We start from the raw sequence: 72,089 nt of genomic DNA on the forward strand, positions 1-72,089 counted from the left end.
ATGTACTTTTTTCATCTCAAAAAGACCACAAATCGTATTCAAATCCTTCATCACAGATCCTGACTTTATTTAAACCCATTCACCAGGCCGAATCTTTCCTTCCAACTTGCCAACCCATTAAATTGACCATCCTCTCCAGGCTTACAGAGGTTAGCGCCTTAAATAATGCTCTTTGCATTCTCAATGTGTGCAGGAACAAGCAGCGGGGAGGACAGAGGCAGAGAATGCGGGGTGAATGGGTACAGAGAGAGGTGGTTTTGGTGTTCTCTGTGGCTTGGTATATTTTTTAAAAGATAACTTCAGAGAGCAGGCCAAAACATAGTTTACCTACTCCCACTATTCCCAGATCGTCAAACCCAATTCTAAATGTATTGGGAGGGCTGCCAAGTGCCCCTGAAATGAATAATATTTCCATGTCTCATTATGAGAAAGGAGCTTGTCCTGAGCACCAGGCCCCCCTCTCCTCGTTTCATTAAGAGAGCTGTTACACGGTGAACTATTGAGAAGAGGTGACAATTACGGGTACACCAAGCAGCCACTGTTGTCTACATATGTAACTGCGCTCATCGCTGTCTGCCTCCTCCTATATCCTGCAGCTCTAGCCTGCTTCCTGTACCATGAGTCTGCCCCTTCAGTGACTAGCCTGTTGCATGTAGGTGCTAGGCCTCGTCAAGCCTGAGGAGGCAAAGATCTGCTGGCTACTGCTTTCCTTCTCCCAATCCCTAGTGAGGCCCAGCACCATGTGACTTGGAGTTACAGGCCTACAGTTCCTTACTCCTCTCACAACCTGCTCGTGCCTTCCCTAAGGAGTGAGAAAGAGCTGGTAAGGAACAATTACAATTCCACCAAGCACTCAAACTTGGAGCCAGGCTCACTGTTGCCACCCAGTAGGAAATTGAGGCGACAGGTAAGTGAAAGATACCGAGAGACATGAATATCTATGTACATATGTACATGTGTATATGTCCTGTTTCTGCAAATGAACATGTGTAAGTGCTTCTTTACATGTGTCCTTATCTGCATGGAGTGCCTACAGCTTAATGGTGAGTGTGGACAGTCAGGCCATATCTAGGCTTTTCCTTTCCATTTGACTAACAGTTACTTTTGTAAATGTTAGAAGGGAATATCTCAAACTAAAAATTCTTCTTTCCTATATTTATAGATGGGACGCTGATACCAACAAGTACGCAGTTACCATGGAATCCTTGGAGGTGGCACACACTATAATCTCAAGGTGGTGTGCAGAGGGGTCAATACGGCCTCCAGCTAACCAAGGGCTATTGTTTAGCTCTTGCTTTTTAGGCAAATTGTGGATATACGATGTAGGGAACAAGCAGGTAGCTAATGCGTATTCAGACATTTGAAAGAAAGAGAGACTGAGAGGGAGAAAGAGAAAGAGGAGGGGTGAGAGATATTTGTTTGAGGATTAGTATATTTAAAAACAAAGAAATATACTTATTGACACAAACTAGGTGCATTTACGCATCCCCTACAATGCAACCATTACCAAGCACAATTCACTTATTTTATTGAAGCTTGAAACGCTTTACAACAAAATAGACAATTCAGAAGACACATGACAATAGAAGCAACAGGAGTCAACCCTCAAGCGTACTGCAATGAGAAAATAATTCACATGTTTCATTGAACCTTAAAACGCTTTGTAATGAATCAGACATTAAAGCGAACATATGAACATAAAGACAGCAAGAATCTAACCCTTAAGCCTCAGACTCAGAACCTAACACATTAGCCATTAGGCCACAAGTGACTCCATACTGAGAAGGATTAAAAGATAAATATGGTATTCAACGCAACAAAAGTCAATGCGGTTCCATAGGCGCGTGTACATTTATAGCTATAACATTTTCAGAACAAGAAGGGAGGAGGACGAGGGCAAAGGATGCAAGGTGAATGGCACCGACAGAAAAGGCGTTGTGCTCTCTGTAGCTTGGTATATTTAAAAAAAGATCATTTCAGAGAGCATGCCAAAAAATAGTTTACCTATTCCTTCTATTCCCACAATGTGAAACACAATTCTAAATGCATTGGTGCAATAAACAGAAACATTAATTTATTTCATTGACTCTCTATGCAAGAAAATGATATTTAAGCAGATACATAACCATAGAGACTCAAAGACTCGAACATTTAAGCTTCAAACTGAGGGGCATATTTACAATAGAAGTGGCGGAGCATGGCATTAGTCTCCTTGGCTAATGCTGCGCTCCACTACTTCTGAAACGCGAGGATGCACCATATTTACAACAATATGGTGCAGATTTTTGTTTCCCTCTGTGCTGGTGCTAAATTTAGCTGCCCAACACCAATGCAGTCACCCTTGCACCATAGTGCAAGTGTGTCTGCGCTGTAGGGGAAGAATGTTTATGTGCAGGAAGGTGTCCCTTCCTGCACATAATCTTTAAATGGCGTTTTGTAACTTCTATGTGTGCTGCTTAATGCAGAATACATTGAAGTTGTAAAACATTTTTTTTTATGTTTAATGATGTTTATGTGCAGATAGAGACACCATCATGCACATAAATAATCAACAGCGTTTTGCTGTTTCTATGTGTACTGCATGAGGCAGCACAAATGGAAACAGTAGAAACGAGGAGAAATAAAGCATTTCTAATTGTTGCACAAGTGTAAGACCAGGCTTTCCCTGTGAACACTTAATTTAGTGGTTCACTGAGGCATTGTGTGCCACTCGCCGCCAGTGTAAGGTGGCGGAGAGGGCATGGCGCCTCCACTATGATCTGGAGGCCAGACTGGCTTACAGGACAATGGTTAAAGCTTACCATTGTGATATTCTCAGTGAGAAAAAGGATTATCTGGCCAGGAGGATTGAGGCTGCCTCTAACTCATGTAAAGAGATCTTTACTGTGGTGAGGGAGTTCACGGCCCCCAGATCCAACTTGCCCCAAAGGGTTCCATCTGAGTTGTGGGTCTGTGATCTTGCCAAATTCTTCACGGATAAGATCAAGTCTATCCAGGATTCTTTCACAGTGGGGTCTGCCGAAGTGTGTGCTAGTTTGGTGGTGGGACCGGCGCGGTTGTCCACGCGGGTCGTGGTTCTCGCAGAGTTCCCTTCTATTTCCATCGATGCCCCCCTAGCACTTCTGGCCAATCTTAAATTGGGTTCGCCATTAGACCCCTGTCCGGCCAAATTTTTGGCTAAGATGGTGGCCGTGGTCAACCCATTGGTCAACCCACTTGTGAATTTGTCTTTGAGTGAGGGGAGGGTACCGCTGCCCTGGAAAAGGGCTATGGTGATCCCCCTCCTCAAGAAGCCTGGGCTAGACTCAGAGGTTTTGGCCAACTACAGGCCGATTTCCCTCCTCCCGGCGCTGGCGAAGATCACGGAGAAGCATGTGCATGGCGTTCTCTCTAGCTTTCTAGAATCCAGTGATCTGCTTCACCCTTCGCAGTCCGGCTTCCGCCCTAATTTAAGTACGGAGATGGCACTGTTGGAGGTGTCAGAGATCATCAGGGAGACACTGGATTCTGGAGGCAGGGCCATGCTTGTCATGCTTGATCTGTCGGCGGCCTTTGACACCGTCCCCCATGAGGCGCTCCTCGCCAGACTTTATGACATCGGTCTGAGGGGGACGGTGCTTAACTGGTTTACATCTTGCTCTTCACGTGTGGGAAAGATCAGGCCTTCGATGGTGAGAATATCCGGGGCTGCCTGGAGTTGGTCTTCAGCTGGTTTCAGTCGAACAGCCTCAAAGCCAATTCCAACAAATCGGAGGTGTTGTTCTTCGGTTGCTCCCTTGACCCCGATTGGCGGGCTTGGTGGCCCACAGATAGGTGTTCCCCTGCCCAGGCATCGTTGTTGGCAAAAAATCTGGGAGTGAAGATTGATAATAGCTTGACGATGATATCACATATTCGTGGCCTGACGGGCACCTGCTTTGGTATACTCAATATGCTCCGGAAGTTCTTGCCTCTGCTCACAGAAGAGCATAGAAAGATCACTGTGCAAGCCTTAGTTGGCTCCAGACTGGACTATGCGAACGTCCTGTATATAGGTCTCCCGGACTATCTTGTTCAGCGGCTGCAGGTTGTGCAGAATTCCGCGGCCCGCGCCATTTTTGGCCTTCACAGGTGAGTGAGAGCCTCTGGTTTGGTGCAGTCGCTTCATTGGCTGCCCATCCGGAAGCGGATCATGTTCAAAGTACTGACCTTGGCGCATAAAGCGCTTTTTGGCGCGGGAGCAAAGTACCTACAACGCAGGCTTGCCTTCTACCGTCCGGCTAGATCTCTGCGATCAGAATCTTTGTTTTTGGCTGTGGTTCCCCGAGTGAGGAAGGCACGTACTGGGGGGCGCTCCTTTCGTTTGAGGGCCCCTCAGTTGTGGAACACCTTGCCTCTGGCCTTACGGTCCTCCTCCAATCTGCTCCTGTTTAGGAAGAGCCTTAAGACCTGGCTTTTTAACCTTTAGGATCTCTTTTTTCTTTTCCCGTGTTCGTTGTCTGCTGTATGGTGTTATGTTTTTTATGCTGAGCTGCCTCGATAAAGCGCCGGGACACTCCTTTGGAGTAGCCGTGCGCTATAGAAATAAATATATAACATAACATAACAGTGCTGACCCATATTTATACCACCCTTGTAAATATGGGGCAGCGTCAAAATCAATGGGTACTGCGGTAGAAAGTAAGTATAGCGTGAAAGGGTGTCCTAGCTACAAGGCAGGGTTAAGCCACATTAAGGGCCAGATGTAGGAAGGCCTTTAGCGGTCGGTAACGGCCGAAAATCGGTATTTTCGGCTGTTACCGACCAGTATTTAGCTTTCGGGATGTAGGAGACCGAAAATCATCTGAATCGGTAAATTTACCGAATCGGTAAAGTTACCCAATCAGTAAAATACCGAATCGGAAATATTACCGAATCGGTAAATGTACCGAATCGCAAAGGTTTGCGATTCGGTAAATTTACTGATTCGGTAAAATACTGATTCGGTAAATAAGAAGTGGTAAAAATGGATATTGAGATGTAGGGAAGCTCTGAAATACAGAATTTGCTTGAAATTCGGTATTTAAGAGTCGGTATTTACCATGGATTGGAATCAGGTGGTAAACAGGTTCAACCTATACAAATGGACCCAAAATGCAATTCTTCTTGCACAATGGCGGCATTTTATGTCATTGCAAGACGGCTACAGCTACAGGAGGAAGGAGAGAGGCAATGGCAGAGAGAGGAGCAGGTCTACAGACAGAGGATAACCCTGTTCATGCTCACAGAGGCAGAGATACTCCAGAGGTACAGGTTGGCCCCAGACACCATCACGGAACTCATCAGGGACCTTCACCCACTGTTGGACCATACTACCCCAAGGGCACACGCCATTCCTCCCCACGTGCAGGTGCTGTGCAGCCTACACCTGTTTGCGTCTGGGAGTTACCAGAGTGTGGTTGCTGCGGTAAGTGGGGTGACCCAGAGCAGCCTGTCAAGGTTTTTCCTCAAATTCCTTGACGCCATTTTACAGAGGATGGAGCATTATATATCTTTTCCTGCAACCCATGCTGAACTGGTCCAAACATGACTCCTATATATTTCAAAACAGTGGCATCTATGCACGGCTGACTGCAGGTGAATTTGGTGAAGGATACCTCCTAGGTAAGACACAGTGTGCGACCCCTATAACACCTATTGCAGTAAGCAGTACATGTATGCATGTGAGTAAATCATACCCATTTCCTTTTAGGAGACAGTGCATATGCCCTCCGCTCCTTCATACTCACCCCCTACCTCAACCCCTCAACACCCAGCCAAAGGAGATATAACCGGGCACACAAGAGCACACGCAATGTTGTTGAGAGAACATTTGGTATCTGGAAAAGCAGATTCAGATGCTTGCACAAGAGCAGAGGTGCAAGGCAGTATACCCCCATCACCTGCTGTAAGATCATTGTTGCCTGTGCCATGTTGCACAATCTTGCTGTGAAGAGGGGGACTGAGGTGGAGTTGTCAGACTATGAGGATCATGACGACGACATTGCTGTGCCTGAAACACAACCTGCTGGAGTGTCAACACCAAGTGATGGCAGATACAGACATGAGGAAATAACACGCAACTATTTCTGAGTAAGTGATGACACTGAAACCTAAATTGAAAGCACAAGCTTTTGTTTTATTTAGTATGTTTCCAGGTATGTTAAAGAACAAAAGTGCAACAGTAAGCATTTCACAGCAATGCTCACAGTGAGCAAACACACACACACAGGTGTTGAATCCACCCACCGTAGTTGTATATTGTCACTAGGCAGGTTTAAATGGCACAAATGTGCAACTAAAACTTTTTGATCTATGATTATAATGTCCAATGGCAGTAGGCCATATTATCAACTGTTTATTTTCGGCCACGCTTTGCACTAGCAGGTGTTTGTGGCTCAACCTGTTCACTGGGCGTTTGGCCTGTAGCCTCACCCTGTCGCCTGCTGCTCCTACGACATGGGGGCTTGCCGTGCTGCTTCTACTGGTGTTACCTTCAGTGTCCGGCACGTCAATGGCAGCAGTTTGTGCACTTTGGGCATTGAGTAGAGCCCCCAGCGCACCGGTCATTCCGGCTATGCCCCTTGTGAGCTGATTGCTGTTATGAGTCAGGACTTCCTGACTATTCATGCTACGTCTGCATAGCAGGGATGTGGCTGTTGCCAGGCGGTGGATAGATTTCTCAGTTCTCTCTGTAAGCTGCTTCTCCCTGCGCCTTGATGTAATTTCAGAGTCCAGTTTTGTGCACAGTTGCTGCATGGATTGTGACATGTCATGTATGCCTGTTGCCATGCTTTTGTTAACTTCCACCAGCTCCCTGATGCCCTTACCAAATTCCTGCATGTTGATGTTGAGGTTTCACATTTGTCTTTGACAGGCCATGATGCCCTTGCCCTGCATCCTCTGAATCCTGACCATGGATCCCTCCAGGCCTTGGAAGACACTGGACCCCTCCCCACGTGCACCTACACTCCTTCCTTGTACTGTGTGCCGTCTAGTGGTACTTGGTACAGGCTCTGTGCTGGGCTGCAGTGTGACAGAGATGACAGCTTCAGCCAAGTTGTGTGACTCTTCACCCACCATTTCACCAGCAGCTGTCTCCATTTCCAGCAGTGGGGAAACAACATGCCTCCTGCTAGGGTGTGCAGCAGGTGTTTCTAACTCAAAGGATGCTGGCATTTTGGGTGATGAAAGCAATAGTGGGGACTGTGTTGGTATTGGGGAGGCCTGCATTTCTTCACTGACGTCAGGTTCTTGGGAAGGTGGCTGCCCACTCGGAACACCTGTGTCCTGTGATGCACTGGGACCTGGCTCATGACTGTCATCCCTCTCAGTTGCCGTGCCTTCTGCCTCCTCAGACTGCCTTCTGGATGTTTGACCTGTGGACATATGAGCACATATCAGCTAGGTGCAAATGTCTCACAGCCACTACAATTAAACATATGTAATAGCACTTAGTACATGCTGCCTGCCCTTCATTATGTCTGCATTCATTTGAATACCTTGGTGGTTACAGTGCTGTGTGACATGCTCTTTCATTAACTGACTATGTGTACCATGATGCATTGCTACAGTTTGGCACAGACACCCTGGGACTGGGGTAACTTAGCTGCAAGGGGTGAGGGATGGATGAGGGTGTGAGGGGATTGCTGTGCATGCATCTTACCTTTTTTAGTTGCAGCTTTCGCCGAGCAGTCCACTTCTCCCAGTCCATGGACACTTTCAGGCTCCAGGGTTGTGGCTACCATCTCCTCCAGGTCGGTGAGGGGGGTTGCAGTGTTCTTTCCACCACCTGTTTGGGAGGCCTGTTTGTGGTGGTCAGCCAATTTCTTTTTTGAGGCTCCTTAGGTCATAGAACTTCTTTTTTAAATCTTCAGTGACTCTGGTGGTCACTCCCACTGCATTTACTTTCTCTAGGATTTCCAGCCAAATCTTCCTTTTTGCTGATTCTGGCACAGTAAGGGACTGCTTTCCAAAAAGTCTGTGGTGAACCTTAACCACCTCCTCAACAAGGACCTGTAGCTCCATGCTGCTAAATTTGAGCTTTCTTTTCCTTTCAGCCTGCTCTGTGTCCTTGCTGCTTGCCATGTTTAAATTTGAAAAGAGCACAAACTCTGTCTGCTGCTCCCAGTCTCCCTGCTCCAACTGCCTCTCCAGAACCAGAACCTTCTAATTACTTGCAGCTGCCTGTGTAGCCACTTCCTGGTAGGAAGGGGGAGGGTGGTTGCACCTGATTGGCTGTTGTGTTAAGTTTCACTTTTGCTTGCTGTCGGTATTTACCGATTCGGTATTTACCGAATCGGTATTTCCAATGCATTCCTATGGGCCAAAAGGCCCATAGGAATGCATTGGGAATACCGATTCGGTAAATACCGAATCGGTAAATACCGATTCGGTAATTTCTGAATGTCCGATACCGAATTTTACCGGATTTTAAAAAAATACCGATTTTTCCCCTACATCTCATTTACCGATTTTTGAATACCGAATCGGTAAAATTCGGTATTTAAGAATCGTAAAATCAGATTACCTACATCTAGCCCTAAGTGGCTTAACGCTGCCTTGTAAATAAGGTGAAGCCTGTATCACCACCACAAGTTCATGTAAAGTGACGTTGTGGTGTCGATAGGGACTTGTAAATATGCCCCTGTGAGTCTTGAGCTTTAATCATTAGGCACAAGGAACTTTCTATAGGCTTGGTTGTAAACCTAATTATGACATTTGGTTAGAAAAATGCAAGCCAATGAGGTTCAATAGGTGAGTGAACCCTTACTCCTTTCATATACACAGAGTAGAATGGGAGGTGGGAGATAACAGAGTGTATGTAGTGAGGGGGAAATGGGCAGAGAGAGAGAGAGAGGAGTTTTTTTTTTAATTATTTGTGGCTTGGTATACTTTAAAACAGATTTCCAGACATAGTACTGAGAAAGAAATATTTGACCTTTTTCTACTTTTCCCACAGTATCAAAATCGCATACATTGCAATCATTAGCTTTTCAAACAACTCTTCCGCCCTACTACTTGAATTAATCGACATTAATGATGGATGAGGGATACAGTGGGCTCGGTCCAGTATAAGCAAAATAATTGCAAATGTTTCCTCTGCATACATTCCATTTCCCTCAGATTTCCCCCATTTCTGAGGGCAACCCTGGCCTTCATACACCACCCGCTCAGACAACTCACAGCAATCCATATCTCGTTTCGAGTCTCACAACTGTGGTGTCTGTTCTGCCCCCCCCGATAGTCTCTCTATATTAGGTTGCCCAACCAATAGTCCCAAGGTCCACCACATTTGTTCTGTGTGGTTTAGGGCTGTTGTACTCCAGATTTTGAGGAGAAACCATTTGGCTGAAGTGGTCATAGCACACGTATGTACCTCATTCATAGAAGCCACTACTGCCGCCCAGAAGACATGGAGTGCCAAGCTGTCCCAGATAATGTGGTGAAATGCAGGACTTTTAGTTGAATTAAACACAAACCCACATGTATGGTCACTTCCCCAGGAATGCCGAAGCCTCCGCCCATTCATCGTCTTCCAACCCTATAAGATCATGATCTCATTTCTCCCTCAGATGTTGCAACGTATCAGGTAAGTTATTAATTAATCTTTACTATGTAGGGATGTGGATTTTCGTGGCATATATTCATCCAACAGCCAGTCTTCTAGGAGGGAAGACTCAGGCAGCTTAGTTCCCTTTGACAACCACACCTTGATTGAGTTTTGCACTTGAAGATAGTGATATGTCTCAGTGTGGCTAGTTGATAATCACGTTGTAAATCAATCCATGGATGGACAACCCCTGAGTCCAGAGGTCCCCCAATCGGGAAAGGGAAATTAAGTCCCATTCGACAAACCCTGGCTGCTCTCATAGGGTACCCAACTGAGCTGTGTACATCAAGGCTGTAACTAGGGTGAGTTTATCTCTCCAACCTAGGGTCTTCATGGCTGTGTGCCAGAGAGCAACCACGATTGCCAATGGACCATATAGGGCTGTGTTGCTAGCTGTGCCATAGACCCTTATCAACCTTCCAATTCGAATGATGTGTTCTTAAGGGGTAAAAAGACCCAGTTATTGTTGGTGGTGAGTTATACAGCCCAGTAGTATTCCTGTATATCAGGCAGGGCTATCCCTCCATTGTACCACCCCCTAGTGAGTTTTTGTAGCACAATCTTTTCTGGGCCCCCATTCCAAAGCAGTGTTCTAATTTCCCCGTCAATGACTTTGAAGGATGAGTCATGCACCGGGTAGGTAGTGTAGGTAGTGTTTTGTCGGATGTATAGGAAACGAGGCAGGGATATAATCTTAAAGATGGCGGCCCTTCCAAGGAGTAACAGAGGTCGAGAGCTCCAGCACTGTAAGTTCCATCTCAGTCTATCTCGTGGCGGTGAAAGTTTTTTTGGAAGAACAGTTTTGGATTAGTAGTGAGAAATATACCCAGGTAGTGGAACCCATCTTTTTCAGAGGTAGCCTCACAGTCATGGGACAGTCAGGGAACTCAGCCTTTAAGGAGATAAATTAGAGATTTTTTCCAGTTAATAGTACAACCGGAATAGTGACTGAAGCTAGTTATGTTCTGCAGCAACCTACCTAGTTTAAGAACTGGGTCTGTTACATAGAGCAGAATATCGTTGGCGTATAGTGAGATTTTGTCCTCCCAACTGTCATTTCACCAAAGTCCACATACCAAAGGGTCCTGTCGGACCCAGGGTATCAGGGGCTCAAGTACTCGGGCAAAAATTAGCAGTCATACGGGACAACCCTCCGGGTGTCTCACACGCCCCAGTTGACTTTCCTTTGTGCCAATGGGTATGTGTAAAGTAACCTCAGCCTTTTGATGATGTGTGGGCCGATGCCCAGTCTGGATAGGACCTCGAGCATATAGGCCCATTCTACTGTGTCAAAAGCCATTCTGGCATCTAATGAGCGCACTAAGGCATGTTCTTGAAGATTATTCACCTGACATTGCACACAGTAACGGCGTCTAAGATTCTGAATGGTGCTGCAGCCAGGCATAAATTCATACTGGAGTGGAAGAAAAATGCATCGAATTCCACGACTGGATCAATTACTGTGATTCTATTCTAAAAGTTACTCTATCCACTTCCTCCAAAGAACTTCCCTTCTTGGATTTACTCATCACACTAGACAACGGGAACCTCACTACCAAGACATACAAGAAACCAACCTGCAATAGTCTCCTTCCATTCATAGTTATAACACCAAGGAACTCAGGGAGAACCTTCCCTAAGGACAATTCCTTAGACTAAGAAGGAACTGCAGCACTATCTGTGACTATGAACTTCAAGCAGAAATTCTCAGTGAAAACCTACAGAAGAGGAACTACCTTAGACAAGTCATCAAAAACACAAGGAGGAGAGCAAGTAAGAATCATCGCGATGCCTTGTTGGAACCCAACACGAAAACGCAGGATGACATTATGACCTGCGTAACCACATTCACCCCCACCTCTAATAAAGTGAAGAATATCGTGCTCAAACATTGGCACGTTATAAATACAGGGGACCTGAACTTGGAAACCCCTAGGTTTGCATTCAAGCGAACACAGAATCTGAGAGATCTGCTGGTCCAAACCAGACCCCAAGTCAGATATTCCCTGACCAGAGCACACTATGGGACCTCCCCTTTGTGAAAGGACACTACCCACGTGGGAACTGTAATGTAGGCACCTCTACCAGCCACACTAATGAACTCCAACTAGGTGACATCACATGGGTCCAACGCAAGCATACAAACTGTAATACTAAGAACTGCATGTACATAATTACATGCCTCTGCAACTTCCTCTTTGTGGGCCTGACCACCAGGCAGATCAGGGTCAGAAATATTGAGCACAGAAGCAATATCCGCTGTGGCCGCAGCACCACCAAAATAAGCGCTCACTTCAAAGATCACAAACACACCACAGACCAACTTCAATGGACATTTTGGAGGCAAACACTATGTGGAACACCCCAACCTCGTTCTGTAAAGAACGATGGGTGTTCAGACTACGTTCTAACACATATGGCTTTCAATGATGAGATCCGCTGGATTGAACTACAGATATCAACTAGGCATCACCCATGTCTTAGCAACATACACACTATAGTGGGGAAACTACTATCCATCACCAATACGGACCACCACACTTCGTTCTCCCAATGTCCTGATGCCTCTTTTACCAACAAGTGTCCAACTACACCTACACCCCAACACTAGGTGGCCACATAGACCAAACCATCATCCCCATTACACAATCATGACACAATAGCCCGATATTCTTTCCACCTTTCTTGCTATCCCAATTGGTTTCACGTCGTGGATCCCTCTCCAAGATGACGCCTATGCACGTGCCCAAGTGACTCCTATGTTCTGTATTAGCCACAAACACATACTCTTTCCACTTTCCATTCAATCCGGATTGGTTTCACTGTAGTGGAACCCACTCCAAGATGGTGCCTACTCACGCGCCCACATAACTCTTACGTTTAGCACGAGTCACCGATACACCCCCACGCCGGCCACCTCGCTACCACACTTATACAGCGGCAGCTTACTTACACGACGAGAGGTCGGGTAGGTTACTAGACCTCCAACCCTCACGAGAACTGTAGGTACAGACTTTGCATATCCTGTACCCCTCATGGACTGCCCTTCTTTTAACTACATGCTCTATCATTCCCTAACACTATGACTCCTCATATAGATCTTGAGTATTCTCTCAGCCGCAACTCATGGGGATAACTTCCAATTTAATTTAGATAAGCTAACGCTATGCATAATATTTGCCAAGTTATCACAGTGACCTGAGGTCTTGCCATCAATGGTATAACCTAGAATAGTTGTGTATTCCCATGCACTCTAGATCATGCTACCTTATTATCACTTAATTTACTCCATGGCTATTTTTACAGAATCAGAACAAAATGAATACTACTGGTCTAACAACAACATGAAAACGGCTAAGGAACACAATCTCAAGCAGCTAGGCCTGTGTTAATCTGGAAATGAATCCCATCAGCCCACCAGATGGCAGAACTTCATCATCTGGGATTTTAAGAGACTGGTATATAATAGGCATCTCACCTGATACATATATGAGATGTCCTAATAAAAACCACCAGTTATGGAACAAGCCATGAGGTGTAAACTCTGTGGTGCTGAAAAAACTAATTATGCAGTGTAACTTAAATGTGAGAGGGAAACAAAAGTGTGGTTTAAAATTGACTACTATGATAACAGGGGTAAGTTTATTGGGAAAGTATCATAATGTCAAGTCTAAAAACAACGTGTAGGCAGTTTGTCAAAATAACTACCGTCAGTTGACTAAAAAGGTTGACATGTTTCAGCCATTCACGGTCAAAAAGTAGTCCACTGGCTTTCTTCAGGACCAATGATTACACTACTGCAAAAAAATGGTGATAAATGTAAACAAAACAGGTAATACAATACATCCTACCATACATTTCGATGTGTAGGATGAGTACTCCAAAGATGGATTCTTTCCTGAAAAAAAAAAAAATATATATATATATATATAAAAACAGGAAAAACAAAACTTGAGACACACATGTATTAGCCGTATGCAATTACAATTTTCTATATAAGTGATCCCTAGAGGATTCTTCTCAATCATTATATATTACCAATGTATTATCATCAACTCATCCAATTTTTCTTGGGAGAAAACCTCACCTCTCCTGGCAACAGCTCAGGTGATGAGGCCCTGCTCCGTAAGTGGATAAAAATGGCAGAGGACTATTTGAGTATCCCTCCCTCATTTTCCACCTGTTTCAGAAAAAAACGAAAACTAAAACCTTGTTACTATAGGGAACACATAAAATGGCAAAACAAAACCGTCTCTCTCAATGACCCGATAGCGCAAGTATGGGTTTAATTGTGCAGTCATCTACATATAGAAGGAATGGATAACTGAAGGGTCTCTGTTTAATGAATCCCTTCAGACCAGTATAATATAATGGAACACATGGGGTCAGTGGCACTCAGTAGCTTTCCACCAGATGATAGTCTTATGGTAGAACTAAGTGCTATATCCTCTGTGTCCCCTGTAGTTGTCATTGGCTCTCTGATACTGCATGAGCCTGAAAAAAGTAGTAGTGGGGGCGGGGATTGGCTCTAAAGCAAAGTGAAAGCCATAAACCTCCACCCTAAGTTGAATATAAAGCGCCAAGATATAAAGTGCCAAATAGCCTTCGCCATTGCCAGTAAGACCGCCAGAGACCACCATCGCCCTACCTGTCCGCCGGTACCTCGGCTTGCTTCTGAGCTGAGGGGGAGGTACTGACAGGAACAGGAGGGCTCCATTTATGTGATTGGATCTTTGAAAACTGCGGACCGCAAGGGGAACCATGCGCGGCAGCAGTAGTGTCATCCCTCAATCAGCGCATGCGCAACGCGAAATGCGGTTAGCGCACGCGCAATGCGCAGGCAGACCAAAAGGGAAGCCTCAGGCCAAAGTATCAGCCTCGCAAAACCCGCATGCGCACAGATAAATTGCTTCCCAATCGGAAATATTCAGAATTGGATTCCGCGCATGCGCGTGCGACTGCCGCTTCACATAGAAATTACCGACAGGTATAAAACTTAAATTCCGGATCACTCAATATTGCAATCGTCTAGAATCTTATAGAGTTATGAATGGGTATAATGTCATCGAATCGAAGTGTCGACCTTTACTTTGATTCAGTTATTAGCAATGCCAGCCACACTTCTTAGATGTAAAGTATTAATTAATCTAACACTTGAGGAGAATCGCGCGTACAAAATGTAGCGTCTATATGTGATATTCAGTCTCGGCTGTCCAATCTCTTTCTCTGACAGTGTGCAACATATCACTCCTGACTGGTCACCTATATAGGTGGCACCACTATATATCTCTAAAAAAACTTTTTTTTAAATATCATTTTCAGTCACTCGATAGGGTGACGCTCTGTACCAAGCCTGGGAGGAAACAAGGGGGCAAAATCACTCAATGTTTCAGTAGCCCAGTATCATCCATAAAGTTATCAATGGGTGCGATGTCATAACAACCTCTGAGTCAATTGAATCGTAATGTCGACATTTATTCTGGTTCATTATTTGCAATGCTCACCATATAAGGTATTATTTTTATCACTTGAGGTGGTAGCACGTGAAAAGTACAGATGTCTCTATGTGATTATATATCTTGATTATCCAATCTCTCTCTCTCTCTCTCTCTCTCTCTCTCTCTCTATCAGTATACAACATAGAGCTCCTGACTGGAATGTCAGCAGTACTCTGTATATGTGGACAATTTTTACTGCCAAATCTCTCCAATATGTTCGACTGGAGGGTGTCGCTGGATCATAACACCGAAAGTCTAATCCTTCCATGAGACATCAAAACGCCTATATGTCCATTGATGTTAAAATATATAGCACATATCAGAGTGTCGAAGCATAGACTACCCACACCATTAGTCATCTGATCTCTTACTGTGCGTTACATGGTAGGGACCCCTAAATCAAGGACCCCAAAGAAAGGCACTGGACTAGAAGCTATATAAGGGTTTATTACATAACCCACGGGATATCGTCGTTCAAGCCCTCTGTATCGCATTTGAGCTTGAATATTAATTTTTGTTCTTTGAGAAAGAGGTAGCGTGTAACATCATTGATGTGTTGTGGAATAAAAGGTTGTTCCAAAACCACCCAAAGCATTTCTTCAGCTTTGTGTCTCATATTCAAGAAATGACTGGTTAAGCGTGTTGCTTGTTTGTTACACCTTATAGTGCTCTTGTGTTCATTGATCCTCATTTTAACCTTCCGAGTTGTCATTCCAACATACTTCAAAGCACAGGGGCACGTGACCATGTAGATGACCCATTCGCTGTTGCAGTTGGTATGTTTTTTTAAGACATAGGGACTCCTAACTTCTGTGAATACCGAAATGAGTAAGTGCCTTCTGTGAATACCAAAATGAGTATGTGCCTTCTGTGAATACTAAAATGATAGTAAGTTTAGGATTTTGTCTTAAGTTAGTTCTGTGAATCAGGCCCAATAATTTGAGAATAACTACAATCTTTCTTTCTACACTTTATGTCTCTCTTACAGGAACTGTGACTCTCGTAGAATTTGATCAGAATTTTCAGGAGCATGAGTCACAGGACCTACATTTAGCTCCTTTTCCCCCCTTCCCCCCTTCCCCCTATTGTTGTGATAAATTCAGATTGGTCACGGTGAATTAAGGTTGTGATGACCTTAAGGAGGTGAGAGGCCAACACCTAGGCCAGGATTTTGACTTTAGCATTAAGGAGTGAAATTGGCCAGTGTGAGGCCCAATCATCAGGTTAAAAATAACTACAATGGTGGGCAAGTGCTTGTCCCCCTGCAGCATCCCTTTTTTCAAACTTAAACATACGCAGCAAGTATGGAGCTAGCTTTAATGCCATATGTTTGTATAACTCATTTGGCACTCCATTTGGGCTGATGGTTCTACTTGTGTTAAGATTGTGGATTGCTTGTATTATTTCAGCTTCTGTGAGCTCTTCCTCTAGGAGGGCATATTTGGATTGCTCAAGTAATGCAAGACGAATGTCAGGCAGGAGCTCACTGGAATCCTTTTCCATGGCTGTTACAGCTGGGGAGTATATGTGTGTGTAGCAGACTGCAATGGTGTCAATTTTTCTTTATCCCTCACCAATGTTCATTGGTCTGTTTGGCCCTCCAGTATCCAATGACTAGCCAGTTCCTCTCTATCTAGCCAGGCCAAGTGTTTACCTGCCTTGTTGCCCACTTCGTAACAGTAGTGTTGCGTGGCCCTATGACTGGCCCTGGCTAAATCGGTGGCCTCATCTCTCTGTATTCCTGCTGCTTTAGTTTCAGAGTATAGTGGGTGTCTGGTATGTCTTGTGCCGAGAAGCTTATCTGGTTCCAATTTTTCACCTTCAAGAGTTTCTAGTTTGGCCCTTTTATCCCTTCTGTGGCCAACCATCAGGCAGAGGTCCTGTCCTTTGAGTCAGAGAGGTAATGATTTGCGGCCTCTGTGACACCGTCTCTAATACAAGGCACTTTGAATTACTGGGGATTGATCAATATCTCACAGTGCTCAGGGCCCTCTTGGAGACCAAAGGTCCCGCAGAGTGGGGAAGGATCTGTAATCCGGCTGGACAGGTGTAGGAAATCTGAGTAAGAGTGAAGATGGTGTGTGAGAGTGAAAAAGTAATTAATGCGGGAGAGGCTGCAGTGTACCCCGTAGTTGAAAGTATACTGTTGGAGCCTTGAAATGTGAGTGCGCCAGAGATTAGCTAGACCAAGGGCTGAAAGGAAGTTGTGTAAGGGGCAGCGGGATGATGCCGCTGGTCTAAGAGGCCAGTAATCACGTTCCTCACAGAGCAGCAAATTGATGTCCCCAGATATTGATTGTGACTCCCTCCCAACTACTGCAAGAGCCGTATACCTCCCAGGTGTATCTGACCAAGTCTGTTGAAGGGTAAATGGGAGCAATTTCTTTACAAGAATGCCAACTCCAATGGATCCTGTGGTGTAACCTGCATGTATTTCCATAGTGTACCCCCATCTATTCTCGACACGATATGCAGTGCCCTTCATGTGCATCTCCTGTAGGTGGACAATGTCAGGGGCCTGGCATTTGATATATTGCATCACATCCCCATGTTTGGTTTTTCCCCTAGGCCATTGACATTCCAGGATAGAATTATGATCTCTGATACATTTGTGGAGTCCCACATTTCAGGATTTAAGCTAGAGGCCCATCAGAACTCACAGTTCACCCCCCTATTGTAGGATTCATGGAAAGGTATAGTAATGGGAGCTTACTTGTGATATCAGTGCTGGTATAATTTATAATAAAATAACTATCCAAAACCTACAATGAAAGGTAAAAAAACTGAAGAACCGCCCCCTCCCTGCCTCCCTGCATTGTCGATTCAAAACTGCCCACCTCCTAACATTGCAGAGGGCCTGTCACCCCAAACAAAGACTAAAACAGGAGGTGACAGAGATGACCACTAACAACAGCAAGAACAATCCCTCCACCCATTCCCTTCCCATTATTGTTCACATGTTACCAAGAGTCATCTGTTATGAAAAATAAACGAAACATCCATTGCAGCAATTATCATCTGGCTCTTCCCTTTGGGAGGCTACATTAGGACTAGGTATGATCGGTCACTGGAATCATCCCACTCTCAAACCAGTCTTTTCACAAGTTCTGCTGCGTCATTTCTCTCTCATGTTGTTGTTGCGACATGTTGGCCAACAACTCTTATCCCTAGCTTCATCCTTGTATTCCATAATACCAGGGTCCTGTTGTGCTTGTGGGTTCGGTTTTGTGACCGCAAACCTCTGACGAGCTCCATCCATCAAGCCATTCCCATGCCGCCTCTGGGGTAATTAACCACCTGGTCTTCCCCTCTGCCTCCACCCGCACCTGTACCTGGAACAACATGGAATATTTCAGGCCTCGATCCCGCAGCTCTTGTTTCACTTCCACAAAGCTGTGGCATTGTCACTGTCCCAGCAGAGTGAAGTCAGAGCAAAAGCTGATAGCTTAATTTTCATATTTAATTGGAGGGGCACTCTGAGCTGTTTGAAGAATGGCAGCATGGCTTCTAAAATAAAAGAGCCGGGCGCTTATTGTGCAGGTTGGGGCACCTGGTTTGGGTATGGCACCCAGGATCCTGTGTGCCCTCAACTGAAAGGTACTTAGAGAGTCCTCTAGTCTGCAGGTATATAAGGACAAGGTCTTCCACAAATAGGTCGACAGCCGGGCCATTGGCCTTCTCTGGGACCCCTACCACTCAAATTGTTACTTATTGAGTGGCATTCGTAGGCTTCAAGTTTTTCCCCAAGGCCTTCCGTGGTTAAACACAGTTCCTGATTGTTTCTGCAAGGTTGCTGCTTCAGCTCTGAGATTCGTAAGGGAGTCTTCTGCTTCCTTCAGCCTGATGCTCATGTTATGGAAGTCCGCACGAACAAGTGTGACCTCCGTGGAAACCGTGTCAATTTCAATCTCTAAAAATCCCCTGACTCCCTGAATGGCCACCATGATCTCAGTGAACGTAAGGGTGCCACTATCAGATGAGGCTTATGTAGTAGGGCTCGGCTTAGGTTCCATCATCGCCCCAATTGCCCTGTCTCTGGGCATGGGCATTTTTCAAGTTAGGTTCGGTGAGCCGCTTGTGCGCCTTGCCTCCGGTAATATTTACTTGCAGAGCAGGGTTTACGTTGCTATGGAGGGTCAGGCAGATGTTCTCACCGCTGCCAGCCAGGGAGAGTTCTACTGAGATTCCTTCATGCAGTCTGTCAGGTTTTCCTACTGCACACCCTTGATGACTGCAACTCCCCTCTCTCCAATCTGGATGTAGGATACTCCAAGGCTCATGTGAAGGAGGAGGTGATGAGAGAGCTCGGATACACCAGGTGATGTGAAATTATTAATCTGCAATGCGTCAATAGGGAGGGCCAGTGCCCCATATCCGTCCCAGCCAGTCAACAAAGCAAGTCCCCTTCTGCCAGTGGATTTCCAATGTGGCTAGTGAATGACTTCCCATGCAGGGTAGTGGTGCAGTCCTGTTCCATAGGCATTGGTGGACAGGTGCCCCTGCTGATAATTTTTAGTCTGGTGACAAAACCTGTAGTTTTGTCTTGTGGCCTCTTTACTTCAGCCGGGCCCCCACAAACCTTTTAGGCCCCACAAACCTTTTAGGCCCCACATTTTCCAGATGCACCCCAACACCACCTCATGCATTGAATTGGGCCTGAGGGGTGTGGCAGTCTCTCAGGAGGGTGCAAAAACAAAAGAAGGGGGGAAATCCTGTTGCCTTGCAGCTGGGCCTCTTATGGCTCACCTGGGGCCCTGATGGGCTTATATGGGCTATTGCTGTATTACTCTGGGGCTTCTATGGTTTTGTGTGGGATGCCAGTTTATGTGTAGGGGGCAGATGGGGCCCCCTCGGCTTCAGATATGGGCATAGGCTGCCATCCTTTGCTCTTTTATCACATGCCCCAAAGTCTATGTAGGAAACCCGTGTCAGGACTGATAGCCCTGGGGAGAAGCACCCCCCCAGTGAGTCTCCATTGTGGGCAGCATTTAAGGGAGTCCCCTTGCCAAACTTGGGTCTTGATGGGGACTCCCCTGCTAGTAAATCAGCTCTCCGTTTTTCCATTGGGTGTCCCGCTGCTCCCAAGTCAGTGGGGCACACCTGTATAAGGATGCAGAGCTGCAGGTGGATCAGACCTCTCCTGGCCCCCTCAGCAAGCTTCTGCAGTGGGAAGCAGTGTTGAGGGTACCCCTTTGTGCAAAATGGCTCTCGTTGGTGTGCTGCGGCATGCAGTTTTGTCTACTGTTGCAGGCCTCTGTCTCTTGCAGCAGCAGGATTGCACCATCGGGTTGGAAAGATTACTCTATGGCATCCCCCCAGGGTATTGCACTTTTCAATAATAGTGCAGGCTCTGGTAGATGGATTAGGGCATGAATGTTTAGGAGATATCAATCAATCAGTCAATCAGGGGTTTAGAAAGCGCTCTACTCATCTGTGAGGGACTCAAGGCACCGGGGGTGGGGAGTCAGCTCCAGATCAGTCGAAAGGATATGAACCGGTGGAGTACAGCTGCTGCTCTAAGAAGTGGCCATATCGATTGCCGGTTGGCCATACCTCCTTGTATCAAAACTATTTTGAATGTAATAGTGTAATATGAAAAAAATCCACTTATTCCATTAAACATTGAATGTTTACGTAATGAAAATGAATTTTAAGTGGACACATGACCATAGAAACGCTACTATTATTATTACTACTTTTATTATTATTAATTTGCAGAGCGTGCAAAAACAGATTACACCTAGATTAATTAAACAAATATGTTTTTAAAGTCCTGCAAAATTTTCGCTAATTGTACTCGAACCGTAACTCAATTGAACGTTTGTTCCAAGCTTGTGCTGTAATTACTGAGGAAGCACACCCACCAAGTCTTGCCTTGTGAAACCTAGGCACGACCACCCGATTAAGGGTGGCTGAGCGTAACATCTTTGAATGGGTTTGTTCTTTGAAGTATAATTAGAGTGAAAGAGGCCAACTGAACAGCCTGTGTCCTATTCGGAAAAATGACTCAAAGTGCCCTGAATACCAATTGATCTATATTTCATTAGCAAAAAAGAATGCACGACTGAGTCAAATATAGTCAACAATTCTAAAAGGATGAGGGCTGCTGTGTTCCCTTAACCCACGACCATACACATGTCATTAGGGGCAGCAGTGAGCACTGCCTCCTTGCTAAGCGTAGGCCCTAAAGCTGATTGAAAATCATTGGGCACCTTGTTTTCTTCAATATAGTGGGATACAATGGGACTTACAGCTTTCCTATGTCTTGGCAAAAAAGAGCAAAAGAGAAATTAGAAGATAACTTGATACAATGTTAGGGTGAAGTGTTCTTCTTTAGCGATGTAGTTACAAGTGCAGTTTTACAGAATGTAGGAACATAACCTTTCCTTATTGACATATCATGGTTATGTCTGGTGCAAAGGTAATGGCCAATGCTTCAAAAATCTTAGAGTGACAAGGATCTAGAAGTGAGCCAGACTTATCAGTCATGATTTTAGTAAATGCGATATCCTCTGCTTTAGGTGTAAAAACAGTTTGGAGTTTCAGAGGAGGGCCTGTACTGCCACCTGTCTCTATCATAGAAGTCGCTGGCATGAAAGATAACAGAAGTATAGAGGTTTTTTCCTGAAAAACGCTGCTAATTTGTGAGCAGAGCTTTCTGTTATGCATTGTTTTAGGCAGATGTACTTCATCCTTCACTAAAGATTTATAAACCTGAAAGAGTTCTTTAGTAGGATTATAAAATCGGTTGTTTGTATTTTGGCAGTAATTACATCTGGTAGTATGAATCAGTGTCTGGTAGACTTTGAGTTCTTGTTTATACGCTGTCTTCTGTGCCTCGGCATAGGTACGCCTCCAAATTTGTTTTACATTTTTTACATATTCTTTGGCCATCATTAATTTGTGAGAATACCAAGGAGTAGTAGATATTTTCCAATGTGAGTTTCCTGCTTTAAGGGGTAATATTTAATCTAAGGCACTTGATATCCGATCATAACAATACTTAATACTTCATCATCAGCAGCATTGTCTCACTGAGCCACAGATTGAGTGGATGCCAGACAGCGTTCCAGTTTCTCTGTGTTAAGTCTAGACCAAGCATGGTACGGTATGTTACTGACCCTACCATTGTATGACTTGACCTTCTCTGAATAATGTTGAGCAATATGACCTTGCGGTCATACCAAAGAAGTTCCATAATGGAGTGAATGGCTATATGGTTTAGCAAATCATGGTACAACGAATGTCCTAATTAATAGTTGGAAGTATTGCCATGCTGAAACAGATCACAAAATGAGCAGATGTTTGCCAATTCTAAGGTATTAATATCTTCAAGTTTGTCAAAGTGTATATTAAAGTCAACGAGGGCAACCAGAAAGTTTGAATCTAGGTAGACTGAAGCTATTACTTCCTGAAATGAACTAGAAAAATGTCGCTGGGCCAAGGGTTCGGTATATCAACATGTTTTTCATAGTACACTTGATTTTGATGGATAAAGAAGCAGTTAACAATTCAGCATCCGAAAGTGAGAGTGTGGCCAACGGAAAACAGTTGATTGTTTCCCTATTCAACAAAGCAACTCCTTCTCCCTCCCTTGTGCACCTGTTGGCTGATCGTACAACATATCCCTGTGCTATGGCTCATTAAAGCCTTCCTTTATTCAGGTTTCCACAACAAACAAGCTTTTGCTCTTCTGGCAAGGTGCCCACTTCCACTGCATGAGCGAGCAGCTAACAGGCATTTACTAAAGCACAGTGAATACCTAAAATCATCTCAAAAGACATGACTTGTATGCCTTGTAGTTAACAATGTGACAATAAGGAGAAAATTATATGTTGCTACCAAGAGTCGCCTGAGTTGTGCCAGAACTAACAGAGTTGTAGCTAAGAACATCTGATGTTTTTAGATTCAATACACAGGGGGGCAAACAGTGCGTGCAGGAGAAAACCTTACTGTTAATAAAAAGCATGGCTTCATGTGATGCGGCCCTGCTGGGTTCCTGAGCATGCTGGGTCCTGGGCACAGAGTGGGTGAAGAAGTGCTTGACTTTGGAGCGTCCCCTGGGTGAACGTGAAACAGCGTGTTGTGTTGTGTGCCCTGGGCCCACATACTACTAGAATCAAGACACAGACACTAGCTATGTGGTTAATTAGCTGGCCTCAAGCACATGCGCCCGGGCCCTTTTATTAGCCGGGTCACATCACTCATGATGCCTGTGATGGGTGGGTGTAGGGTTTAAGTATGTCTAGCCCTCGAGGGAGTGGCTGGAAAACTAAGTGCCTGCTGAGACACTAGAACGTGTCCAGCACAATACTACATTCCTCCCAAATTTTGTTAAACAAAACAAAGTCCAACCTGTGGAACTAAACTATACACATAAGACACCACTCAGTCTCTTGGTCTTGAGAGGCAGCCTGCAGGACAATAGTGGACACTGGATAGGTGCAGCTAGAAGCACCCGGGGGCATCTCTCCACATGTCCATAATTTAACCAGCTATCACTGGGCATGAACAATGTAGCGAGGGAGTCCGGATTCTTTGGCATCCTGTCCGCCGGAGCAATGTCCACTCACACACTGTTGGATGGAGATTGTGTGCTTTGGCAGTGATGCTGTTGGTGTCAGACAACTTAAAACATGGTGCATCAGGAGCACCTGTGGAGTCCTGCTGCAGATTCTTCTCTTGAGGTGTCTGGGTACTACGAGGACCAACCTGCCAGGACTGGAATAGTGTTGATGATGTTCAAGAGGCTATCCTCCAAAACCGGGGTGCCTCCCAGTACCTTGTCAGTGGATCCGCTTCCAGACCATCACTCGTATTAGAATCGATGGATGCACAAATGTCCTTGAGGCCCTTTTATGGGGCTAACAAAAAACTCTGAACATTTATCTTGTTCACTGGACGCCTGAAACCTTAATTATTTGACCCCCAAATCATTCTCTCCGGTCCAGTCAGTCTGCATAAGCAGGTATGTGTGGGTTTATGCCTTTCTCACACCGAAGTAAAGATGAGTTTTAGGACATAGAGCATTTTGCATTTCTATTATTTATAGCTCAAGCTCACGTTATTACGATGATTTTCCTCCATACCGTCACGTAAACGAAGCATTAGCTGGACAACAGGACTATTATACCAAACGCTAGGTATGGGCAGACTTCCCCCCGGTATTGTCTCGGTATGTACTAAAAATGTTTGCACTTAGTAAGGATAGATTTTTTTCTCTTCATTTAAGCGGTATTCGAACAAAACAACGAAAGAAGCATCACTGGATTCATTGTTTATATCCCAGCACATAGCTACTCAGTGGATTTCTCGCTTCAGCCACTTCTGAGGTATTACTCTTTCTTATTTAGCCGTGCACTTAACAGTTCTTTTACAGTCCCCTTTTTTTATCAGGCTTATTCCCATGTGTTCTTATCTTTTAGCACTGACTGCCATTCGTTCGTGACTTCATTTGTACTGTTTACAATGCACAGCCTATTAGCAAGTAAGTTTATCCTCTACATACCCAGGATTTATCTTTAGTCTAAGAACGTGCACTTGAGGTATCCAGGTATTAGTATCACTTACAATCCTATTAAGGTATAAATATCGAGGTTCACCAACGAGTATCCTGTGGTCACTATGGTGCAGTACCATCCTTTAGTTAGTGGACCCGAGCATATGCAGCCTATTCCGTTAGCAATGATGTATATAGGCTAGAATCTTAGTTTGTCTTAGGTCATGGAGAAGAGTATTACATATTAATGTATCCCCTTTCGACTGTCTGATTGTCTTATTCTTATGTGTAAGATGTTCTAACTACAACATCCTGAATAGTTTTTTTGTATATTTTAGGATTTCTCCCCTGAAGAAGGGTACCTAAGGGTCCCGAAATGCATTGGGCAACGCAGCTACAAAATCACAATTTGTCTTTGTAATATAAACGTACACAGCAATGCCTTGAATTTTGTTTGTTACTACAACTAATTGCAATTGTGTATAAAGACAGGGATTCTGTTTGAAATAATATACTTTAGCACAGTATTGTATATGAACACATATTAGGTGTTAAATAGGTGAATAGGATTGATGTATTCACGCTTTATCAGTTGAATGTATATATTTTCTATCGTGAAAACTAAAAACCTAAATGTTTAACAAAAAACTGTCATTTGTTTAGTTATTTTTTGGAAAATGGAATATTTCCACTAGGAAGAGTGCTCACTTCTTGTAGATCTTGATCTACTACTTTTTTTGTTTGTTCACATATTGTGTTAGCCAACACAATTCAGCAGTGAGCACCCTTTATCTAATCGAGTTTAGAATTTCAAGAATAGGATTTATCTAGAGTGCACCCCACTCACCCTTTCTTTGACCTTTTATGGGGCTGCCACAATACTGCATGGACTGTACAGGCCTGCTTGTGGGACGCCTGGGGGCCGCTGCAGGATCACGGACAGGATCCGACAACGTTCTCTGTGCAACCGCCAGGGACTTAGTGGCTGGTGGGCTGCCCACAGGACACAGGGGCATAGGGGCTGTCAGATAGCCCTTGGTCTCTCATTTCGATGGGGTGCCTAGGTCCCTCGGTGCTTTGCAGGTGCAAGGCTCCACTCTGGTGATGAGGTAGCTCCTTGGTTGGATAGGGTGATGCACCTGGCGATGATTTTGGGATTGCTAATTCGACCTGGACTACAGATGGTTGCAATTCACTAGGAAAGAGGATGTCTGGAGGGACTTTGCAGCCAGGTCACTCTGTCTTGCTGAGGCTGTTCTTCAACCGTGGCATCTGCTATTGCGAGCTGGGATGCCATCCGATATAGACTGCTGATGCTCTGTAACTAACGGTTGCACTGGGAAGCGTTGGGGAGAGACACGTGCTTGCTGCAGCTTACTTTTGGTGCTCCCATTGGGCTGTCTCCAGGGATGTCGGTCTGTCTTGGTGGCTGTAATTTGTCTGCAGGTGCATCGTTAAATACTAACTTTACTACTACTAAATGCCTTCTGTGAATACCAAAAGTAGTAAGTTTAGGATTTTGTCTCAGATTAGTTCTGTGGATTGGCCCTATGATGATCAATGTCCCTAAAACTCAGAGGCCCTACACTGAAAAGCATGAGGGATTGGTAAATAAGGTGATCCACTGGATACACTATAAAAGGGGATGTAGATCCATAATAAGGGAGGACATACTTAACCCCTTCGATGCTGATGACGGAGCGGTTCCGTCATCAGCATCGGTTGGGCTGTGCTGATGACGGAACCGCTCCGTCATCAGTACAGCCCTGGGGGGGGAGCGCTGGCGCTCCCCCCTGATGCATCGATCCTGGTCTGTTGACTTTCCGCTGCCACCCCCTGGCCCCCCACGCTTCCTGGTGACGTCAGCACGCACAGCGCGCGCCAACATCATCAGGAAGCGCTGGACGCGCTGGAAGCCATTTGTTTCCAGCGCGTCCAGCAGCTAGGTGAGTGTTTGTGCTCCGGTGGGGCGGGGGGGGCATTTTTCGGTGCCTTGAGGCATCGGGGGGGAGGAAACTGTGTTTCCTCTCCCCTGATGTCCCAATGCAGGGCATTCCTGGTGCACGATCGCGCACAGCGTTGCGATCGTGCACCAGGAATGCCCCACTAGACACCAGGGATTGCTTGTTTTGCTCAAATTGTGTTGAGGAAGCAACCCCTTGGGCAAGGGTCGCTTCCTTTGGCTGGCATATATATTTTCAGACTTTTCTGCCCCCCCCTGGGCAGATCGGCCGTTTTTTGGGCTGAACTGCACCCAGGGGGGGGGCAGAAAAGCCCACTAGACACCAGGGATTTAATTATATTTATAAAGGAAGCGACCCCTTGGGCAAGGGTCGCTTCCTGTTGGGGGCAAAAATATTTACAGACTTTTCTGCCCCCCCTCTGGGGCAGATCGGCCGTTTTTTGGGCCGCATCTGGACCCAGGGGGGGGCAGAAAAGCCCACTAGACACCAGGGATTTAATTATATTTATAAAGGAAGCGACCCATTGGGCAAGGGTCGCTTCCTTAGGGGGACATATTATTTTTCAGACTTTTCTGCCCCCCCTGGGGCGGATCAGCTGTTTTTTTTGGCCGATCTGCACCCAGAGGGGGGGGCAGAAAAGCCCACTAGACACCAGGGATTTGAATATAATTATAAAGGAAGCGACCCCTTGGAGAAGGGTTGCTTCCTAGTGGCCCATCATTTTTTTAGACTTGTCTGCCCCCCCGGGGGCAGATCAGCCATTTTTTGGGCCGCATCTGGACCCAGGGGGGCAGAAAAGCCCACTAGACACCAGGGATTTTATTATATTTATAAAGGAAGCGACCCCTTGGGCAAGGGTCGCTTCCAGGGGGCATTATAAATATTGTAGACTGTTCTGCCCCCCCTGGGGGCAGATCAGCTGTTTTTTTTACCGTTTCTGGACCCAGGGGGGGATAGAAAAGCCCACTAGACTTCAGGTTTTCTTTTTTTATAGGGAGCGACCCCTTGGCCAAGGGTTGCTTCCTTGGGCAAGGGTCGCTTCCTTTGGCTGGCATATATATTTTCAGACTTTTCTGCCCCCCCTGGGGCAGATCGGCCGTTTTTTTGGCTGAACTGCACCCAGGGTGGGGCAGAAAAGCCCACTAGACACCAGGGATTTAATTATATTTATAAAGGAAGCGACCCCTTGGGCAAGGGTCGCTTCCTGTTGGGGGCTAAAATATTTACAGACTTTTCTGCCCCCCCCTGGGGCAGATCGGCCATTTTTTGGGCCGCATCTGGACCCAGGGGGGGGCAGAAAAGCCCACTAGACACCAGGGATTTAATTATATTTATAAAGGAAGCGACCCATTGGGCAAGGGTCGCTTCCTTAGGGGGACATATTATTTTTCTGACTTTTCTGCCCCCCCTGGGGCGGATCAGCTGTTTTTTTTTGGCCGATCTCCACCCAGGGGGGGCAGAAAAGCCCACTAGACACCAGGGATTTGAATATAATTATAAAGGAAGCGACCCCTTGGAGAAGGGTTGCTTTCTAGTGGCCCATCATTTTTTTTAGACTTGTCTGCCCCCCCTGGGGGCAGATCAGCCATTTTTTGGGCCGCATCTGGACCCAGGGTGGCAGAAAAGCCCACTAGACACCAGGGATTTTATTATATTTATAAAGGAAGCGACCCCTTGGGCAAGGGTCGCTTCCAGGGGGCATTATAAATATTGTAGACTGTTCAGCCCCCCCTGGGGGCAGATCAGCTGTTTTTTTACCGTTTCTGGACCCAGGGGGGGATAGAAAAGCCCACTAGACTCCAGGTTTTCTTTTTTTATAGGGAGCGACCCCTTGGCCAAGGGTTGCTTCCTTGGGCCCATTTGTTTTCTAAAGTATGTTCTGCCGTGTCTTTATTTGGCCTCTCTGCCCTCCGTAGGGTTGCTTCCCGGTGGCCCACGTTTATAATGATTTATATTCTGCCCCCCTTGGGGACATACCCTGAGACATAGCCTGTTGTAAAGTGTTGTTTTTGTTTCTTCTAATGTGTATTGTTTTTTTTCTCTTTCGATTGTTGCAGTGTGCGGCTCCGTTACTGGTGGTTCTGTTGTTCTGCTGTTTCTGTAGTTGCATGTGTTTGGTAAGAGACCTATTTTTTGTTCAATTGTAATGTAATTGTTTATTTTGCAAAGTGTGTAGTAATACGAGTATGTTTGGTTTCTGTTTTTTGTGATTGTAAAACATGTTTTGCCTTTGTTTTTGATGTGTCCTTCTGTAGATGTAAGTTTTTTGTTTTCTTCTTTCTAGTGGGATATCATTGCCTATTTGCTGTGTCTTTGCAGAGTAGGTGCTGGTGAGTGTAGTTGTCTCTTGTAAGTGAATTGTATATTTTTTCTAAATACAGATATTTGTGATAAAGGCTTACATTTTTTATCTTACTTTGCACAGTGTTGGGGTTGTTGAGTTGTTTGTGCAGACTCCTTTATTTGTAAGGATAATGGCTAGCCGCCGGATTACTGCTCAGCAAGTTGTTGGAATGCTTTTTGATTCTTCCCCTGACCATGGTCCAGAGACTGACTCTGATTCTGAGCCAGAGGTGGGAGGTGCAGATTCAGGTAGTGAGTTTTCTTTACACATGGCTTCATCTGATGACGAAGACACTCTGAGTGCTGATGAAGCTACTTTTGGTGTGGATGAAGTGCCTGTGGTTGCGGAGGACATTGCTATGCCAATAGTGCGGCAAGAGACATCTGGGCTGCAGCCTGGGGCTGCTAGACTTCCAGTTGGTATAGTGAGACAAGAGGCAGCTGGGCGGCAGCCTGCGGCTGCAAGACTTGACGTTGAAAGTTCTGACCTCTGGGTTGCACCAGGCATGGTGCAGCCGGCATTGCCTGAATTTACTGGTGTTCCAGGGTGTAGGGTGAACACTGAAAACTTTTTGCCTATTGATTTTTTCAAGTTGTTTATGGGTGATGTGTTTTTGGCAGAGATTGTAGAGCAGACTAATTTGTATGCTGTACATTTTTTGAGGGTGAACAGTGCCAGTCTTAAGCCCCACGCTAGAGCTACCCGGTGGACTCCCACAAATTTGGAGGAGATGAAAAAGTTTTTGGGTTTAACTTTTTTGATGGGCTTGCTTAGGAAACCATCAATGGCTTCATATTGGTCTACTAGTCCCTTGATGGCAACAGCTATATTTCCGGCAGTCATGAGTCGTGATAGGTATTTGCTTCTGCTTCGGATGATGCATTTTGTTGACAATAGTCTTGCTTTGCCACGAGATCACCCTGATTGTCACCGTCTTTTCAAGATTCGGCCTGTCATTGATCATTTTGTTGATCGATTTCCTGAGATCTTTTATCCTGGGAAAGAAATTGCAGTGCATGAGTCTTTGCTGTTGTTCAAGGGCCGCTTGGTATTTCGGCAATACATTCCTAGTAAGAGGGCATGCTATGGAATTAAGCTTTATATGCTGTGTGACAGTGAGACTGGATATGTCTCTAATTTCAGGGTGTACACTGGTAAGGAATCCAGGATTAACCCCCCTGGTTGTCCGTCGACTTTTGGAGTGACTGAGAAAATTGTGTGGGAACTTGGTCGTGGATTTTTTAACAAAGGCCATCATTTGTATGTCGATAACTTCTACACTGGTGTGCGGTTGTTCAGGGAATTGGCCAAAGTGGACACTGTTGCTTGTGGCATAATCCGCTCAAACCGTAAAGTTTTCCCAAAAGAACTTGTTTGCCGAAAGCTTGCTCGGGGACAGTGCAGTGCATTGCGTTGTGAGGAGCTTCTAGCTGTGAAGTTTTCAGACAGGAGAGATGTCTACATGTTGACTACAATACATGATGAAAGCACTGAACCGGTGACTGTTTGGGGTCAAGTTGTGTGCATAATGGACTATAATAGGCTATCCATCTTTTCCACTTGGCAACCTTTAATGCTTTTGTTGTGTTCCAGAAATCTTGTCCCCAGTCAAAGATGACTTTTGTAAAGTTTCAGGAGTCTGTAATAGGCATCCTTTTTTAGTGGAACAGGCAAGTGTTCCTAGAGTTGGAGTGGTGGAGGATGTTGCCAGATTGAAAGATCGCCACTTTCCTGATCAAATTCCTCCTACAACTTCAAAAGACTTGCCCAGTCGGAGAAGTAGAGTCTGTTGGCGAAGAGGTTTGCGGAAGGAGGTTAGTATGTACTGCCCCGACTGCCCTTCAAACCCCGGGCTGTGTGTACCTGCTTGTTTTAGATTGTACCACACGCAAAATAATTTTTGGGAGCATCCATGAGTGGTAAAGTGAACTGGTTGGTCTTTATTCTTTAAAACTTATTGTTCAGTTTCAAAATTGGCATTTGTGTAGTCTTTTTAGATTTAGTTGTTGAGCTAGTAGATTTGTATCAATTTGCAATTTGTTTTTGTTTCTCTTTTATTTAAAAAAAAAACTAAAGTATGATGTTGGTTTGCGTGTAGTGTCCATTGTCTGACGGTGTGCATGGTTTGGCGCTTGGCTGCCGGTGTCTGTGGACTGGCGCTTGTCTGGCGGTGTCTGTGGACTGGTGCTTGGCTGGCAGTGTGCGTGGTCTGGTCTTTGGTTGGCGGTGTGTGTGCTCTTGCGCTTGCCTGGTGTTGTGTTTGGATTTGTCCTTGGCTGGTGGTGTGCGTGGAGTGGCGCTTGGCTGGTGGTGTGTGGAGTGGCGCTTGGCAGGTGGTGTGCGCGAAGTGATACTTGGCTGTCTGTGCACGGAGTGGTGCTTGGCTGGCGGTGTGCGTGGAGTGGTGCTTGGCTGGCGGTGTGCGTGGAGTGGTGCTTGGCTGGATGGTGTGCGTGGAGTGGTACTTGGCTGTCTGTGCACAGAGTGGTGCTTGGCTGGCGGTGTGTGTGGAGTGGTGCTTGGCTGGATGGTGTGCGTGGAGTGGTACTTGGCTGTCTGTGCACGAAGTGGTGCTTGGCTGGTGTTGTGTTTGTGGAGTGGCGCTTGGCTGGTGGTGTGTGTGGAGTGGCGCTTGGCTGGTGGTGTGCGTGGAGTGGTACTTGGCTGTCTGTGCACGGAGAGGTGCTTGGCTGGCGGTGTGCGTGGAGTGGCGCTTGGCTGGATGGTGTGCGTGGAGTGGTACTTGGCTGTCTGTGCACGGAGTGGTGCTTGGCTGGTGTTGTGTTTGTGGAGTGGCACTTGGCTGGTGGTGTGTGTGGAGTGCCGCTTGGCTGGTGGTGTGCGTGGAGTGGTACTTGGCTGTCTGTGTACAGAGTGGTGCTTGGCTGGCGGTGTGTGTGGAGTGGCGCTTGGCTTGCGGTGTGCGTGCAGTGGTGCTTGGCTGGTGGAGTGTGTGGAGTGGTACTTGGCTGTCGGTGCGCGCTGAGTGGTGTTTGGCTGGCGGTGTGCATGGTCTGGTGCTTGGATGGTGGTGTGGGTGGACTGGCGCTCGGCTGGCGGTGTGTGAGTAGTTACTTTCTGTTGGCCACTACACACACTGCTAGTTGAGTGACACTCCACGCAGTCCATCATTTTGTGTAGTTGCAGTGTCACAAATGTGGGTGTGTGAAAGTGAAGGGCCCTTGAATGGCGCTGTCTGCTGGTGTGAGTGTTGAAATGTGATGGGTCCGCGGCTGGTGGTGTGAATGTTTTGTATGTCTCACACGTACGAAAGGTGTATGAATGGCCTGTAAAGAGGTTGGTGCCTTGACGTGGCTTTACAGCTCACGAGCTGTGAGTCAGTGGTTCAGTTTATCATAATTTCAATTATACGCAGTGTATTTCATTTTTGTGAAATTACTTGCGAATACAATTGTATGTACTGAATCATCACTCACCCTCGTGCCAAATTCAACCAGTATGTGTGTGTGCTTGCGGATTAGATGGCTGTGCAGTAATATTTGTCTTTTTTCTCTTTCTGCAGTAGGGTGTACCTGGTCCCTTATTGTGATTGTTGTAATGTGTTGCTTTTCCTTCCGGATGGTGTCAATGGTCTGGTTTGTATCAGGTATGAAAGGTGCGTGAATAGCCTGTAAAACGGTTGGTGCCTTGTCGTGGCTTTACAGCTCACGAGTTGCGAGTCAATGGTTCGGTTTTTATGCATTTATTTATTGACAGAGCATTTAATTTTTTTGAAATATCTTGTTAATAAAATTTTATGTACTGAACCATCACTCGCCCTCGTGCCAAATCCAACCTGTATGTGTGTGTCTTTGAGGAATAGATAGCCGTGCTTGAATGTTTGACTTTTGAGTAACTCTGTTAAGGTGTACATTATAGCTATAAATAACTTACTAAATTTAGATATTATTGTTAAACCATGGGAGTATATGGTCATGTCTTTCTGGTGAATTCTATTGTTGTTTTTTATCCACAATCTCCTGCAAACTTGAAACTGTCTGTCACAATTTCCATGCAATATTGTCCCAAGAATCGCACGCTCACAAATTGAAAACTTAATTCATTCTAAACAATTTGGTTTTGCAAGGGGGTTCCCATAAGTTTTTGGCCGGGGCTTGGAGGGCATCTTTGGAAACTACCAAACGCAAACAGTTCTGAAAACTAGACACCCGGGGGAGTCAAGGGAGGTATGGCATGCGTGGGCCCCCCAATGTTTTCCTACCCAGAAATCCCTGCAAACTTTAAATGTAGGTTAAAAAACCCAATTTTCGATACATTTTTGGGTGGGATCTCCCTGCTGGCACAAATGTCCTACAACCCAGCAATCCCCTTGATCTCCCGAGTAAAATGATACCTCACTTGTGTGGGTGGGCCAAAGGCCTGTGACTAAGGTGGGGTGCTTAATTTGTCAAACCTAAATACTACATTTTTTAAAAATTAATTTTTTAGCCTGTTCTGCTTTGGGGCACCCACACAAGTGAGGTATCATTTTACTCGGGAGAACAAGGGAAACGCTGGGTGGTAGGACATTTTTGCCGGCACGGAGATCCCATGCAGAAAAGTTTGGAAAAGTGATTTTTTTACCTAATTTTAAGGTTTGCAAGGAATTCTGGGAAGGAAAACATTGGGGGACCCACGCATGCCATACCTCCCTGAACTCCCCCGGGTGTCTAGTTTTCAGAACTGTTTGGGTTTGGTAGTTTCCAAAGATGGCCGTCGAGCCCCGGGCCAAAAACTCAGGTGCCCCCCTCCAAAAATCAAGGTAGTTTTGCTATAGGGTATTTTAAATTCTCCACCGTACGATTTTGACCTTTTCCTGTTGCAGCCACTATGCCTACCCATGCAAGTGAGGTACCACTTTTTATCGGGAGACCGAAGGGAACGCTGGGTGGGTGGAAATTTGTTGATCCACGCAGATTCCAGAACATTCCACCACAGAAATGTGAGGAAAATTCATTTTTTTGTCAATTTCTTAGCTTTGCAAGGGATTCTGGGTAACAGAACCTGGTGGTAGGCAGTCGATTCACCCCATCCTGCATTCCCCTGGGTGTCTAGTTTTCAAACATGTATAAGTTTTCTAGGTTTCCCTAGGTGCCGGCAGAGCTAGGATTCAAAAACAAAAGGTATTTTCTTTGCCCAAAAAGGGCATGATTTCACTAGAAAATTGAGGTGCGATCACGTTGCGTTTTGCGCTATTTCCTGTCGCAGGCACTAGGCAGATCCAGGCAAGTGAGGTACCATTTTTTTGGGGATACCCGGGGAAACGCTGGGTGGGTGGAAATTTGTTGATCCACGCAGATTGCAGAACTTTCCACCACAGAAATGTGAGGAACATGCGTTTTTTTTGTCAATTTCTTAGCTTTGCAAGGGATTCTGGATCACAGAACCTAGTGGTAGGCAGTCGAGTCACCCCATCCTGAAACCCCCTGGGTGTCTACTTTTAAAAAATGTATAGGTTTGCTAGGTTTACCTAGGTGCCGGCAGAGCTAGGGTTCAAAAACAAAAGGTAGTCTCTTTGCCCAAAAAGGGCACGATTTCACTGCACAATTGAGGTGCGACCACGTTGCGTTTTGCGCTGTTTCCTGTCGCAGGCACTAGGCAGACCCAGGCAAGTGAGGTAGCATTTTTTCGGGAGACCCGGGGGAATGCTGGGGGGTGGAAATTTGTTGATCCACGCAGATTCCAGAACTTTCCACCACAGAAATGTGAGGAACATGCGTTTTTTTTGTCAATTTCTTAGCTTTGCAAGGGATTCTGGATCACAGAACCTGGTGGTAGGCAGTCGAGTCACCCCATCCTGAATCCCCCTGGGTGTCTACTTTTAAAAAATGTATAGGTTTGCTAGGTTTACCTAGGTGCCGGCAGAGCTAGGGTTCAAAAACAAAAGGTAGTTTCTTTGCCCAAAAAGGGCACGATTTCACTGCGAAAATTGAGGTGCGACCACGTTGCGTTTTGCGCTGTTTCCTGTCGCAGGCACTAGGCAGACCCAGGCAAGTGAGGTAGCATCTTTTCGGGAGACCCGGGGGAATGCTGGGGGGTGGAAATTTGTTGATCCACGCGGATTCCAGAACTTTCCACCACAGAAATGTGAGGAAAATGCATTTTTTTGTCAATTTCTTAGCTTTGCAAGCAAGGGATTCTGGGTAACAGAACCTGGTGGTAGACAGTCGAGTCACCTCATCCTGAATTTCCATGGGTGTCTAGTTTTAAAAAATGTATAGGTTTGCTAGGTTTCCCTAGGTGCCGGTGGAGCTAGGATTCAAAAACAAAAGGTAGTCTCTTTGCCCAAAAAGGGCACGATTTCACTGCGAAATTGAGGTGCGACCACGTTGCGTTTTGCGCTGTTTCCTGTCGCAAGCACTAGGCAGACCCAGGCAAGTGAGGTAGCATTTTTTTTGGGAGACAAGGGGGAACGCTGGGTGGGTGGAAATTTGTTGATCCACACAGATTCCAGAACTTTCCACCACAGAAATGTGAGGAAAATGCGTTTTTTTTGTCAATTTCTTAGCTTTGAAAGGGATTCTGGGTAACAGAACCTGGTGGTAGGCAGTCGAGTCACCCCATCCTGAATTCCCCTGGGTGTCTAGTTTTCAAACATATATAGGTTTGCTAGGTTCCCCTAGGTGCCGGCAGAGCTAGGGTGCAAAAACTACAGCTAGGCACTTTGCCATAAAAGGGTCAATTTGTAATTGCAAAATTGAGGTGTGACCACGTTGCATTTTGCACCGTTTCCTGTCGCAGGCACAAAGCTGACCCACACAAGTGAGGTACCGTTTTTATCGGGAGACTTAGGGTAATTCAGATTTGTAAATCAACTGTTATTACCAATTGAGTTTTCATGCATTTCTCCCTTCCCAATGAAAGACATTGTGTAAAAAAAAAATCTTTTTCAAAAATGACCAATAATTCTCATGCTAGTATGAGTATTCCCAATTTTGAAAATGTGCAATTATATACTGTTTCTAAACTCTATAATTTGTACCCAATTCAGAAATACATAGGTGTCTTTCATACATATTTTTCCATGTCTACATTTTCCAAGAAAACGTGCTCTATATACCCAGTAAATAAAAAAATACCATTGCAAGTTGCTGCTCAGTTTTTGGATCTGGGTTCGTCGGGTTCTTGGTGAAACTACAAGTCCTATATATCCCCATAACCAGGAAGGTCTAACGGATGTAACGGTACATTGCTTTCCAAGAGCTGTCAAAATTACAAAAAGTTATAGGTGAAAACGTTGAGACAAAAGGCTGTTTTTTTCAATACATTTTCAATTATTCCAATATTTAACTGTTAGTTTCTATAAAGAAACCTTCATGGATTTAGACAAATGACCCCTTTATGAATTCAGAGAAGTTTGTCTACTTTTCGAAAATGTATAGCTTTCCAGGATCCATTATTGCTTTCTAACTCATTTCTACCATTAACTGGAAGGAGGTGGAAAGCTCTTAAAATAGCAAAAATAGGCTATGTCTTAGAAAAATGCCAAAACTGTGTGAAAAATGTTGGTTCTCTGAAAAAAGACTGTCATTCCCTAAAAGCTGAGAAAATGGAGATTTCGGCCCCACAAACCCTTTTTTGATAACATTTGCAGGGAAAAACCCAGAGGCTTTCATTTGCAGCCCGTTTTTCCAATTTTTCCGGAAAAAAACACGTTGCGTTTTGCGCTGTTTCCTGTCGCAGGCACTAGGCAGACCCAGGCAAGTGAGGTAGCATTTTTTTCGGGAGACCCGGGGGAATGCTGGGTGGGTAGAAATTTGTTGATCCACGCAGATTCCAGAACTTTCCACCACAGAAATGTGAGGAAAATGGTTTTTTTGTCAATTTTTTAACTTTGAAAGGGATTCTGGATAACAGAACCTGGTGGTAGGCAGTCGAGTCACCCCATCCCGAGTTCCCCTGGATGTCTAGTTTTCAAAAATATATAGGTTTGCTGTGTTTCCCTAGGTGCCGGCAGAGCTAGGGTGCAAAAAACTACAGCTAGGCACTTTGCCATAAAAGGGTCAATTTGTAACTGCAAAATTGAGGTGTGACCACGTTGCATTTTGAGTCGTTTCCTGTCGCAGGCACAAGGCCGACCCACACAAGTGAGGTACCATTTTTATTGAGAGACTTAGGGTAATTCAGATTTGTAAATCAACTGTTATTACCAATTGATTTTTCATGCATTTCTTCCTTCCCAATGACATTGTGTAAAAAAAAAATCTTTTTAAAAAATGACCAATAATTCTCATGCTAGTATGAGTATTTCCAATTTTGAAAATGTGCAATTATATACTGTTTCTAAACTCTATAATTTGTACCCAATTCAGAAATATATAGGTGTCTTTCATACAGATTTTTCCATGTCTACATTTTCCAAGAAAAATTGCTCTATACCAAGTAAATAAAAAAATACCATTGCAAGTTGCTGCTCAGTTTTTGGATCTGGGTTCGTCGGGTTCTTGGTGAAACTACAAGTCCTATATATCCCCACAACCAGGAAGGTCTAACGGATGTAACGGTATATTGCTTACCAAGAGCTGTCAAAATTACAAAAAGTTATAGATGAAAATGTTGAGACAAAAGGCTGTTTTTTTCAACAAATTTTCAATTATTCCAATATTTAACTGTTAGTTTCTATAAAGAAACCTTCATAGATTTAGACAAATGACCCCTTTATGAATTCAGAATTTTGTCTACGGTTCGAAAATGTATAGCTTTCCAGGATCCATTATTGCTTTCAAACTCATTTCTACCATTAACTGGAAGGAGGTGGAAAGCTCTAAAAATAGCAAAAATAGGCTATGTCCCAGAAAAATGCCAAAACTGTGTGAAAAATGTTGGTTCTCTGACAAAAGACTGTCATTCCCTAAAAGCTGAGAAAATGGAGATTACGGCCCCACAAACCCTTTTTTGATAACATTTGCAGGGGAAAACCCAGAGGCTTTCATTTGCAGCCCTTTTTCCCCATTTTTCTGAAAAAAACTAAAATGTCACTATATTTTGGTTAATTTCTGGGACCCCTCCAAGGGAATCCACAAACCCTGGGCACCTTTAGAATCCACATGATGTTGGAAGAAAAGGACGCAAATTTGGCGTGGATACCTTATGTGGTCAAAACATTACAGGGGCCTAAGCGCACACTACCCCAAATCACCAAAAAAAGGCTTAGCACAGGAGGGGAAAAGGCCTAGCAGCGAAGGGGTTAATGTCAAAAGGTTCACAGAAGAAAATCAACGGAGGGACCCTATAGGAGTGGCTTTTAGGGATATGGCCCCAGCAGAAGATTTAATTGCACTCAAACTACGATTGAGACCAAACAATGGCATCCAAATAAAGACTAAAGCTAAAGCCTCCATGCCCAATATTGGATCTGTCAGTTAAAAAGAGTCAAAAACCATCCCTATGTACAGGGCAGTCCAATTTTAGGGAGTCCTGTAGCCACTCGATCACCTCAGACATTTATTGACTTATTGATGGTAATCCTGATCTCCCCATGAATTCAAAAGGATACCAATTTAATCTAGCTGAAGGGGTTCTTTCTAATGTATCCTCTACTATAAGTTGTACTGTAATGCCTAAGGGAGATGATACCTCCAATTACACAGAAGACACCACAGGGAAAACTCACTCAGTCCATCATGAGGACCCAAGGCCTGATAGTGGTTGATTCTTTAAATTTTTTTATCATGGAATGTTGTGGGAATTAAGTCCAAACTTCATAATCCAGAGTGGGGTATGTTTGTTGACTCACATCACGTTATACTTTTCCAAAGAATGTGGTCTATTAATCCAATATTTCGTCCAGGATTCTTGACTTTTAGTGAAAATGCAGTTCCCTCCCCGGCAGGGTGCCCACCAGGGGGTCTCCTGATTTGGTTAAGTCTGGATTTGTCGCCAGTGGCAAGAGATATCCCTACCAACCCTAGAGACTTACTTGCCCTGCAAATTACAATTGCAACTCTAACAGGTCCTAGATATATGCCCCTTGTGAATATATATATATGAAATCAGTTCCTTGAAATGTCCAACCCACTACTGTAAATAAAATAGATGGCCTGATGGGACAGTTCAATCGGAAAACTCTCAAAATTGTAGCAGGAGATGCCAATACTAATAATCTGCCAATTCCCGGGTGATATCATATGGAAACATCATCCCCACATGAATACAAGAAAATAACAAAAATATCAAAAGTAGGTGCCCTAATTGTAGAACTTATCCCCGATCATGGTTTGAGAATTGCAAACGGTAATACGAAATTCGATTGTCCACCTCTCCCTACTTTTAAAGGAGGCTTCTGCCCTTCACGAATTGACTATATGTTAGTGGACAATGACCTATGGCCAGACTTACATGGCATGCAGGTTGTCCCCAGATTAGATAGTGATCAGCAAGCACTAAATGCAACTTTCTCTATGACCCCTTTTAGAGATATAAAAATGGAAATTGTTGTAACTACACCCTCAATTGACAAATAATTTAAGAAATGTTAAATGGGCAGTTCTGATGATGGATTTAAAGAAAATGAAATTCTTGTATAACATCTTTGTGCATAAACTTTCCCAGGTAGACCTCACAAATGTTCTCAACATTACCTTTATTACCATATATTGCGAACTCATGGGCGCATCAAGGCCACGTTTTGTGATACTTGAGTAACACACTTTAGTGGTCTGTATAATGGTGTACAGCGACAAAAAAACATATAGAGTCCTCCCTCGGATGGAGCTTGTGGCCATGTGGGACTACAAACCCACGATGAGAACAGTGAATTTGCCACAACTGTAGCCTACCTTAGCTTTACTCTAGCCGAAACTCATCAAGCAGTAAAACAAGCGTAAAAAGAAAAGGAACCAGGAATGGATAGCATTCCAGGTGATCTCTTCCTCTCCCAACCAGACATCTGGTCTCCATACCTGAATGCCCTATTTAACAACATTTTAAAAGGTAAACCAATCCCCTCAACATGGCATGGAGCTTTTATCATACCAATATATAAAAAAGGAGAAAGAACAAAGCCCTCTAACTATAGACCCATAAGCTTGCTAGCTAACACACAAACAACCTTCTACAGGTCGGTCATGTTTAAACTTAATGAATGGATAGAACAGAACAACATTCTTGAAGAGGCGCAAGCCGGGTTTAGAAGAAAGATCAGTACACTGGACCAGGCCCTTTGTTTCAAGGAGATTACCTGGATATATGTCACCTTGAAGCGTGACCATCCATATGTCGCTTTCATCGACCTGAAAGCGGCATTCAACCTGGTCTCAAGAAAAACATTATGGTAAGTTTTGGATGGGTATGGTATTCATTTAGATCTATTAAAAATAATAAAAGTTCTCCACGCTAACATGTATGCTAAAGTGAGATCAAACAGTGTAGGGGACCTGACAGACAGGATATAGATCAAGCAAGGGGTTAGACAATTGCTCCAACACTCTTCGGGTAATGGAGTAGTGAGGAAATTGTTGAAATGCAAACATGATGCCCCCAAATTAGCATTAGTGCCTACTCCAATCCTGATGTTTGCGGACGACACCCAGCTAATTTCCTGAACACGTATGGGGCTACATACAGAATGCCATTGTTACCTTTTGTGGGGAAAGAGGACTAGAACTAAATCCATCCAAATCGAAGGTTATGATTATAAATCCTCACAAAAATATAGAGGTAATGTGACTATTGATGGGCTCCCCCTTGAAAAAGTCTCATAATTTGATGACCTTGGCATGAGGTTAAGTGATAACCGTACATGGGGTCCCCAGTTGGAAAAAAGCAAAGCCATCCATCACCAGAAAGCCTCTGCAATAGGGAGGCAATGCAGGGCTGCCTCTGGAGAAGCTGTGTCTTCAGTTATTACCATATACAGAGCCTCAGCAGTAACATCAGCGATATACGGAGCAGAGATGTGGGGCTATGCAACAAGAGACACCCTAACTAAAACGTTCTTTAAGGCCCTTTTTGAACTTCCCCCAAGTTCGCCTATCACACAATTGAGATTAGACTTAGCTCTTAACTGAATACATGTAACTGTTTTAATAAAATCTCTGTTATATTGGGTTAGACTATGGTCCACACAAGACCTAGCCATATATAGAGATTGCGTAACAGATCTGCTAGATCTTGACAGGGACCTAAGCACTCATTAGCTGAAGAACATTAAAGAAACATCACATAGAATAGGAATAGGTGAATTATGGACATCCCCCGAGCTGATCACTAAGGGAGACGCACAGAAAGTATAACAGCTATATTCTGAGGCAGTTTTGTTGCAAACATGTAGAGCGCATCTGGACAGTAGTTTTACTAGCCAGTTCCTAAATCATAAGTGTGCACAAAGTTTTGAGACCTATATGGACAGAATGTGCCCATTCCAGTTCAAATGTTTAAATGTGCACTTTAGATGTGGGCTACTTCCTTTGAGAGCTCACACCTCGAAATGGACTAATACATCTTCCAATTCCAAATTTTGTCCAAATTGTCCTAATATTAAGAAATCAGAGGAGCACTTTATGTTTTTCTTTCCTCTATATAGGAATGCGTGCTAGAAATGGTTGTTAGCTGCATGCAAACTTATGGGAGTGAGACACTATTGGGAAGATGTGAGACTTATCAAGAGGGATACTAGAGAACAACTACCCTTTGCGATAGCTCGTTACTTGCTTTGTGCCTGCAACAAAAGGAAGAAGACCCTAGATATTTGCCATTCATGATAGCCAAACTGTCAGAGAAAGCTCCAGTAGGTTTATCTAGTGTCCTCTTTTTCCTTTTTATATCTTTATATCTTTTCTAATGGCTAATTGTTAAAATATTACTGGTTGAAGTAAATGAATATGAATTGTTTTATATATATTTTTATGAACCTTATCAGATTGCTATTTCCATACGTCTTTATACCTAAAAAAAATAATTTGATTGCTACTTGCACCAGAGGCCATATAATCGCATAAAAACTAAATTTGTATGCAGTAGTGACATGAACTATATTAATAATAAACAAACCTTCTTTTTTCCCCTAACTATTTGTATTTGTATTAATCCTGGGCGTAGTTCGCGTAGTTGCGCTGTAGGTAGCTAAGCGAAGTGCACTTCGTACTACGCAAGGTACACGTAGCTATGCAAACTGCGTAGTGCGGTAGGTAAAATGCTGTTCGCACTGATTGCAGAGTGCCGGATGCTTGTCCGCACTGTGCAATCATTGCAAACGGCATCTTGCACAGTGCAAGCGGTCGTTTTCTGCCGCTAGAGTAGATTTGTACTTGAGCTGCAGTTTTCTCAACGCAGACTGGTAGTTACTCATCACGAGCGGTCGCGAGTATACGCGACCACTCGCAATGAGAAACCTGACCTCCCCTCGTTGAAAATCTCACCAGGAGGTTTATTTTCCTTGTTCGCGATCGGCAACTTGATGTTGTTGATCGCGAACGAGGAAAAAGTCTCGCCGGGATGTCATTTTGCTCGCTCGCGGTCGCCAACTTGACGTTGAAGACCGCGCACAAGCAAAAAATGCCTGCTACACGCTTTTGCACAGTGCTATGTGCAATTCGTGTAGCGCATAGTTGGCAAACTACGTGAGCGTAGCATAGTCCTACGCCCAGGGGTAATTTGTTTGTGTGCAATAAGGAAGTTTGTATGATATTTGTTGGTATTGTCGTTATGTCTGTAGACCTTTATGGCTTGGCTGCCAAAATAAAAGAAATACATATAGTGCAATAAGAAAGCAATTCACATAATAAATTGAATATTGAAACTTAAGTCGAAGAGACAGATATTCAAGCAAACACATGACCATTAAGGCACCAGGACTTGGAACCTTCATCATCAGACTTAAAGTCAAACACATTATTAGGCCATAAGTAAATGTCTGTTTGAAAGGATGAAAACATAATTATGACTTTTAATCCAAAAACAGATCAATGAGGTTCCATGGTCGACTGCAACTATATTTGTTCTTTGTGGCTCGTTATATTTTAACATAGATATTTGCAGATGAAGTGACAAGAAAAAATTCTTTCACCTATTCCTACAATTCAGCCATGACCAAACAAAATTTTTAATTTAGTGCAATAAAAAAATAATGAGCTCATGTTATTGAATATTGAAATTTTATTTAATACAATAGAAATGGAAGCAGGCACGCGAGAAAAAAGAGATCGCCAGGACTTAACCACTTAACTTTTAGTCTGAGAAGTTAATTCCCTAATGAATAGAGCACAAGTAATGTTCAATTGAGTGATAGGCAAATGTAATAATGACATTTGATCCAAAAACACAAGGCAACGAGGTTCCAGAGGTGAGTGTAGTTTTATACCTATAACATTAGCAGAATAGATGGGAGGAGAAGGAGGAGGAGGTGGGAGTGTGGGGTGTAGGGAGAATGAGTAGTGAGAGAAGTTCTTTTGTTCTTTGTAGCGAGATAAATATTGAAACAGATGTTTGTAGATAGAGAGCAAACAAAATACATCTTTTACCTATTTCTACTATTAACACATTATCAAAAAAAAATTCGAACATATTAGTGCAAAAAATAAAATCACTTATTTTGTTGAACATTGAAACAGACACATACCCACAGAGACACAATGGCTGGAAGTCTAGGAGTCTGAAACTTCAGACCGAATGGCCAGAACCTTAAACATTTGACCATAAGCAACATTCTATAGGTATGGATGAAAAAACAACTATAACAGTGACAGCCAAAAATGCAAGTCATTGAGGTTTCTTAGTTGAGTGTACACACACAGCTCTTCCATATACAGACTTACATGGGATTAGAAAGAGGGTAGATTATGTGGGTCGAGTGTTGAATGGGCAGAGAGAGAGAGAGAGAGAGAAGGTTCCTTGTTCTTTGTGGATTCGTACTTTAAAACAAGTATCACACACTATTTTGAACATCTTGGTGCAATAACAACTCATTTAATTTATTTTTGGGAAATTGTTGTGAGGGAACATACATTTAAGCAAACACAGGGCCTTGGATTCAGTCAAGGATTCAACTTATAAGTAACTTTATTTTAAGTTGTATAAAAACATAAATGTGACTCAAAAACACTAGTTACTGAGGTTCCATTGGTGAAGGTGCACTTATAGTTAGAACATTTGCAGAATCGAATGGGAAGAAGGAAAGGGCAGGAGAGCAGAAGGTGTGGGGTGAGGCACGGAGACTTGAAGATATAATGATAGACAGAGTGCATCTAACTAACACGAAACCTATGAAGTACACTGCAACCTTGGGACTACCTAAAAATTAGGCAGCTACCCCTCTGCTCCTGTGTCCGAACCCTGCTTGTTCCATACTTAATACACTCAGGGGATTAAGACAGCCTTGACATGACAGACTACAGAGATTTAATAGCTGGAGGTATTAAGCAGCATTAATTCTCCTTATTGTGGGACACTGGTAAAACAAGCCTTTATATCATGACTATAAATTGACTGCTACATTTAGGCTCAGATGTAGAAAACAGTCACGGAACTTAGCGTAGCACAGAATAGCAGTCAAAATGCTGCTCTGCGTTGCTTCTGAGGAAGGGATCAGGAGAGCGGCATATCTTCAGAGATATGGCTCTCTCCCAGGGCTGGACTGGCTACTGGGCTATCCTTAATAAACAATGCAAAACAAAAGTTTACAAAATTACGCTTTAAAGCTATTTGTTTTGCTTTGTTCATTTAGAAGCACCAGCAGCTCCTCAGCAACAAAATCAGCCCCTTGTGATGAACATGGAAACTAAGTATTTAAGAAAAGGAAAATAAACATTTTAACTACATGCACAGCAACTTTGAATAAATAACAACGCTGATGTTCACAGCTATATTGTACAAATAAACATTTTTTATCAAAACACAGTCAATACACAGCTATATGTGTATCAATAAATAAATAAAAACAAGCATTCTATCAAATAATTATTAACAAGATATACCAAACAGCAATATTTATTACAACAGATAGAGAAGTAATAGTAAACATGAACTCTGACATACATGATGAAGAATATTACGGAGGAAAAATATTGAGTACTGTCTTTGAGAGACCTTTGCCGTTTGATCTTTCAGAACAACAAAATGTAGCCCAAAGATGGGAGAAATGGACAAGGAGATTTGAACACTTTCTAAATGCAACGTGCAAAAACCACACTGATGAACAGGCAAAAGACTTGCTACTCAATACAGTGGGAGATGAAGTGAAAGACCTTATAATTACATTTCCTCTACAGGAACGAAACACTTATAAGGGGCTTATGAAATGTTTAAATTACAAATTTGATCCTCATAGAAACTTGGACTTTGAAAGATATAATTTCAGCATGGCATGTCAGAGAGAGGATGAAACAATGGATGATTTTGTCACCAGGCTAAGAAAACTAGTAACATTTTGTGAATTTGATAAATTTTATAATGAAGAAGCTATAAGAATAAGAATTATACAAGGTTGCAGCTCAAAAAAAATTAGAAAGAAACTCCTAGAGAAAACGCGTGATCTTCAAGAAATTCTGCGTATGACAAGATCAGAACTACGGGCTGAAAACATGCCACAAACATGGAAGAATGAAGAATAAAAACTCTAGAACAGGTAAGACAAATGTCATCAAAAATAAACAGTGGAAAAAAAATGGAGGCACGTTACAAAGAGAAAAGACTATGTTACAGATGTGGATTCCACTTTCCACATCAAAAATGTTGTGCAGCTACGGGACAACAATGTAAAGAATGTGGCAGATATAATCATTTTGCAAATATGTGTAGATTCAAGAAAGAAAAAAAGTGATCAGGACAAGAAAAAAAAGTGGAGATAAACAATTTAATTCAAATGAAAAATAAAGAAATGACAACGTGAAGCATATAAGAGAAAATTAAGCAATAGAAAGAGAAGAAGAATCTGAAGAAGATTATGAACATAGTGAGAGATTGTACATGATGCAAGAGAAAGATAAAATCGAGCAATTAAATATGATTAGAAAAGAAGACATCAAAAAGACAACCTCAGTTGATCTGTTGGTAGGTTCTCAAAAAGTACCTTTTGTCTTGGCTAGTGGAGCAACTTGCAATATAATGTGTGTGACTGAATACGCAAAAATGACTGAACAACCTCCCCTTAAACCGTCAAAGGTACGTGTTTTTCAATGGCGAGTAAAGAATCCCGTTTCTTGCCTAGGAAAATTTGAAGAAATTTTAAAACATGAACAAATAAGTAGTAAAAAGAAATACATGCTCTACAAGGAGAAGTTCCAGGGCCATGTTTACTGAGCAATGCAACTGCTCAATTTAAGGAACTACTAGCAGTCCCCTGTAATATAACAACAGATCATCCGGTTCTTCGGAAATATCCAAAACTGTTTGATGGTCTAGGGAAATTAAGAGATAAAGCAATAACCCTACACATAAATTAAACAATAAAACCTGTGTCTCAGTCTCACAGAAGAGTTCCTGTTCACATGCGGGCAAAAGTTGAAAAAGAAATCAAAGCACTGTTAAAAGAAGATATAATTGAAGAAGCAATAGGCCCAATGCCTTGGGTTTCTCCCATTGCGATTGTTCCCAAGAAAGATACTGAAGACATTAGAATGTGTGTGGACATGAGAGTTCCAAACACTGCAATTCAACGAGAGAGATACCCAGACCCTCACTTAAATGATATGATCAGTAACATTAATGGTGCAGTTGTCTTCTCGAAACTTGATTTATGTTAAGGATATCACCAGCTGGAAATTGATAGTCAATCAAGGTATATTACGACATTCTCGACACATCTAGGTCTTTTTAGATATAAACACTTAAATTTTGGTATATGTTCTGCTGCTGACATTTATCAAGAAATTATAAAAAAACATCATAAGGCCTGTACAAAATAGCATGAACTATAGTGATGAGATCTTAGTATTCGGGAAAAATCAAGAAGAGCATGATCAGGCCTTAGATGGTGTGTGTCAGCAATTTCTTAAAGCTGGATTGACATTAATCTAAAAAAATGTGAATTAAACAAAACTGAACTAACATTTTATGGACATATATTTTCAAGCGAAGGAATGAAGCCAGATCACAAAAAAATAGTTGCTCTAAATGCAATACAAAGATGCAGCTCAATTGCGATCAATTCTGGGCAGGATATGTCTAGAACTTTGCAACTCTGAGCTCACCTCTCAGAGAATTAATAAAAAAAGGTCAAAGGTTTGAGTGGACTGAAGATTGTGAACAGGCATTTAAAGAAATAAAATCACAAATAACTTTGGCAGCAAATGTAAAATACTTTGATCCAAATCTATGTACAGAATTGGTAGTAGATGCCAGTCCTGTAGGAATAGGTGCTATGCTCGTACAACATAAGCCTGGAAGAGAAACTCCAAGATATGTAATCTCTCATGCCAGTAAAAGTCTTTCAGAGGTCGAGCAAAAATACGCTAAGCCTGGGAGAGAGAGTTTGGCGTTTGTATGGGCATGTGAACATTATCATGACTTCATCTATGGGAAACCTTTTGTATTAATAACAGACCACCAAGATCGTATTTCCATTTTTGGGAACCCAAGAACAAAGATGCCTCCAAGGATAGAAAGATGGGGAATGAGATTAATGGATTTTGATTTCAGTATTATTCAAAAACATGGACAAGAGTATAATCCTGCAGATTATCTGTCTAGACATACATGTGTTTTAAAAGAAAGACAACAATTGGAGGCAGAGGAATATATCTGTTTTATAATAAAGTCAACAATTCCTGAAGTTGTTTCACAAAAAGAACTAATTGAAGCCACACATTCAGATGATACCATTCAAGAAATAATTAAAATCATACATGAAAACAACTGCGGAATAATAAATACTGCAAGTCATTTTAAGTCAAATGTAAAAAAAAATGATATTTTGGCTTCTAAAAATATACATGCAGAATGATCTATAGCTTCTTCAGGCATATGGCTTAGGGGAAATAGTTATCCCAGCTTGCCTTCAAAGAAAAGTTATTGATTTATCTCACAAAAGCCATAGGGGTATTTCTGCCACAAAAAATTTCTTAAGAGAGAAAATGTGGGTTCCAAGATTGGATCAACAGGTAGAATAACTAGTTAAGCTATGTCACATATGCCAATGCACTTCATGAGAAAGAGAATCACAAGAACTTCATATGTCAGTATTGCCAGATGTTGTATGGGCCAATGTGGCAGCAGATTTTTATCGCCCTTTAGATTCAGGACATTATCTAGTTTCAATAATTGATCAATATTCTCGATTTCCCATTGTTAAAGTGGTATCGTCAACATCAACCTCAATGGTACTTCCAATTCTAGGTGAAATTTTCCCTACCTGGGGAATACCAAATGTGTTAAAAACTGATAATGGTCCTCTATTTAGTCAATTACCTAGGAATTGTCTAAATTACCTAGGAATTACCTAGGAATTGTACATCGAAGAGTGACTCCTATGTGGCCCCAAGCCAATGGTATGATAGAAAGATTAATGGCTACTATTAAGAAAGCTGTGGAAAGAGCGAAAGTAACTCAAATGTCAATAAACCAGGCATTATGCCAAGTGTTAAGAGATTACAGGAACACTCCACACACATCTACTGGTGTATGTACTTCGCAATTAATGTTTAGGCAGTCAAGACATACTCGTCTTCCACAATTGCCAGCGAATCCACCGCAAAATCATAGTGAAATACTACAAAAAGATAAGGAGTCAAAAGAAAAAATTAAATATTATGCAGAAATCAAAAGTGTCACGGTCAAGAATATCAAGCGGGTGATCATGTTTTGGTTCGACAACAACAAGTAAAAAAGTTCCAAAGTAGATTTCACCCAGGGCCGTTGGAAATAACAAAAGTTAGTGGAACAACACTAACTGCAGAGAATGAAAGCAAGACCATAACAAGAAATAAGACATTCTTTAAAAGAGCCAACCTTGCTGAATATGAAAATGCTCATCCAAATACTTCTCAAGACTAACAACTAAGCAGAAAATCTGAAAGAATTTCCAAGAAACCTTCTTGTTTAATTGAACATTGCTAATTTTTTCTTTTCTTTCATTTATTTCTCTGTTCTTTTCAAAGGGGGGAATGGGGAGGCATGTAATGTTGTGATGTAATACATGCTGCATGCACTGTGATGCAAGATTTTCTAGAATAGAAGTTTGGGGTGTTTCAAGTGAGCACAAATCAGTTGCAGATATGAATTAGGAAAGCTAAGAAGTTAATCTGTCCGTGCCACTAAATAATTAAGAACTTACTTGATGTGGAGCACCGGCAGCTCCCCAGCCACAAAATCAGCCCCTCTGTGGTGAACATGGACCCCACCCTGCCACCCCAGCAGAAAATGCTAGTAGCCAGTCTTGCTCTGCTCTCTCCTCCCCTCTCCCTAGCACCTGCACAGATTTTAGCTGCCATGCATTCGGCACATATGTTAGCGACATAGTGCTAAGGTGTGTGCGTAAGTCTACCATAGGTATTGTACTGGAAGGGTAACTTTCCAGTAAAAAATACTATGCTTAGACACACTGTAAATCTTTTCCTACCTTGTATGTGTGTTGCACAGTGCAGCACTCATGCAAAGATGAAAAAGAAAGGAGAAATAAACATATCTCTCCTTTTAACACTTCCTTTCAAATGAGGTTAACTTTTGGCAATAAATCCTGTCTACTATTGTTTGTAGATAGGGCTACATTTCAAAAGACATGGGTGGTTGCATGAGAAAGCCGATGTTCCAACCATGTTACACTCTCTTGGTGCTAACTAATGCAAAGCAGTGCTTCCTGCTGCTTTGCGTTACTTTTAGGGTAATTTCCAGGTCAAAACACGTTTTGCACTGGAAAGTAAGTTAGGAAAAATAAGTTCTGTGCTGGTTACTGTCACTTTTTGTGGCGCTAACCCAACACAAAATATTTGTAAATCTACCCCTTAGTTGTGTAATAGTCATTGGGGTGGTAATCACCCACATTAGAGGAGTGCCACATGAGTGAACATCCCCTACCCAACAGAGTCCAGACCTGGTGCCAGGGACCAACATACACACCTGTAGTGCACCTGCCAGGAGACTGATGTGTTGTCTCCTATTCAGAAGAATATATTGGGTGAACCAGAATTGTGAAATGAGAAGTAGGGCTGTAAAGGACTGCTGCGCCAGGATCTCTCAATACAAATCTGACCTAAACGTCTTCAGTCATGTTTTGTTGTTTTATTTAATCTCACCTCAGATAGCTGCTCAAAGTCATGTACCACTTTCCAGTGTTTTCACAGTTCGTTCTCTAAAGCTCGGGCATAATAGGAAGTGTAGGTACCAGTACACATTATTAAAGAATATTCGCCAAAATAAGATAAATGAAGGAATTGATATAAAAATGTTGACGTTTAATTTTTTTTCTAAAATGTTTAAACTTTAAGAACATGTGTTCCTTTTAAAGGTGCTCTCTGTCCTTTATAACGACTCAATCTTATTTTCTCACACTTCACTTTGGCTGTAATTGTACATTTTGAATCTTATAAAGCCATATTCTTAAACATCAGTTAGTATAGCATATTAATAAACCACTGTTCACGTGTCTACATCTGTGCTTTGTTTGTTATAATTGTATGTGTCTTCACTGAATTTTCAGATTTAATGGTTGCAATTAAAATGCATTATAATAGCACACATTTAAAAAAGATTTTATTTAAAGCATACTTTTAATTTGCCGTACTACTAAATTTTAATTAGATCTGCCAGTTAACGCGTCATGTGAGTTTTTGGGACTGACAAGGAAGATCTGTTCATTGCTTCAAAAGGTTAGTTTTGTAACAGTGTTGTAATAGCAAAATTTCTATTTCAGCATTTAGAAGAATGACTGGAAGCAACTTTGTGTAAAGATGCAAGCACACCAAATGTATTGATTTATGTTTTTGGAACTTGGTTAATGTAAGAAATGTTATTTAAACTGTTATACCTGGCATCCTTGGCGTGGTTTACCCTAACTTGTTGCCTTCAGACCTCCTGACTTCGTTTTTTCTGGCTTTAGGACTCTGCACACTTTACCACTGCTAAGCAGTCCTAAAGTGCTTGTGCTCTTTTCATAAAACATGTTAGATTGGCTTATACTCAAGTGGCATATTTAATTTACTTGCAAATCCCCAGTAAAGTGGTACTACCAGTTCCCGCGGCCTGTAAATTAAATGCTGCAATTGGGCTTACAACATTGATTGTGCCACCCACTTTTGTAGCACTTTAAACAATCCTCAGGTCTGCCATTGCAGCCGGTTGAGTGTGCAGTTTTAAAATGCGATTTTGACCTGGCAAAATAAACCTTTTGCCAGGCTCGAACCTTAATTTCTAATGTATATTAGATAACCCTAGGGTAGGACCTGGGCAGCCCAGTGGGCAGTGCGCAGTGTATTTAAAAAGTTGCGCATGCACTTTTAAGTATTATATGTCCTGGTAGTGAAGACCTCAAATACGTTTTTCACTCATAGGATAACTTTGGAGATACCTTATTACATATTATATGTGTAGTGTCCAAATGAGGACATGTGACCAGCTGGTGCCTCTAGAATTGTAATGAAAATCCCTAACTTATGGTGAAGTCAGATTTTAAATGACAAATTTGAAAATGCCACTTTTAGAAAGTTTTCTTTTTCTTGACTTAGCCATTTGGTACCTGCAGCCTGTCCCTCGGTCAAAGGTCTGGGTGTAGTTGACAGCTAGACTTTGTGTATTCCTCCTAGACAGCCAAACACAATGGGGTGCTTGGGTGTGACTGGATGTGCCATCACTGGCAGGATGAGAGGGAGGTTCTGGACCCAGCTGGACCCAGCCCCACTTACTTTTGAATAGGCTGTGCCCTGTTGCACACAAAGGGCTTCATACCCCCTGTAGTGAGTCTGGAGCCAGGGCCAGGAAGGCAGGGCATATGTGCGCTTCAAATGCCTGCCTCTAGAAGCCTCTCCCCAATTCAAAGGCACTAATGGTGATTTATACTTGGCCTCAGATGCCACCACTTGAATACACTTCTGCACCTGTGAATACTAGGGGAGAGGATGTGGTGCAGCGGCCAGAGCTGCCCACCCAGGAGCTGGGCATTCGGGTTTGAGTCATGATTTTGGTGCGACATACTGTGATCCTGGGCAGATCACTTAATCTACCCGTGCCCATGGATAGCATCTGGATAACCTCATGGGTGATAAACCGTACTCTATAAATCTACAAACTAACTATGTCAGGTAGAAGGACTGCCCCTATGCTGTACTGCTGCTCTGAGGGACTACTGCCCTGCTGTGCTGACCTGCAGCCTGCTACCCTATGCCTGGATAAGAAATACTGGACCTTCATCTCTTGAACCCAGAACCCAGAGTGACTCAGAGGACTTGTTGGCTGGGCTCCTGAACTGAAGTCTCAGGGACACAGCAGGCTCCCAACTACCTTGCACCTAGACTCTGCCATCTGTGAGTCTACACTGCCAAGTTGTGCCACCTCAGTCCTGGACCCCTGGAAGTTTACTCAAGGGGCCTTGCCAGCCGCTGAGGTTCCAGTGGAACTAAAGCATCCCCTCTGCAGCGCAAACTTGAGCAGAACCCTTGCATTGCCTCGGCAGCCTCATCAGAACCTCCACAGTGTGAATCATTCTCAGTGCAGGCCCTCACATCTCTTGTCGACGGCAGCCTTGATGACAATGCAATCACAACCTCACAGGTTCTCAGAGCCGACACATCACCTCTACTGCATGTCCCATCTCCAATGCTGCACTTCACGTTGCAAGCCCTATTGGCAGGATCCTCAAAGACGATGCAGGCCAACTCATCGCAGCCTCACTGCATCTTGGAACCGGTCTTTCATCACTTTAGTTGCTTGACACATCTTCAAAATGGATCCTTGTAATGCTCCATAAACCAGGATTTAAGATTCTTAGTGAGCCGAACGAGGCCCCTGTATCCGGCGCACATTCCATTGCAATTTGCCGGAACTTGTGATTTTGCCCGGTCCAGCGCAAGCAGATACCCACAATTTGAGCTTTGTGCCTTTTGGTGTTATTTTCACTAAAATATTTGAACTTGAATATCTCTAGTTCTACTGATTGTTCAAGTTCAAGTTTACTTTATTTGCATAAGTAATTAAAACCATTGCAATACAAAAAATATACTCATTTAAAAACTGTCATGTACATAATTAAAACTCTTGTATCTAAAAAGTCATATTGTCTGGATTCCTGAATCATATACTGCGTTTATGCAAGTGCTATTTCTAGTTTGGTTCCTATTGTCAGTAATTCTGGCATCTTGCTGCCGCACAGTCTCAGATATTTTACTGTTCTGCAGTTCAATTGTGGGTTGCTCGGTTCAAAACATGCTAGCAAGGCTTGCCTCCTGGTGCGGATCCCTCGTTGATTTAAAGGCTGTTTGAGAAATTTAACTTGTTCTTTTGAAAGTTCTTTACAGGAGCATAGTAGGTGCAGCATGTCTTCCTGAGCCGATCCACAAAGGCGGCACGCAGAGCCCGCTTGGATCCGAAGCCAGGGAGGGAGATGCTCGGCACAAGGGAGCAGTCCGAGCCTATATCTCATAAAAGCAATTTTTATGTTTTTATCATAACCCAAGTTGAAATAGGTTTGTATGCCGGGCTTCGTGTATGTGTTCAGGGTCATCCAGCCGTGGGATCTCTTTGATAGTGCATCCTTGTCCTCCAGCCATGAAAGGAGTTTCACAGTTTTCCACGCTAATTTTTTAAAAGTATGGCTGGTTGTCGGTATCTCCCATAGCTAGTTTAGCCTCAAATTATGAAGGCTACTCTGTAGATATTCCACGGCTGGTAATGCGGGGTGCGATTGTAGCTCCTTCCACAACTGTTCGTTTAGCGTGCCACGTTCTGCTTTTCGCACTTTGTCCCAAGTGATGATAAAGGCCCCTTGTCTAGCAAGTGATTGTTTCAGAATGACAAATTCGAGTCTAATTTGGGCGGGTGAGGTGTATTTCGGCAGCCCGAAGATTACCCTATATGCCGTTGTTACTGTGGCATCCAATACTTTTGCATCCTTCCCCTTCTGTACCTCACTACCATAGGTGATTGTTGGCAGGAGTTTTGCCCGAGCAACCTCAACGAGTGGTAGAATCGATGGGCCTGTTAATTTAGAGTTTAATGTTTTTAGGGTAATTGCCAGAGCTAGACCTTTGTGTCTTATGCTGTTCTTCTGTGCCACAAACCGGCCGCCTGTATCCAACTTCATGCCTAGATATTTGTATTCCATTGTGTCCTCTATTCTGGTCTCAACCCAGAACTAGGCAGCAGTTTGACGTCTTTTCCTCCTGACTATCATTGTTCTTGTTTTGCCAAGGTTAATCGTCAGGTCATTTGCTTGGGAAAAATCCTGCATTGTGTTTAAAAGATGTTGTAGCCCTACTTTTGTTTTGCTGATCAGGACTATGTCATCTGCGTAGAGGAGACAAGGTAATGAAATATCTCCTAATTTCGGGGCATGAGAGTTGCAGCTGGTTAGTAGCGGGACTAAATCGGCAATGTACAGATTAAAAAGTGTGGGTGCTAAGACGCAACCCTGCTTTAGCCCTTTTTCCGTCGGTATGCGCCTTGATAGATGCGTTCCATTTTCCCAGCTTCGTATGTAAGTTTATTATTAGTTTTAGTAAAGGCTGTGGCAGCCCCCAGCTGTGTAGTTTGCACCACAGTCTGGTGGGGTTGACACGATCAAAGGCGGCTTTATAATCAATGAAACATAAAAATAGAGACGACCGTGAGGCCTCAGCCTTGTCCATAAGCATGGCCATGCTTAGTATGTTTGTCGTTGTTCCAACCGATTTTATAATGCCAGTCTGTTGTAGGGGAATTATGGATTTTTCTCCTGCCCAAGCCTGGAGATCCTCCAATAGCAAACCAGCAAAAAATTTGGCTTCGTTGTCTAATAATGCCACTAATCTGTAGTTTTGTAGATCCGACTTCTCGCCGGATTTATAGATGGGGGAGATGATTGAGCCTCTCCATGAGCTAGGCAGGGTATTCAGTGATCTAATTTCTCTGAAAAGTGGATCAAGAGCTTCTGCCCAGAAGGTTGCCTCCTGTTTATACAATGCTGGTGGCAGCCCATTTGGGCCAGGGGCACCTTCTCTTCTCCCTTTTCCTATCTGCCGTTTGATGGCATCTATATGGTTGGTTTGGGGGTCGTCGGAAGATGTGACTGTTCCTGAGATCTCAGAGTCGGCGAGGTTGTTTTCCGCCCAGGACTTGTGTGTCTTTTGGTAATCTACTTCGTTTCGATCTGCTTGATCATGGTCTCTCTGGTCACTGCCTCGATGGAAATGGGACCTGAGGTAGTTTGCCCAGACTTCCTCAGAGATGTAGGAGCAGATTCCATCATGATTGTTATTGATGAATTGATTTATGGTCCTCCAAAATCTGGAGCTGTTGTTGTGTTTGACGTCAGCATGTAATTTGGCCCAGAGATCTTCCTCCTTAGCTCTGTTTGCGTCCCTTTTCAGTTTTTTAAGGGCTGCCCTTTGATTCTGTAATGCTTTCAGTCGAGTTTTATCACTGGGTCTGTCCCGAAGGTATCTCAGAAGTTGGTTAATCCTTTTTTTTGCATATTTGATTCCTTGTTTAGCCATGTGTGACATGGGCTTTGTGCCACTGAATCTTTGCTGGTTTGGTGGTTTAACCTTGGTAGCGTATGATTCCATCCCAGATAAAAAGGTTTTTCCATTTCTCGACTTCTCCGTTTCCGACCCTTTAAAAAAAAAGTTGTTTTGCATTATCCAGCATCTCGCTGCTTGCTGCTAATTTGAATTTAATTCGTCTTAGGTCGATGGTAGTTGTTGTTCCTTGAGGCTCCCGGCAGCGTTCGAATGTTGAGGTCACTATTCTCAGAGCTATTTCTTGGGGCCGGTGATCGCTGTCGCCTTTATTGCCCATCTGGAGAGATGTGATTTGGTGGAAGAGGCCTAAAGAAACGAAGGTGTAGTCCAGAAATGAGCTGGTTTTTGTAGAGTTGTGTGTGGCTACAGGAGGATTATCTTCTGGCAGTCTGTCATTTAGTGCCCTCAGGTTAAGATGTTCTAAGTCCTCCAAGATCGTTTTTCCGATCTTGGTTTGTTTGCACATTTCTGTTTTCCCTTGCAGCGGGATATTCCAGTTTGCGTTATGCAACAGCACTTCTTCTTCCGACGAAGATCCCATTAAATAATAATTTAACACCTTCAATGCTACAGTAATTCTCCCCCGGTGCTGGGGCCCCTAGTATCCCATTGTTCATGACGAGCTCAGCTCGTAATGAGCACACGAGCAGTGTACTGCATGACGAGCTGAGCTCGTCATGAGCATAGAAGGGGTTAAGTCCCCGGTTAAGATAAGATCGGTTGTGGGGCCCTCTCTTAGGCATGTTTCAGCAAACTTGTACATTTCCTTAATAAGTTTGCTTTTGAATTTTGGTTGAATGTACACGTTTATTATCATGATACTCATGTCCCTTTGGTTTGTCGATGTTTGCGAGAAAGTTACAGTAACTGCTAGTGATGATTGCAGTGGAGGGCCAAAGATGCGAACAGAACAAGCAATTGTGTTCGCCACATATATGACCAACCCTCCTTGCAGATGGCCATATTTTGCCCCCCTGATGGCATTTGTGTGGAACCGCAAGAATCCTTGAAGATGGGGTGGATCTTCTGCCCATGTTTCTTGTAGAGCCACAATGTCGAAGGCCCTGACGTAGGTGCAAAGTCGACATCAGTTACTTTATTGGCAAGGCCCTTTATATTCCATGAGCAGATCCGTACAGTGTGCAATTTTTCTTTTCCCATATAAAGTGAGCGAAGATTGCGTCAATCTTTTGTATTGTTGATGGTTCTTGCAAACCATCGTGTGTCTCCTTCCCGAGCTTGCAGAATAGGGGATCGTTGTGGCTCCTTAGTTGCTCTGCTTGATGCCTCATGTCCATGTTGCAATACCCTGAGGCTCCTCTCAGCACTGATGTAGTTGGTCTAGTAGATGCTGTCACAGAACCTCTCGGTGGGACTGGGATTAGCAGATCCGGGTAATCTGGTTTATAATACGGGGTGATGGTTATACCCCAGGATTTTAGGATGTCCCTTTCTGAGAGTATTTTATGTGCTGTTGTTACAGTGGTCCATATAGCTCTTGTTTTTTCGCCTGCCTTTTCATCACCGCAATTAATAAATTCTATTGACTCCAAGTCTGTTGTTTTTACATCTGCTAGTTGCGGTATGTGGGAAAGTAACCGCAGTATGTTACCTCGGTTCAAGATGTCATGCCTCCCTTTAGAGGCGTATTCAGGTATGAACCATATTGCATTAGTGTTCCTTGCCCCTGCCCAGTTTGAGACACCGAATTGGTTATGGGGAATTGGCCTACTGGCCTCGTTCAATGCGCTATTCGATGTCATTTGGATTCCTTCTATGTGGCATGAGTTTCTTTGCCAGTTTGAACTCTGGATGGTTTGAATAGGTACTTGGGGTGTCAGGAGATTTTATTTTTGAGGTGTCTGGTGCTTATTGGCCACTTGTTGTGTGGCTGCTGCGTCTATGGGCAGAAGCTGACTATTCTGAGCTTTCTCATTTTCCTCTTTAGCTGTCTGTTCGCTGTGTTGGATGTTCAGACTCCCCTGGTTTGTGTTCCCCACCGCGGCGACGTTATTGTTTAAAAATTTAACTCTGGCATTGTCGGTGTGTCTAGAGTCCTGGTTTATCGTTTTAATGTGGATTCTCGTCCCTTTGTCTTCTTCCATTCTGATGTTAGTTTGGTTAGTGGTGGGGTTTCCAACTCCAAGGGACTGGGAAGGGTTAGTTCCCGCCTTCCCTCGGGCATCCTCGAGTATGCGGTTTTGCGGGGTGCGATTGTAGCTCCTTCCACAACTGTTCGTTTAGCGTGCCACGTTCTGCTTTTCGCACTTTGTCCCAAGTGATGATAAAGGCCCCTTGTCTAGCAAGTGATTGTTTCAGAATGACAAATTCGAGTCTAATTTGGGCGGGTGAGGTGTATTTCGGCAGCCCGAAGATTACCCTATATGCCGTTGTTACTGTGGCATCCAATACTTTTGCATCCTTCCCCTTCTGTACCTCACTACCATAGGTGATTGTTGGCAGGAGTTTTGCCCGAGCAACCTCAACGAGTGGTAGAATCGATGGGCCTGTTAATTTAGAGTTTAATGTTTTTAGGGTAATTGCCAGAGCTAGACCTTTGTGTCTTATGCTGTTCTTCTGTGCCACAAACCGGCCGCCTGTATCCAACTTCATGCCTAGATATTTGTATTCCATTGTGTCCTCTATTCTGGTCTCAACCCAGAACTAGGCAGCAGTTTGACGTATTTTCCTCCTGACTATCATTGTTCTTGTTTTGCCAAGGTTGATCGTCAGGTCATTTGCTTGGGAAAAATCCTGCATTGTGTTTAAAAGATGTTGTAGCCCTACTTTTGTTTTGCTGATCAGGACTATGTCATCTGCGTAGAGGAGACAAGGTAATGAAATATCTCCTAATTTCGGGGCATGAGAGTTGCAGCTGGTTAGTAGCGGGACTAAATCGGCAATGTACAGATTAAAAAGTGTGGGTGCTAAGACGCAACCCTGCTTTAGCCCTTTTTCCGTCGGTATGCGCCTTGATAGATGTGTTCCATTTTCCCAGCTTCGTATGTAAGTTTATTATTAGTTTTAGTAAAGGCTGTGGCAGCCCCCAGCTGTGTAGTTTGCACCACAGTCTGGTGGGGTTGACACGATCAAAGGCGGCTTTATAATCAATGAAACATAAAAATAGAGACGACCGTGAGGCCTCAGCCTTGTCCATAAGCATGGCCATGCTTAGTATGTTTGTCGTTGTTCCAACCGATTTTATAATGCCAGTCTGTTGTAGGGGAATTATGGATTTTTCTCCTGCCCAAGCCTGGAGATCCTCCAATAGCAAACCAGCAAAAAATTTGGCTTCGTTGTCTAATAATGCCACTAATCTGTAGTTTTGTAGATCCGACTTCTCGCCGGATTTATAGATGGGGGAGATGATTGAGCCTCTCCATGAGCTAGGCAGGGTATTCAGTGATCTAATTTCTCTGAAAAGTGGATCCAGAGCTTCTGCCCAGAAGGTTGCCTCCTGTTTATACAATGCTGGTGGCAGCCCATTTGGGCCAGGGGCGCCTTCTCTTCTCCCTTTTCCTATCTGCCGTTTGATGGCATCTATATGGTTGGTTTGGGGGTCGTCGGAAGATGTGACTGTTCCTGAGATCTCAGAGTCGGCGAGGTTGTTTTCCGCCCAGGACTTGTGTGTCTTTTGGTAATCTACTTCGTTTCGATCTGCTTGATCATGGTCTCTCTGGTCACTGCTTCGATGGAAATGGGACCTGAGGTAGTTTGCCCAGACTTCCTCAGAGATGTAGGAGCAGATTCCATCATGATTGTTATTGATGAATTGATTTATGGTCCTCCAAAATCTGGAGCTGTTGTTGTGTTTGACGTCAGCATGTAATTTGGCCCAGAGATCTTCCTCCTTAGCTCTGTTTGCGTCCCTTTTCAGTTTTTTAAGGGCTGCCCTTTGATTCTGTAATGCTTTCAGTCGAGTTTTATCACTGGGTCTGTCCCGAAGGCATCTCAGAAGTTGGTTAATCCTTTTTTTTGCATATTTGATTCCTTGTTTAGCCATGTGTGACATGGGCTTTGTGCCACTGAATCTTTGCTGGTTTGGTGGTTTAACCTTGGTAGCGTATGATTCCATCCCAGATAAAAAGGTTTTTCCATTTCTCGACTTCTCCGTTTCCGACCCTTTAAAAAAAAAGTTGTTTTGCATTATCCAGCATCTCGCTGCTTGCTGCTAATTTGAATTTAATTCGTCTTAGGTCGATGGTAGTTGTTGTTCCTTGAGGCTCCCGGCAGCGTTCGAATGTTGAGGTCACTATTCTCAGAGCTATTTCTTGGGGCCGGTGATCGCTGTCGCCTTTATTGCCCATCTGGAGAGATGTGATTTGGTGGAAGAGGCCTAAAGAAACGAAGGTGTAGTCCAGAAATGAGCTGGTTTTTGTAGAGTTGTGTGTGGCTACAGGAGGATTATCTTCTGGCAGTCTGTCATTTAGAGCCCTCAGGTTAAGATGTTCTAAGTCCTCCAAGATCGTTTTTCCGATCTTGGTTTGTTTGCACATTTCCGTTTTCCCTTGCAGCGGGATATTCCAGTTTGCGTTATGCAACAGCACTTCTTCTTCCGACGAAGATCCCATTAAATAATAATTTAACACCTTCAATGCTACAGTAATTCTCCCCCGGTGCTGGGGCCCCTAGTATCCCATTGTTCATGACGAGCTCAGCTCGTAATGAGCACACGAGCAGTGTACTGCATGACGAGCTGAGCTCGTCATGAGCATAGAAGGGGTTAAGTCCCCGGTTAAGATAAGATCGGTTGTGGGGCCCTCTCTTAGGCATGTTTCAGCAAACTTGTACATTTCCTTAATAAGTTTGCTTTTGAATTTTGGTTGAATGTACACGTTTATTATCATGATACTCATGTCCCTTTGGTTTGTCGATGTTTGCGAGAAAGTTACAGTAACTGCTAGTGATGATTGCAGTGGAGGGCCAAAGATGCGAACAGAACAAGCAATTGTGTTCGCCACATATATGACCAACCCTCCTTGCAGATGGCCATATTTTGCCCCCCTGATGGCATTTGTGTGGAACCGCAAGAATCCTTGAAGATGGGGCGGATCTTCTGCCCATGTTTCTTGTAGAGCCACAATGTCGAAGGCCCTGACGTAGGTGCAAAGTCGACATCAGTTACTTTATTGGCAAGGCCCTTTATATTCCATGAGCAGATCCGTACAGTGTGCAATTTTTCTTTTCCCATATAAAGTGAGCGAAGATTGCGTCAATCTTTTGTATTGTTGATGGTTCTTGCAAACCATCGTGTGTCTCCTTCCCGAGCTTGCAGAATAGGGGATCGTTGTGGCTCCTTAGTTGCTCTGCTTGATGCCTCATGTCCATGTTGCAATACCCTGAGGCTCCTCTCAGCACTGATGTAGTTGGTCTAGTAGATGCTGTCACAGAACCTCTCGGTGGGACTGGGATTAGCAGATCCGGGTAATCTGGTTTATAATACGGGGTGATGGTTATACCCCAGGATTTTAGGATGTCCCTTTCTGAGAGTATTTTATGTGCTGTTGTTACAGTGGTCCATATAGCTCTTGTTTTTTCGCCTGCCTTTTCATCACCGCAATTAATAAATTCTATTGACTCCAAGTCTGTTGTTTTTACATCTGCTAGTTGCGGTATGTGGGAAAGTAAGCGCAGTATGTTACCTCGGTTCAAGATGTCATGCCTCCCTTTAGAGGCGTATTCAGGTATGAACCATATTGCATTAGTGTTCCTTGCCCCTGCCCAGTTTGAGACACCGAATTGGTTATGGGGAATTGGCCTACTGGCCTCGTTCAATGCGCTATTCGATGTCATTTGGATTCCTTCTATGTGGCATGAGTTTCTTTGCCAGTTTGAACTCTGGATGGTTTGAATAGGTACTTGGGGTGTCAGGAGATTTTATTTTTGAGGTGTCTGGTGCTTATTGGCCACTTGTTGTGTGGCTGCTGCGTCTATGGGCAGAAGCTGACTATTCTGAGCTTTCTCATTTTCCTCTTTAGCTGTCTGTTCGCTGTGTTGGATGTTCAGACTCCCCTGGTTTGTGTTCCCCACCGCGGCGACGTTATTGTTTAAAAATTTAACTCTGGCGTTGTCGGTGTGTCTAGAGTCCTGGTTTATCGTTTTAATGTGGATTCTCGTCCCTTTGTCTTCTTCCATTCTGATGTTAGTTTGGTTAGTGGTGGGGTTTCCAACTCCAAGGGACTGGGAAGGGTTAGTTCCCGCCTTCCCTCGGGCATCCTCGAGTATGCGGTTTTCTTTCTTTCTGCTGAAGAAGTCTTGGACGCCACTAATCATGTTTGCAGTGTTCTTAGTGGTGGTTATTTCAGATGTGGTAATGTTCTGTTGCGTTGTCCCTTCTAGAGCTGATGATGACGCAGTGTAGTGTAGCTTTGTCCCTCCTTGCAGTGAAGATGCCCCAAAGGGTCTTTGGAAGCCATTCCTAGTGGGACTATGCTTATGTTTCCGACCTTTTCGTTGTTGTGCACGTCTTTGTTTTGCATTTAATTTCAGTTCAAAGTTTTGTGCCTCTGCCTGTGGTAGCAAATGGCTGTGGCTAGGAGAAGGTACTGTAGGTTGTGGGTTGTTGTTATTTTTGATAATGGTTCCCAATTTGTTGGCTGTAATCAGTGCGTGCTCCTTGCCGGCCCCTCCCGACTGGTCGCTTGCTGCATCTTCCCAGTGACTAGGCATGGTCTGCTCTTAGATGGGCCGGGTGTGGACGTTGTTTGATGCCTTTTTGATTTGTAAGCATAAATCCATCAGCATGGCTGGGAGAGTTGCTAATTTGTCCACAATTGGGCTGCACCCACAGGTTCGATGCTCTACTGACGTATGATCAAGAGTGCTCTCCAGCGTTTTATTAGGATTCCCCAGCTTGCCGTCAATTGCCACAACATAGACAGCCAGCGTGTTCAGGAGGGATAGCTGCAAGTCCATTTTATCGGTCTGAAATTGCAGGGCCTCCACTAGGAGTTTCACAGTTTTAAGTAAACTTGCCCAAGCATTGCCGTGATTGGTGCCTTGCATATCCACTTTAGGGCTTCCAGCCTCGTTGCTGATTTTGCCACTTGTGTCTGTTGTTGGTGTCTCTCCTTGGTTTGCAAACAGTGCCTCCCACTCGTCCTTATCTGGGTAAGATTGTTGATCTGGTTCTTCTTGGTCATTCGGAATATTGGTTTGGGGCATCGCCGGTTCGCGTTGTTGTTGTGTTGAGACGTATCGTGCTCCATCTTCTGAGCCTTGCTTGTCCCTTGAGCTCTCAGAAGGTCCCCTTTCTGCCTTTAGGTCGTCCGTGTTTGCTTCCAGGGTTACCTCCTCAGGATCGGGTTTGAGTACCGACTGTAAGATTACAGTTAGGTTGTCTAGTTCACAGATGGCTAATGGCTCTAGTGATGCGCAATTTCCGCCGTTTTTTTATGTTGGTTGGTGGGCCTAGGTGTTGAGGCCATTGTATTGTTGTGGGCTTTCACAGGGTTGCGGTTGTTGTTACTTGATACTTCAATGTTATTTACTTGTTCTTTCCTTACTCCATAGATCTCAATCCTATTTCCCCTGTCTTGTGCACATGTTGGTAGATCCTCAGAGTGCGATTCAGTGCGCTCTCTCTCTGGGGTTTCGAAATTCCATTTTACGGCGACTGCTGGGCCATATGGAGTTGTTGTTGTTGTTGGGCAGTCTAACCCTTGCCTTTCCCTTTTTCCTCCTTGGGCAGTAGACCCTTCAATCCCTTCCTTCTTACAACGATCCTCTTGTCTGGAGGGCAGGAGAGGTGTTGGTAGACCCTCAGGTGCCCTGGGACATGAGAGCAGGGTGTCACCTGCATTTTTAAGAAAGCAGAATTTAGTATCAATTTTAGGCTGGAATAGATGGCGTTTTGCTGTTTTAGTCCCTGAAGTTGAATTGCTTAGCCTCACGGAGTCTTGTAGAATTTCAATTATGGTGTTATCCTCCTGTGTAACAGGTCTTGACTTGACCTGTGGTTGTCCCTCTATTCCGTCTGGGGTCTTCAACTTCCTTTTCCGCCTCACAGTTTGGTTCGCAGCCACTTTGGGACCCCCACGTACATGTCCTGATCTCATGCTTCAAGTTTTTTGGGAGAATTTTTCGGGCTGTTTAATCACTTTTAACTTTTAGACTATATTGTACAGTTTAAGGTGTTTAAGGTGTTTTTCTTTATCTTTATGCGTTATCACTGGCGTTTTAGAGGTTTTTGCGGGCTTATTAGGCTGCTGTGGGTTATGCTGCTTAAGTTGCTTGCGCCTTGTGACTTGCTTTCACTAACAGTGCTCACAGTGCTTTAATTAGGCGCTTAAGTCACGAAAATTGCTAAAATTGCTGAGAGCAGTCCCGCCCCACAAAAGACCTGCTCACAGGTTGTCCGCAAATATCCACTCACCGCACTGAACAGTGTCCTACGACTCCAGCGGCGATGCGAAGCTGCAACTATCCCTTGCACGGGAAGCACGAGTTGCTCCTACACCTCTCACGGCCGCCGCTCGGCTCCTGCCGCACTGAATGGCACTGAATGGCAACCGTAGGTCCAACCGCTATTCGCAACTCATGGAAGGGGAATGACTGGCTCCGGGGCGGGCTAAGGCAGGCTGGGGCGGGCTGTCCACTGTTGCTTTGCTGGCTCCCAAATTCCTGCATCTGCTGCAGCAACTGATTGGGCGCTGATGGATATGGTGAATATGGAGGGTCCTGCCCATTGCCATTGCTGTGCCTGTGCTTGTGCTTTACCTCCGAGATTCCCGAGGTGCTCCCGAGTCGCCTCCCTGCGGCTCCCGCCGCTACCGGGCCATTCCCGCTTTTTGGCCGCTGCGGTTCTCTGCCCTGTGCCCTGTGCTCCCGCTCCGTACTCCATGCACTCCGCAGGTAGCAGGGGGGAGGCGGGCGGGAAAGCGAGCAAGACGCCAGACGCCAGCCAGCCAGGGAGCAGCTTCGCCCAAGTTGCTGAGGGGGGAGACAAGGAGATCAAGGCCGATCAGAGCCGTGGCCCAAGCGCGTCCGCTCAGCCAGTCCACTCACACCGCTCCGCTCTGCAGTACGGCACTCCGGAACAGGAAGCTCTCAGCAGACTCGCAGTTCTACTGATTGGATGTTTGTTGTTTTTATCTTATGTTATTTACTAAAGGAAGCTTAGTTTGTTCTAACATGATGTGGGATACTTTTTGTGTTCACTTTAGTACTGTTTGAAGTGTTGCAGAAATATTTTACACATTGCCTCAGAGATAAGCCTGACTGCTCTGTGCCAAGCTACTAGAGAGTTGAGCACAACTTAATTCAGGGCTGGCTTGTTCCTCACCCTGACAAGGATTGTGGTTGCTGCTTGACCAGGGCTTACACCCCAGTCACCAACAACACAGTTTCCTACATAGACCAACAGAAAGAGGTAAAACTATTACTGGTTTAGCTGTGTATTAACACCACTTCCTGCTCTTTAATCTTTAGGACTGCCCTTTGTTATTTGGAAATGTGAATGATGTGCATGATGTTCAATAAGCATTAGTTTTGGAGCAAGCAATTTGAGAAAACTCATGGCCATCCTCTCAAGCCTGTGCACACCTGCATTTGCGCCCTAATAAAAAAAAATCAGGAACCCATTACACACAATCTTCTGGTGTGTTATGTCTACACTTGGTAAACGCAGCAGTAGGTATTGTACAGTCCCGAAAATGAAGGGCCAAGGCCCTGATTTTTCCAAAAAGTAAATTAGATTTAGGGTTTTCTGGTATTTCAGGAATATTTTGAAGTACATTCAAATATCAGTGTGCTATATAGAGCCTGAAGCAGCTTGGGCTTGTCATACTTATTATGGAGACATACATTCAAAATGTACTCAGACTATACAAATTGTCAAAATTATTGATTTGAGTATAATTCTACACCAGAGAGGAAGGTTGTGAAGCTGTGCAGGAAAGGATGGGATCCCACCAGATCCTGGCTCCAGTAGTTATTTTTATGCCAGATCCAGTGAAATACCCTGTCTTTGACCTGGTGTAAATTTCTGATACCAGGATATATTTCAACAGTACTTACACATTGTCTGCTTTCTGATCAGAGCAGCAGCCTACAGGCAACTGGATATGTTCACTTCCAGCTGGGCTTAAAAAGGGCCTGACTTAAAGTGTTGTGAGCCCCTCTTTTGTTCTAGTATATTCCTGGCTGAGAGCCATTTGAAGACTAACACCTAGATGTCAATTCAGTGGAATGAAACAAAGGCAAACAGTTTTTCACTGTACAAGTACTTTAGAGAAACTGTGATTTAGAGGCAGGTTTTCAACTTTGTTCAACCCCCTCAATGTGAGACGTGCATGCACTGTAAGAATGCCAGATATATCTGCGTGTATGAGTAATTACAAAAGTACGATTAAATGGCACTTACTAATGTAGTTGTGATTTAAATCTTCTATGCTACACATCCCAATGTACGGTGTCATAGCACTTAAGATCAAACACAGCAAGACAATACATCATACAGATGGGTAAAGCAATGTACAGGAAATGTTACATATGAAAATGTGGGTGTTAAAGAGTGGGAGTCACACATCCTCCATACTTGTAGACATATTTGAAGAGTGAATGGTCAGGATTTGCATAAAGTTGGGGTTTAAAACGTAACACAATGATTAGGGTTGGCTGAACTATCAAGATATCATTACTACCCCTTCTTTATAAAATGAGAATAACAATCGATTAAGAACAAAAATATGAATCTAAACCCATTACTTGTACTTTGCATGCATCTACTTGATACCGGTTCATATCTCACTGTGCTATATCAGAAAGAGTGAAACTTATGAACTGGAAGCAACAAAAGGATTTCTGTGTCAAAAGCAATAACTTACTTACCTAACTAGATATAATATACATCTGTGATCTGCATGTTACACAATATGCTTTGCAGCAGACACATTAACCCTCTGTAGTAATTTATGAGTGAAAACTGCATCAGAACACAGAACTCTCCTGGAACTGTGTTAGATCTGCCAGCCTTAGGGTGGTCTTCCCCAAATAATTTGCCTGTTGACCTCCAATGTTGCTAAAATCATTTTTGTTGCTCTCAGGACTATGTGCACTTTCCCATGGCTAACCTGTGCTAAAGTGCTTGTGCTCACTCCCCTAAACATTGTTTGATTGACATATACCTAATTAGTTTATTTATTATACCTGTAAGACCCTTGTAGAGTGGTATACCAAGGGCCTGTAAATTAAAGTATATCATTGGGCCTGCAGCCCTCTATGTGCCACCCTCCAGAGTAACACACTAAAACTTGTCCCAGCCCTGTCATTTCAGTCTGAATTCTGTGTCACACTGCCATGTTGCCTTGGCAATTAAAACCCATTGCTAAATCCTATACTCCCCTTTTTATTACATATGCATCACCCCTAAGGTAGGCCCTAGATAGACCATAGGCCAGGCTGCTGTGTAATTTTTTACTGCTGTCAGGCCTACCCCTCCCATAGGATAACATTGGGGATTCCTAATTTAATCTAATGAAATGTAATTCCTAATTGAGAGGAGGTAGATCTGTTGAGTTAAGTATCTATGGAATTGTGAAGATAAATCATCTTTAAAGTAAATGTAAATGTAAATGTAGAGGTACTTCTATAGCGCACGACTACTCGGAGGCCTCTCGGCGCTTGTACGAAAACATCTGAGGGACACTTCCTGGCCTTTCCCTGTGAAGTGCCCACTCCGGGGCACCCCCAAGGTGAAGCCAGGCATCCTAGCGTTGTTGGGGCCGTTGTGGAGATTAAGCAAGCTATTGCCCAGAGTTGCAGAGTGGGACTTATGATTAGAATAGGCACCGAGGGGAGAATTATCAGGTCAGAGGAAGTTGAGCCAAAGACACGCCGAGGCGGGAATTGAACACTGGTCCCGGGCCAGACTTCTGCATCAGGGTCTGCCGCTCTAACCATTGAGCCACACTTCTCCACTAATTTATTAGAATTTTGAAAATTCCACTTTTAGAAAATCATGATTTTCCTGCTTTAAGCCCTGTGTGCCGGCAGCCTGTCTCTGTAACACATCTAGGGAGGATGACAGCTGGGCTTTATGTATTCCCCCTAGACTGCTACACACAATGGGAGCTTAGGTGTGACTTGATGGGGCATTATGTGAGGATAGAAGGGTTGAGCTGGGCACAGCCTCACACTTACACCTAAATAGGCTGTGTCCTATCCCTACACAGAGGGCTTCATAGCCCCCTTTAGTGAGTCTGGAACCAAGGCAGGAAGGAAAAACCTCTGCGCACTTCAAAGACCATTCTTTGAAGTTACCTCTACTTCAAAGGAACCACTGGGTACAAAAACTGGAGCGCATACTCTACCACTTCAGTACACTTGTGGACTTGTGGATACTCTGCCAGGAAGAAGGACTGCTGTGCTGCTGGAGGACTTTCTGCTTTGCTGACCTGCTGCTTGCTGCACTCCTGGTCTGAGTGAGAAGGACTGGGCCTTCATCACTTGACCCCTAGAATCCAGAGTGAATCCAAAGGCTAGTTGGCTGCACTCCTGATCTGAAGCCTCAGAGACATAAAAGACTCCAACGTTCCTGCTTCTACACCTGGACCCTGCCATCTGTGAGTCTGCCCTGCTGAGTGGTGCCATCACAGTCCTGGACCCTTGGAAATTGGCCTACGGTGCTTGCTTCTGCCAACCCCATGCTTCTGCTCTCAAACTGGTGCATTGGAGATGTTGCCTGGATTGGAACTGCCACAACGCTTAGGTTGAATGACCCGAACCGGTACTATCACCTCTGCTGCGTGAACTGACCTGCCACATTACCTTCAGAACCATCACTGCGCAGTCCTCTCGAAATCTTAGCATCTCCATTGACGTCATCCTCGACGATGATGCAGAGCAGTATGCATTGCAGCCCCTGCACTCATTGGAGCCAATGTATTGCCACTGCTGTGCGGGTCAGGACCAGCGTATCACCACCACCGCGAGGATCGACACTGATGCATTGCTTAGATATCGATGCATTGCTTTGGCTGTATCAGGCATCCTCTTCATCCACAAGATCCTCAACACAACCCCAACTATGGTACTTTTGCTGACCAGGCCAAGCCTGGTCGCTGTAGCTGGCCTGCACTCCATTGCGGTCGGCTAGAACTTTTGACTTTTGCCCCAGTCCATCGTTACCAGATACCCCTTCTCCAGTTTTATTCATTGTTTTTTTGTTAATACATTATCAAAATATGATCCATTTTTTAAAATTGGTTTAGGATTTTTCTTGAGTTGTCCTTTTACTTTAATACTGTTTGTTTACTGCATACATACTTTGCATATTGCCTTTAAGGTCAGCCTGACTGTTTGTGTGCCAGGCTTAGCAAAGGTTAATTTAGTGACTACTATTGCTTCACCTTGCAAGGGATTGTGGATGTTGATTGACCTGGACTCATACCTCAGTCAACCAACAACTAGCCCTGGGTGTAGTAGGGCTACATGGAGGGCCACGGAGTTGCCCTCTGATATGCCGTGGAGTGTGCGGAGATTTGGCTTCTCTGAGCTCTCCGCGGAATGCAGAGAAGGCAAATCTACCCACATACCACTGGCGTAGCAGAGGTCTCCGCCCGGGCCTACTAACAACCCAATTTTTCACAAACTGCATTACCACCATTGTTATCTTATCATTATTATAATCTACTAAAAGGTTCTGGGCATACAAAGATCTCTGTAGCAGGTGTCTTAATCCTGTGAGATAATTTAAAATTCCTCCTCTTTGTGACCAATTAAATAAGCTAGAACAGATTTATTGGCAAATGTACCCTTTTTGCCAATTTCTTTGCTGCAGATTTTATTTTCTAAAGTATAAGTTGACTGTCAGATTCTGCTTTACCTAACTTTGGCCTTCTTGACACCACCCCCTATCCTCTGCCACACTGTGACCCCAGTTAAGCGGGTTCCCAGAGTATTTTCTTCCCTTTTTTTCCAAGTTTTGTTGAGGTAAGAAATCTGTTACAAGCAAGTAGCCACTTTTTTGGAGCAAAAAGGACGTGGCACCACCCAACAGGTCAGAAGAAAAAACACATCAGATAAGGAAGAAAGCCCAGATGTGAATAAGAGGAAGATCAAACATCAAAGCAGCTCATGAATAAAGACACCAACACAGAAGGAGGAGTCATTATCTGATGAAGAGATATTCCAGGAGACTAAAAGACAAGAAACCAAAGAAAATAGCCAGGATACTGGGACGTTAAGACTGAGGAGCTTCCAGGTAAGGAGAAGAACAGATCTCATACATTCGAAAGGATCCAGATGCTGATGAGTTGTAAGCTCTGCTCAGAAAGGTGGGTAGGCCCAGAGACAATCAACACTACCTAACACTGTGATGGCAAGTGCTAGAATGGCAAAAAGTAATAATTTTAGTATTGTGGAAGGTCAGAACTCGAGGAGAATTTCAACAGGATTGGTCATATGTATCTATTTTCTGAAGAATAAACAAATCGGTAGGACAGAGCAATATAGAGGAGTTTGATATAGCTAACCAATCAGCTACAGGACAATGGAAATTTGCTAAATCTGTTTCAATTGTTTAATGAGAAAGTCAGCGAGTCATCTTGGGCCAAATGTACAAAGCGTTTTAGCTTTCACAAGCTATTCAAATCGTTAAATCAGAGGGTTTGGGAATCCCAAAACCTTTTTATCTATGTACTAAATAGGTTTAGGGCTTTGAAAAAGTTATACGGAATCACCAAATGTGTTTGGAAAGGGATACTAATTTGGAATTTCGAGGGGGTCGGTTATAGACACCCCTTGCAAATACCATATCAGTATGCTGCTGCTGATTTAGATGGTTTGTGGATCTTTGCTAACTTCTTCTTTCCCGCAACAGCATCTACTGCCTTCCTCTTTCCCATTATCTTGAAGAATAGTGCACTAAATTACTAGCTATTACTGATGTAGGACTTGGTTTGGAGCAAAGGGGGCATAATGGCAATGTTTGTATAGCAATGGTGTCTATATTAGTGTATAACTAATTCATATATTTAAACCCGCACACCCACTAAACACAAACTGTAAACTCAAAGCGCCAGATGGTAACGCCGGTAATTCTAGCAATGATTTAAATATTTAGCTTACGACAAGTACAAATACAAATAATTCAAATAAAAGTAAATAGTTAATTACATAAAAAACCTTAACATCAAAGTCTCAGTTTCTCTCGTGCCCCCTAATGGGGGAAAGAGAAGTTCTAGATTTTGGCCTAGGGCCAACAAGTGAGGAGTCAATCTGTTTTTTTAAAAATAAAAACTTTCAGCTATAATTATTTAGTTCTGGATCTGGAATTTAACCGGGAAATCAACAGACAGCCACTTAAAATTGGCCAGGGTGCTTAAAAATTGATTAGTCTTAATCCAAAGAGCAGGGGGTTAACAAGGATTTAAACGAGAAGTTCTTACCAGTGGAGCAAGACTGAATGAACTGAGCCAAGGGGGGGTGGCCCTGCCCTGCCTCTTCCTGTCGCTTATGGGCACGGACGGGCCCGCCCTTGCCCGGGTGCTGCCGGCACAGGTCCAGCAGGGGCAGAGGCAGTGCTTATATGTGCGATGTCAGCTCCTCCCCCACATCGGCGTCAGCAGGCAGAGAACATGTTGCACCCTGGGACTTGTTGTCCCGCCAGGGTGTGCGTCTGTCTGGCTGGTCAGACTGGCAGGGCGAAATGCAGGAGCGGTGGCAGCCTGGGACTGGAGTACCATCAGGCTGGTCTAGCAGGATGAACAGTGCCCCCCGGTAAGCTGCAAGAAAGATTGTTCCTAGTTATAGTTAGAAACAAAGTTTATATAGAAAAGGTGTTTTATGTTTTGCCAGTAACTTTAGTGCCAATTGACGAATCTCCACTAAATGTACCTAAAACTTCCCTTTTTTAGTTAAGCTACTATGTTGAAAGTTTCGGGGTGATCAGTCCAGCGGTGACGAGAAAAAAGGGGGTCCCAAAATGCATTTTCTCCATGTTAAGTCTATGGGGATTTTTTGAACATAACTACAGCCAAACTGCTTAATGGAATTACACCAAATTGAGCAGGAAGCTAGATGTTGGTCGAGAAAGTGTGCTTTTTGTGATTTGGTGTAAATCCGTTTGGTAGTTTTTTAGATATCTAACTTTAAAAATATAAATATAACTAGAGAGGCTAGTCCTTGCAGTGGACTTCTGGAACCTACTACTATTTGATTGAATGTCAACACTTCTTTCAGGAAGAGTTGACAGCCATGTTGGGACTCAGCTTAGCTAAGTTACAAAAAAATTATTACAAATAAAAAAAGGGGGCTAGGTAGAAATACCCTGACCCCCAGATATGATGGGGGTCCCTCAGGGACACTGCTTGGGGTAAAAGGCATTTTTTAATATTTCTTGCTGTGGACTCGCTAGTGCATCCGCAAATCCTTGGCAAAATAATTGGGCACCCCTCCTCTGGCTATTCAAACCCCCTGGGGCCACCAGCTTCCCAGGACATTTTTAATTATGAATACAGGCAGGCCCACTGGACCCGCCCGCAGCCCTGGAGAATGCCACCTACCTGGGTGTTGTGTAGTTCCTAGCAATCCGTAGGACCTGTGTATTGTTTGGACAACATAAACTAAGGGCCTAGTGTCAAGACTGATTCCGG

Source organism: Lissotriton helveticus, chromosome 8, assembly GCF_964261635.1.
Source record: "Lissotriton helveticus chromosome 8, aLisHel1.1, whole genome shotgun sequence".
NCBI lineage: Eukaryota > Metazoa > Chordata > Amphibia > Caudata > Salamandridae > Lissotriton > Lissotriton helveticus.